Below are 72,089 nucleotides of genomic sequence, written 5' to 3'. Positions count from 1 at the left end.
CAGATAGTTTTGTTAAGGAGAGCCTCACCATTCCGGCGAATTGCCCGATGATGCTGGATGTAATTACCAGCAAAACGTCGTACTCACAAAAATTGTAAATGTTGTGGATTCACTCTTCAACACACCGGTGGGCTAAAGAAGTGAACTATTTGTCTTGTGTCAACGTGACACTTTTTTGCAGAATGGCCGTGTCGGGTGGTGGAGGGTTACGACACATTTATAAATAACGCGATCTAACCCATGAACGTTTATTATAGTTTTGTTGACACTAAAACCGTGGGGGCCAAGGCAAGCTGGAACGTTCGATTTTTAGATGAGTTCACACGCCCGAACAGACCCCCGGGCGTTGGACGAGGTCCTCGACTTTGCAGAGCCAATGCGTCGGAGGGACGACACGGTGACACTTGTGATGTGAGCCGGACCACACGATCCCAAAGGCGCGCCATCGGTAGTGCATGAACCGTTTGCACCGCGGGGAAATCTGTTGTAATTGTAGCAATTGTAGCTTTACACTTCGCAGTGTACGCAAGGAGAAGGAAGGATGAGGCAATGTGTAAAGCATAACATCAATAGTTAATTAATGCAATATCTTATCCTTTTATAATAATCTTTAAACGTTTTCGTTTGCAATATGAATTAATTAAAGATTTCCCTAAAGTGCTCAGGCATGTAAGCACCATATACATGTAAATATTATTGGTATTATTGCTATGATTATTAAACTTATGCTCAAATTCTACCTTGCATACCATGACCAGAAAGTATTCATTTTTAAATTGAATATTATTCTGAAATGCCTTTTTGATGACTGCGTAAGGGCACTCCGCGTACAGAATCATAGGAATGACACATTACAAATTCCTTACATAGGGGTATAATTAAATTACATGCCACACCGTACAACATTAATTAAATTGTAAAAAAAAAAAATCTGCTTAGAAATGAGTGAAATGTTGAATTGCCACTGAAGGTGGGAATGGAATATTAGGTGCTTATGACGTCTTGACACATTATACAAATTTACAGATTTCATAATAAAACTCTAGTTTTTCTAGAGCATGATTTTAACATTTACATTCCCGATGACATGAGCCAGGCACTGTGGCTCGGGCCTATAATCCAGGCTATTGTAGTCGAGGGTTGGTAAATGTGTATGTATGTATCTATGTTGAAATCATTTCGTACCGTACACAGCCAACCGTGTTAATCTCAAGGAATACGTGAACTCCCAAACGTGCTCTGATATCAGGCCACCAAGAGATGGCAGCACAGACAGTGGATTCAATCCATCTGTGCGGAGCATTGAGCATTCGTATCCCCTCATATTTGTGGGTTTTGTACACTTGTGGGGCAAAGCCTGTGTACAAGCGCCTAGATCTCGTCACAGTGGGCGCCACGGTGGAGAGATGTTAACTACCTCGCCTGGCTTACAGGAGAATGTGGGTCTATTCCCAACCTTACGCCTGTATATTTGGAGTTTGCGTGTTCTCCCCGTGGTCGCGTGGATTTTTCTCCGGGTCCTCCGGGTTTACCCTCCACATTTAGAAACATGCGTTAAGCAGTATTTGGCTGCTATACATTTCCACATGATAAGCCACTTCGATGAGCTATCATTTGTGGCCAGGTCGCTTCTGAAAAAGAGCTTATATAGCTCATTGGGGCCTTACCTGGCATAATAAAAAATAGTTTAATTTACATAGATGCTGTTCATGCATGTTGTTTTTTTTACGAATGTGAGAGACGACGATAACTTGGAGAGTCTTTCATCCAATGGTGTATTCACCATGGCTGGTGCTAATGATGATCGTCCAAGCCTCATCTCTCCTTTGTTCTTGCATGATATAAGTTACTTATGTAGGGTAATATTACCAAAAGGAGGCCCAAACCATATTCAGTTTCTGCTGTCATCAATGTCCAATCATTATAAATGAAATCTGGGTCACATGCAAAGCAGTGTCTACCAAAATCATCATCGGCCATGGTCAATCTACCGCCGGATGAAGTCCTACCAAAGGTAGATGGCATCTTTCAAGATCCTGCACTGCAGAAAACCCACCTAGTAATCTACACATTGCTCCAGATCCTCCATCCCGTTGGACACATTCCATTCTATTTCTTGGCTGCCACTGTTTCATATTTCCATGTACACCCGCATGAAGCAAATAAGTTTAGCTTCATATGTATGCGTTGCACAATACGCGTGGTCCATTAAATAATAGAGCAGACACAAATGCACGTTAAATACAAAGTAAGAAACTCGCAATTTGAAATTCAATTTATTTCTAGGCTCGCTATCAAAACCCGAAGATGCGGCGGTAACTCTCCCGTGCATTTTTTTACGATTTTGACTTCAAATAGGCTTTTGACTCAAAATTCACTTTGATGCTGGTAGCCCCCCGGTGTATTTAAACATTCCGGAGTGGAGCTGAGCTTAATAGCATGCAAAATAAGGACATCTGTTTCAAAACCTCCGCGCAGATTTTTCAATACAGCAGCAGCAGCACAATAAATTCCAGGTTTTACCCAACATCGAGACCGAAATTAGGACCGACTACCAATCTACGCGATTTCGCATTTTTCCCCCCCTTTACAGCGCACAAGGGAAACACAAGCAGGGCAGTGCGCGCGCGTGCACACACACACACGCGACTTCATGCTACACGAAAAGGGAAAACAATCAAGAGATTTTTGTATTATTCCTTGCCACCCTTAATTCCCGTTGGGTACTAATTAGACCGTGGGCGTAAGCTTCACTTCAACATAAATTAAATTATCGTGCTTAGTGCAGCTGCAGACGGTATTGTATTTCACGGTCTGCATCACAGCTGTCTTACGAGCTTGCGTTGCTCACCACTCGCGAGGGTCCGGGTCTTTTGCGAGAAAATGTGAGGCAGGGCGAGCAAATTGTATCTACCTATTTGGTAATTTGACAAGTGCTTCTCAATGGCTAACCTTCATAATGGTGATTGAGGCGGTACACGCAAGCTGAAACATGACGTGCATCGAATCCCGGCTGAATGGAATAAGAGTGCTTGACCTACACAATATTCTGTTTAAGAGTTATGCATTGCTGCTTTTTTTTTAATGCACAACAGCCCCACTTGTTACTTCCCACCAACACCCTCGGGCTGAGATATACATCTGTGGATGCATGTGAGAAACTTAGACATTCCCGAAATCTTATTACAGGTTTGTGATTCCACGTGCATGTGAACTAACAGAAATGTTTCGAGAATGGCACTTAATTCAAGAATAAGGAATGTTCAAAATGTAAACAAAATGCAGCCATTCTCAGTCGGTCAATGGATAAAAGCGTCTCCAATGCTTTGATGTAAGAACCAACCCAGTATGTATGTATGTTGAACTTCTTTCCCACCGTACGTAGCAAATCCTGATAATCGGATGTGCAGCGGAAGGACAACAAACTAAACACAAAACGCAGTTCTGAAGAAATCAGTTTTCAATATAGAGAATTATTTTTCAATCACCCAGAAGCTGTACACGAACGGATTTCATCGCTCCATCTCCTAGGTGGATGCCCTCTCAGACGTGTTCCATAGCTTGGCGGACACTCCCGTTGCTATTTGAATGGCGATGGCAATTAATCGCTAACACTGGGCACGGAGAGCAGAGGCACAGCGATCTTGGAATCTCACCATTCAATCACTTTCTCCGCAAATGGAGTCTACGACAACAACGGCAAGGAAGACTGGAGTGAACAAATCATGAAGAGGCAAAATGGCCAGACGGACAATTTTGCTGCATCGTGCCTGATTCGCGGCATCAATTTCATAAGAATGAGGACCACATTGGTGCTCCGCTCAAGGGGTTTGCAACGTAACGAGTCACGGTTGAGGAAATCACGGGCATAAGGGCAGCCGCAAGTATTTCCTCCGTGTGTGACGCTAACTGTTAAAGTAAAAATACCTAATTTGCAAATCACAGAACAAACCTTTAAGGTTATATTGTTAGTTGTCTGCCTTTATGTGCGAGATGACGTGTGCTACAGTGTGATGCCATTGACACGAAATAAGTTCTAAGAAATAAGGGGAAAGTCTCACCAGCCACTTCGGCATATAAAACAATACATTATTTGCTTGACAAAGATGTGTCATCTGTTGTTGCCTTGTTTCCACAAATGACAAGCAATTACTGATTTGGGGCTTCTTCCCCATGATAAGGCCTGTGTTAGGCTTTTTGTTGTCAAATTGAACTTTTCATCTCAGAAATCTTTCCATAATGACATTCTAGAGTTCCACTGATTTCTGTAAAATCTAACAATGGTAAGTCAACTTTTTAAGAACGGTAAAGATACATGAAAACAATTATAATAATTTACATCCATTTGTCAATTCACTACTGAATAAAGGCCTTATTCCACGTTGATCGCGATAGTTTGTGACCATACTTCACCAGGATGGTGAGTGCAGGCTGATGAAGGGTGACCCACAACTGGCTCAAATGTCACTTGCCGCTAATTTCCACATCCATGAATCAAACTCAAGCGACTGTGTGTTAACCACGACGTAAACTGGCTGTTACTTGCACTCATATTTACTTAATTGCTATTGTCCTTGTAAATAAGTCCCATTATTCATCATTATTGGCACGCTGCATATTTACCAGGAAGGGCTCATGACAAAAATTTCACGACTCTTTTTTTCAGGAGGGTCCTGCCAAAAACTGCGGTAGCGGTGGGGGTCGGGATACTGCTACCACGTCTCATCCAAACTGCAGGTGTATTGACCAATGCCAGTTACATTTGATGCGTTCTTTTGTTTGATTTTAGCGATGGGAGGAAACTCGCGCAGAACAGGCGGAGAACATACAAACTCCACGCAGACAGTCGCGCCAGTTGAGAATCGAACCTAGGCACTTCTTACTGCGAGGCACAAGTGTTAGCATTGTGCCACGATCCTGCCCAAAGTAATAATAATGAGAATGAAAAAAAATAAACTCGTGAAATGATTAGCATAAGATTCATATACTTCTCACCGAATCAGCTTGTTTTGTACCATTGTATTTTAGGCAAACCGATGGTCCAGCGCAGACTACGTTTCGTAAAACACCGATGGCCATACGTGCAGAGGGTACTAGAGAACCCTTACCCATGCGCTACACATCAACATTTTCCGCGGGCACGCAGGGTGCAAAAGAGACAAGCCGGATTAGCCGGCGTCTCAGTGTTGCCGGCGCGTGTCTGCCCGTGTGGGAGATGCTCCCGCGGGGCGCCTTTGTGCTCAAGGCTGCAGCTCTCCGTGTTTTAAAATATGAGGGCACCGTTTGGCAGTTGGCTCGAGCGAGCGCAAGTGGGCAGACATGTGAAGAGGTGGTTCATTTTTTCTTTGTCGTTTCCCATCACTGGGAAATGTTATTTACAGGGAGCCGTGACGTATGGATCAGAAACGTGGACACTTGACAACAACAAAAAATGGAACAAAAGATGAAAAGTGCACAAAGAAGCATCGATAGATGAATGCTCTGAATTTCACTGAGAGGCAGACAGAGGACCACATAGATCAGCATCAAAATAGAAATGACATACGTCGTATTGACTGGTGAGAGAAGTGGGCCTGGGCAGGAACACATTACTAGAAAATATGATGATGATGATGATGGCTGATGGACGAGACTGATGAGGGAATGCCAGCAAAAAGGAGACTACGTGCTCAAGATGATGGCCACCTCGGAGATGTGATCAGTTCATGTGTGCAGGTGATAAGGATTGTGGAATTACTTGATCGTGAAGTGATGGATGGCAAAAGTGTGGGGAGGCATTCATCCAGCAGTGAATAGGCAATGGCTGCTGCTGCTGATGAGTTGTTTTTAAATATATAATGATATTGAGTAGAATATGGGAGGTATGTGCACACAGGTAGACCTGCTCTCTTTCCAAGCAAAAATTTTTGACAAGACAGTCTGCCCAGCAGTGGTAACATTTGTAGAGGCAGGCGTATGCGGAATGGTATATATGCTTTGGCCTTCATGGGTAATGTCGCAATATTAAGCTACAAGGTACATCATACAGAATACATTAAATCCAAGTTTTCATTTGCATGAGCTGATGATAGATACGGTAATCAAAGTCTACTGTGGCCTCCTCCCTCTTTCTTCTCCTGCCGGTAATGCCTCGTCCTCTCCAAACGACACCTCTCCCATTCTTCGGCTGGAGGTTGATACGAAGCTGTGTCACATTTATCTTCAATCAGGCAGGGCACTCTTGAGACATCGACGGCGCAGACGGGCGGACTGACAAGCAGCCACAGGTAATCGCTCCGTTCCTCATTAGCGATTCCCGACACAGTCTAAAGGGCTGTGACCGGCTACATTAAAGCGACTTTAAGGGATATGTTCCCTTAGTTTGCAATTGACATTCGTGTCAAATAAGGGACAACTTTTTTTTTAATATATATGTTTACAATTGGCCAGAGTTATTTTGGTGTGATGTGTAGGTAATCTTAGTTCTGCTTGGGAAAACCATGATAGAAATACCATAGGTACACTTACAACTACGAGAACATATTGTTCAAAGCATTTGATTTTATTCATTGTTTAACTTGGTGGGGTTTTGTCCAGTTTATTACGAAAACCCCCCAACTCTCTGTTGTGACTTTGGCCATACATCCCAATGCAGGAATCTCCTAAACAAAATATGTGAGATTCAGTGAGACTTTCCTGGGTAAGAAAATCATTACTGGCATTCACATTCATGACAAATAAAATGGTCTTATAATAAATGGGATTTATATTCATGCAAAACAAATTGTCTTTCGAAGGGATGCAAAAATCCTTACCACCATTTTCATATTACGATATTTTACTAACGATACAAATGTCTGCGTTTGTCTCCATTTGTGTCAATTCGTGTATTTGTGTGTCTCCTGCTGTCTGGGTCTCTTCATATAGATGTCACCATTACATTATACATGTCTGTGTGTGTCTCTCTTTGCGCCTCTCTGCATGTCTGTTGTTGAATTTGTCTCACTATGTCTCTGTTTATGTCTTTCTTTGTTATCAGTAGCCCTCTCCCATCTGCACACAGGGCCCATGTTCGTTGACAGATGGCTCTGGCTGTAGTCACAGGTTGGATTGGGGAGTATACGTATGTCGGATCTTCGTTAGGAATGTTGGGATATCTGAAATGTATGAAAGTAATACGTTTTAAAACCATGAAGCGAACTAGCTGGCTGCTCAATTTATTTCTCTCTCTCACAAACAGCACATTTTCAAAATCAGATAAAAAAAAAAATACAAACCAGAAAAGAGCAATTTTTTCTTTCCATTTTTTTTTTCTTCCATTTAATTCATTACGTTTGTTCGGAGTAGATATTAAATTGGATACAACCTGTTTGAAAGTCCCCTTGAAATGCGACTCGCGAGTGCTAATTTCACAAGCAGTGCACATTGACTGAGCATGCTAAGTGAATGCGAGAAAGTAAAATCTTCAACATTATTCATAGGTCACGGCAATAACAAGGAAAGATGCTGGTAATTACCAGCATCCTCACGTTAGATTACTTAGCACGGTGATTGACACGTTATAATTAATTCACCTTATATAATATTTAGTCACAAGCAACTCTTTTTACCCACTACAGCAATTTATTTATTGCTGTGGCTGTCCCACCTGATGACGGAAGCTTGTGTTGCTTCTAAAACGTCGTGATTTGATTTATTTTTATTTAGTTTTTTATTTTATATTCATTAAATGTATTTTATTTTATACCTACGTGACTTTACCGAAATAACTAAAGAGTAAGATGACCACTGTTTATTGTTGGACGTCAGATTATTTTATCTGATATCTTGACAATTGTGGGGTGAATGACAGATTTGCATTCTAATGGTGCTCTGGAAAGGATAAAAGGCTGAAATTGTCACATACATAGTCAAGTCTATGCTTATGACTATGATAATCCGAAACCATTTTTTTTTACTTGGGCCCCTAAAAAAATTCGGATCAGATTTTAATCGGTTTCACTAAATAGGGCAGGGTCATCCTAAAGTTCTAACTTGTTTTTTTAATTCTATGTGAAACACCTAGGCCATATACATTCCACGTAATCACTTAACTAAGTGCTTTATCTCCAACAGAATGTGATGCGACAGGAAACAAGCGAAGCCTGTTGCCATTTGCTTGCGCTATCGCTTACCATGCCACAGTGTGTGGGAAGTCAACGATGGTTCCCCGATGGACATACCTAACCCTGTCATAGGAATGAGTCATTTGAATTGGTTCTGAGCTGTAAATATAAAATCGGAGCCAACCAACTTTTGACCGGGAAACTACTTTTACATTTGTTTTTTGCATATACAGGATTTTTTTAACAGGTGCTAGAATATCATGCGTGACCGAAATTACAATTCAGTCCCAATCCCTCCAGCAAACATCCTAAGCTCGTGCCAACGTGACAGATCCCTTCCAAGTGTTTTAATATGAAAATAAATAGTGCACGGAAATTATGCTTAACTACGGGGCATATCCTTCGGGTAGCTCGTAAAGGGATGAACTCAATTTACAGACCATTCAAGCGCACACAAGCTACTGCCTTCGAGAGGGAGGGAGAGAGAGAGGAGTGAAGGGAGCACCACCACGAGAAGTACACGGAGAGAGCGCGTGCACTTCAGGGATTGAAAAATGAATGTAAGGCACTGGGGCTGAACTGCTGTCACCAATTCAGTGGAGCACGCTCAGAGAACCTCCCCTGCTTTTGTGTGTGCCGCGTCTAGGGACCGCAGGCAGGCAGCATTAAGTGATGAGAGACGGGGGTTGAGGGGATTTTGAAATGCAGCAAAAAAAACCGAGGACATTGTTTGCATGTAAATTCTGCTGATTGGACACAGTGAAATACAAATAGGTATTCATGCACGTTGTGCGAAATTGGTAGGGTTGCGTTGCCTGTGATTTCTGCGTGGGAAAAAAAATGTTTGCGGTCGTATCAGAATCTTTTTTTTTTACGATGTGTTTTGATTCGGATTCTGTCCCTTGGTTGAATTATTTTTCTCGGTGGTTTTGATTTTTCGATTCGTGTGGATAAAGGTGCAGCCCCTTCAATTGCTTGCTCACACTGCTGCGAGCGGATGGGCCTCCAACAAAAGTACCTCTTAAGAGGGCCTCTCGAGAGGGTATTTGGTATAATCTTCTACTCAAGCCAGGCATTTCCGAAGCAGAGTACACGCAAATAAATAAAAACAGTCCAGCAAAAAGGAGGATATCAGAACGAAAGAGGCATTGGATGCTCCCCCAAGCAATATTAAATTTTCATTAAAAGTAAAGCGCAGTTTTTTTTTTAGCCCACAGGTAGAGAAAAATTAAACAGGCCCAGATTTCCCCAAATGCCACTGTTAGGTGTGGCCAATCTCGTTAAGTGGATGATTTATAGTTATATACGCGGTTCACATTAAGTCTTATGGCCACGGCAGACAGGGGGCCTCTCTGGGACCAGATGTGGGAGGGCTCACTTCCAAGCCGCGCTGGAATGGAAATTAAATTCTGATCAACTGAGCTCCCCGGATTTTAAGTGCAGCAAATAAAACCCATTTAAGCACCGCGGAAGATTAAATGGAAGTGTGTTTATACCGGTGCTATAACCAGCCATCAGGTTGTAAAACACACACACACCAGACTTAACAAGAATTGAGGATGAGCCTCCAGATCAAGCATTTTACAATAATCCTCGTGTGTGCTGTGTGGTATACGTTCAGCGGGGGAGTGGTGGAGCAGTGATTAGCAAACTGCCCTGTGAAATCGGTAACCTCGGTTAGATTGCCAGCCATGAATAACATCGGTGGCAAATTATATCAAATCCTAACCGGTGCCCTCCCTCCACGATCTCGAAAAGATCAGCGTGGGGAAGTATGGTCAAACCTTCCCCCCACCCCCCCCCCACGACCAACCGCATTGGGAGGTTTTCATCCCGCAGTGGAATGAAAATGGCTCTATTTCGTTATTCATCCGGTCATGTAATGGTTGAAGGAATTTATCGATAAAAATTCACTCATCACCTCTGACCTTTGCAGCCACTAGAGGGGCTATATTAACCGCAATGTTAAGAAAGAAACAATTCTTGAAGCACAGTGGAAATGCATTCAATTTCGAGCGGCATATTTGTACAGCCTTAATATACGCTGAATATAATATTTCGAGGAATATACGCGCAAGGAAAATTAGTAAAAATATTACAAAATGTAGTGTCAGATTATAGCAAGAAAAAAACATTTAAGAGCTAAGCTGCGGCTTTTGCATGAATCTTATCAACATTAACACTCTTTTTTCATGTATAGTATTCAGATACGGACAAGCAAAGATTATTTTAAGAATGTAATTGGCTGTTTATACACTTAGTAAAGAGATTGCGGAGGAAGACAGTGTCGACAGTCTGAATAAAGTGTTTCACAAGTTATCTTTAAACACTGGCAAAAACACTTAGCAGCTTCTGTTTCATCTGCAGTGCACTTGGCATATAGGATGGGAATAGAAAACCAATGTGCCTACATTTTGATAGCTACACCAAGACAAATATCCCTCATATAGCCTTTACAAGATTGTCGAGGAAAGTGCTGTTAGCGAGTACCTATCAAGGTCAGCATTGTGCAAGAGGGCTTATCTTATTTTCGACTTATTTTGCACCGTACTTAGCGCCCCGTGCTAATCAGAGGCGGGAGGAGGTGGGGTCAACACGTCTGGACTGCCAATATCCTCCCTATGGCTGATGTTTACACACTGCACTGGGTATTCATTTTAAAGGCTGAGTTGACGTAGGGGAAGCCCGGGATGAGTTGAATTACCACTTGCCCCTCACGTCATCCACAGCTTGAACACAGCATACACCGGGATCGTGGTGCGGTCTGCGAACCAGAGCGCAGCTCCAAGCCACACACACACACATACAAACTACAGTGTATACAATAATCAGCGGTAAAATATGGGCACCAACATACCATAAAACCTCGCATAGCCAAACATATGGGTGATACTTTCTGATGCCACAATCTACACCTACGTCACAAAGATACCCATGTATGATTCTAACGTGGGTTTCCACTTATTTAAACATATTTCAAGTTTCAAGGATATGTGAGAAAGTAGAGTGCTTCTGGTGCACATATGAGGCAATTCAAGAAATATCAGATATAGTTATGTGATATCAACTTCCAGAGGGCATTTTCTGGCAATAGGTCGTGCACTGTTTTATGCAAGAACTTAGAATCGAATTTATGTAACTTTTGTGCCAATTATGTAACATGCTATGACTATTGTAATATCATTAATTTATCTAGGAAAAATGATAAACATATCCCGTGAAAATGTATAAACAAGAACCGATAAATAAACATGGCCAACATATACCTCTCGTTTTTTTTACTTTAAAAACTATAAATTTAATTTCAAATGTTCTTTCAGTATAACATCAGGAGTCGAAGAGATTTTCATTCACAACTCTACAGCACACAGTGCATCGCCCTGTGTTCGAAAAAAAAGCCGCAGACGTTGATGTCACATAACTACTAGAGTGTCCGTCCAATGTCACGCAAACTGATTTTTTTTACATTTATTTTCAGAGCTGTAATTTGCCCCAGACAAAGTGCGAAAACAATTTTAAAGTGATGGGTTTGTTTTGGACGATCATGGTGAAAAAAAAGCTTAGACCACGATAACAAGTGTCACTAATAGCATATATATATGTAATGCGAGCAAGGAAAGAGGGGGCGGAGTCTGGGTCACGTGAGGAGAAGGAGGAGTCAGGGTCACGTGAGAGAGTGAGGATTTAGGGGGAGAATCGGAAGGGATCTGGGAGTTCAGAAGGAGTGGAAACAAGAAGAGGCCACACTGGGCAGTGGCGAGAGGGTGGCGCGACTGCCACGTGGTGGGAGGCCACGGCACCGTTGGCCAGCGGTGTACGTGGGGCACAGCAGAGCTAGTGGAGTGTGGGAAGCTAGCCAGGCGTGAAGAGCTAGCAGAGTGTGCGGGGCACACAGAGCAGCAGTGTGGCTGCGGAGCGGAGCAGCGGTGTGGCTGCAGGGTGCACGGTGGAGGAGGTGCGGGTCTGAGCGAGGACGCCGTAGGGGCGAGAGAGACAAGAACCCGAATAAAGGACAACGGAGACCTACACTGTTTGAAGAGTCCTTTATTACATATATATTAAACCTTGTTCGCGACAACGCAAAAGAGACGAACATTACGGGCACAATTAACAAAATGCAAACCCATCTTGCGAACGACGAATCGCCAGGAATGCTGCCTCCAGAAGTTGAATCCCATTGGCAACTGCAAAGGTGTCGTGTGTAGAGCCTCAGTCACATGCTCAACCAACCTTCACAGAAGCACCACACGTGCCATTCATCTGAGCCCGGGCAATGGCACTTCGTTCGTCAGCATTCTTTGTTAAGCTGTGTAAACACGAATGATCCCACAGACTTTGCAGAGACTATTAGAACGGATTAGCATTTATTTTATGCAAGCGGTAAATAACCATTGCAGTGCCGCAGACGCTGGATTTAAATGCGCCGTATAAATGCACAGAACTCATAAAAGCAACACGTGCTTACGTCACACTGGTTAGGGGAGAGGGGGCAAAGGGAAACTTCGGATACAAGCACACTATGTCAGATAAAAGCACACTTAACCTTTCTCCCAAGCGGTGTGCTCATATGACCAGATGCAACCCAAACTATGGACCATATAGCAAGTAAACCGCTGTCTGTAGTCCTTTTTTTACGATCAGTGGAAACAAGAAGATGCTCGGTATATTCGGCACTTTGCTTCGTTCATCATTTCGTATATTTTTTTAAACTTAGCTTTATGTAAAACCCCCACCTCTCGCTCGCTCTCTCGCTCACTTTCTCGCTCGCTCTCTCGGTCACTCTCTCGCTCACTCTCTCGCTCTCTCTGACACGCAAATTCGTGAAGCGTTCTCTCACTCTTTCTCTCGCTCACTCTCTCTCTCACTCTCTCGCTCTCTCTCTCGCTCTCTCTCTCACTCTCTCGCTCACTCTCTCGCTCACTCTCTCACTCTCTCACTCTCTCTCTCGCTCGCTCTCTCGGTCACTCTCGCTCTCTCTCGCTCACTCTCTCGCTCTCTCTCTCGCTCTCTCTCGTTCTGCACGCAGCCCTTCTCGCAGTCTGACGGCCTCCGTCTGTGGTCCTTCAACTTGGGAGAAATAGCAAAGCTACACAAACTCTCCACCGAAGGCCTCTCGTGACGAGCAGACGTCGACAGAAGCGTCGCAACGACACCGTCAGCACGTGGTGCGGCAATTGGTCACGTGGGGGGGGGGGGGGCCCAATATTTAATTCATCCCCCATGGTCGCACCCAGGCTGTTTAATATATATCGCGGCTCCTCTTGCCGATTCACATGTCGAACATGTAAACGCTGCCGGGGTGCAATGTTTTGCATTGGCGCTCGAATTCGATTCAAATGGAACGTGAATGAAAGCATTGGCATGGAAATGCAACATTTTTCCGCGTTTTTTTTTATTACTTTGATGTTATTTTAGACTTCTGAGAAGATATCTCATGGTGGTTGTCAAGGGGGCCCCCCAACTCGTAGCTTTGGCTACCACGAGGGGAGGAGGAGGGGTCAAGGCACCCCCTGCCCCCCACTCGTTACGCAACTGGACCTCAGCATAGGCACTCAACAATAATAGAAATATATCCAGATTCCACGACATGAATGCAATACATTTACCCTTAAATTGCAAACGTTGCAAATTATATTACATTCTAATATTAGGACACATTATGGAAAACATATACTCGTGCAAATGATTAATAGCACATGTTTGCATCACACGGCTGTTCATTAGCAAGTTAAAATGAATGATTATATTTAGAGCTTTGGCGAGTTATTGTTTTCTTCCGGCCAGGTGGTGCGGTGTTTGGGTACATGATGACATGGCTTTCAATCGGAAGGTCTTGAGTTCACATTCCAGTTAGGCGGTCGACTCGGCCCTTCATCTCTCCACAGGGATGATAAATTGAGGTACCACTTTGAAGGGAAGTCAACGTCGACAATTTTTTTTTGCTCCGATGGAAAGACCCACACCTGTCATAGGAATGTGGAATTTTCACCGCTGGCTAAGGGCTGTAAATCAGTGATGCCTCCTTTCCCCCCCCCCCCCCCCCCCATTATTTAGGAAGCAGAAAATCACAAGTTTTAAAATCTCATTGGAAGGTTGTGTGCATCTTGTGTAAATAAAACACACAGATGTTTCATTGTGGGGTATATGTTTGCATTAGCGTCTTATCTGTTTATTTTTTTTATTATCAAGATTGCTTCTGGCACCCCAAATTGGGATAACACTTTTGATATTAAACAAATGTGGATACATGTTATGAGTAATATTTTTTTACGTACGAAACTGACGTTTCAATAACAATGAAAATAATAAACACATGCGATGTTTGCTGCCCCATTTTACGAGCAGTTTTATTTTGTTTAAAGGAAAGCTTGTTAGCCGATTTCAATGCGTGCATATTTTGCCCATTCACGTGGCAAAATTCTGAACACTGCAAGTATGAGAAGCAATGCTTTCTTCATTTGAAATTTTTTTTTTTTACAACCCTTCATCACTAAGGAACACAGCCTGCTGCCGACTCGCCAAACAGAGGAGTTATACGCGCGCTGGGCATTAGGGCCATTCAATGCCATTCAACAGTGGCACTGAAAATGTGCCATTTTTAATACGCCCCGCAAAAATAATAATTCCACCGTGGCTATCGGGGTAATGAAATTCAAACCAAGTTAAATTCGCAAAACAATTAGCAGTTCATTAGTAACACGCACGCAACATGGCTGGCTTGCAACATAATTATTTATCGCCGACTGTTGTTTTCACCGCGCGTGTGTATGTGATACGCGATGCGCTTCAGACGCGCGCGCAGTGCATTACTGGCACTGCATATGAACGAGCAGAGGGGCTGCTTGGAGGTAAGCGCAGAGCCATGAAAGAATTGCCTATTCTACTCCCGGCACTGTGGAGGGCTTTGAAATGCAGTCCCACACGGCTCCCTGGGGAAATCAGCCCAGTCCAGCCGTCAGAAGGGCAGAAAATGAACCCAATCCATTATAATGTCACAATAGCAGCAAATAAACCACGCCAGGGAGGGACCCCTTGTTATTGTAAAGTGAATTTGTTATATATTTCCTCACTTCCATTTTGCAAGAATATTTTTTTGGGGGGGTTGTAAACAAGGCAACTTTGTAAAGCTACCACGGCCATAATTTGCAAGTGATGACAGTTCTCTAGCAGTAGGTCACGATTTGTGTTTCCTTTCTTTCTGTAAATAGATGCTCTTTCTGAATCCGTGGCACAAATCTGCATCATCTTTATAGTGCAGATTCCCAAATGTTACATCTGCTGGGTCATCGCCAATTATTTCATCCAGCGGTAAAGGTCCTGCCCTTTCGTAACTAGTGCCCCAAACACCGGCTTCATTTAAGTTTGAATAATGTAAGGGTGAGAATGCAGTATAGAGAACGTCAGGTTATCATTTGAAAATAATTCCTGGCACTGTGTGTGCTGCACACTGGACGGGTGACAGATTGTCTTGAAAAATAAGCATCGGTGCGATCGTTATGCGCCGCTGTTTTCCATTGTGCAAGACAATTTATAATCTTACACGACGAAATAATTACTTAAAAGAGACGGTTATTTTACACGTACGCAATAATACACAACACGTTATTTTGCGTTCATTATAATAAGCCAACGAACCTCTACACATTTCGGGAGAATCTGAGCTGCAGAGAAATCCCTTTGAACGATGTTTTCTTACGATGGCAATGTGAACTTGAACAATGATTTTAAACGTAATGCATTGCAGGCAAATGTATCAAGGAAGGAATACAGGCGTCTGAATGTGTTTGTAGATGTGAACGCTGCTGAAATTGAATGAGTGACAATTGCGGTGATGCTTTTGCTGACACCTGATGCTATTATTACAATCAACATCATCGACATCCATTTTCAACGAATCTAAATAATCCATAATAGAGTTTTGTATGCGTGAGATTACATGAATTTAAACGTGTCGTTAAACCCATCACCACCCGACACAGCCAATTAGTAAGGTTTGTCACGTAAACAAAATATGTCAATTTGTTACTAGTACAGCACACCGGTGTGTTGGAGAGTAAACCCACAACATTTACAATTCGAGTACGACGTTTAACCGGTAATTAAAACTATCATCAGGCGACAGCCAGATTTGTGGAGAAATGCTCCTGCTTTGGTCTTAAATAGAGAGGTAAATGTGATGTAGTCACTGTGTACCGATTTCTTGTTACTATTTAGATTCTGGTATCAACCACAACAACATATATATTTGACAGATCTGCATGTGTATATGACAGGGATAGAACTGTTAGCACTCAGCAATTAAAATAGTCTAATTTAAATATAAGGAAGCACATGACGAAGAAAAATATATCACAAGCGTCTATGTAGCATATATAAAAGTATATATATTTTGCAGTACTTTCCTGTCTTGACAAGAGTTTGATGAAATATCAGGCAACCTTTTGACTTACACCCACCGTAACCCCGGCAGCCGTAAAAATGAAAATGAAGTGTCCAGGGGTTCCCATTTTAATTCACTGTTTTGTTCTTTTGCTACAGCGAGGGATAGCAATCGGCTTATCATTATACACATTCAAATCCCGCGGACCATTTTTAAGTGGTTCTTTTCAACTGTCCTGTGTGCACTGCTTAGCCGCATACAAAAAAAGTAACTCGATGAGATGTGCATCTCTGAATTCATTAGCAAAGCACCCATGCAAATCACTACAGGAACGCCCTCTTTAGCATGAAAAAATAGAGGTTCAATGAGAAGGGTACGTTAAAGTGTAACGTGCAATAACATCTATAATGATAATTCAGTGTGTACAAAGACAACTGTTGTTGTACTGTCAAGATCATTAGGATGGCTTTTAATGCTATAGTTTGTACAAGCTACTATTATTCTACATCATGGGAACTCCTTTGCTAGTACCCAAATATGATAATAGGTTTCAGTTTGCTGTTTTAACATCTTAACACCTGTTTTGTTGCCAGAAAAAAAGGGGAAAAAACTATTCTTATATGTTGGTACTGGCAAAGGAGGTCCCATGATGTAGCTGCTCAGCCCGAGCTCTCATTACTCTGGTAGTGCGTTGTCTTTGGGCTGTGCGATTTTTGGCGTCCTTTGGTCTAACACAGTTTGAGACGAGGCTCAAAAGAAAGCTGTCTCTGGTGTGGACCAATCAGTTTCAAGGACAATGCATATATTATCAGAGTATGTTTTTTTTGTTTGCATTCTGATCACAAGCATTGTGGTCAATGCAGACATGATTCCTTGTAAAAGGTTTCAGTTTGGTGTTTTAACATCTTAACACCTGTTTTGTTGCCAAAAGAAAAGGGGAAAAACCTATTATCATTCTATTATTCTAAGTACTATTTAAATCATGCGTTATTTTGGAGGGCATTGAAGCAATTTCCATAGCTTGTTCTGTACTCCGCTCATTCTCCCCAAACTGAATTGACTAGCATAGTGAAGTACAGTCCAATAACTTCCCGGGAACACAAACGGTGTTGGGAGGCCATCATTCATCAGTATATTGACAATCGCCATGTTCGTGTGCATCATTTGCGTATAACGGTTAACACAAATATAGAAAAATCTCGATGTGGCCTAGAAACACATTCCTGCGGAGGGAGCTGGTAGGAACGTTGGGTTGCTCGGTCAATGGCCAGGGTCAACGGCGGCGTGGTGTATTCCTCAAATATGGCCGACTGTGAGGGCGGGCACAAGCCGGCGTGAGTAGGTTATAAGGGCACCACGGGGTGACCAGCCCCTCCCCACCCAGACCCACCCCTCCCACCCTCCCCACCCAGCCCCTCCCCACCCTCCCCACCCAGCCCCTCCCCACCCAGCCCCAACCCTCTCCACCCAGCCCCTCCCCACCGTCCCCTCCAAACCCAACCCTTCCCTCCCCACCCAGCCCCTCCCTGCACGACGGACACAATAATCCCCTGTGGGCTGGTGTAACCAGGAGGTTCCTACCAGTATAATATGTAATCAAACAAATGCTTCCCATGTCCTGTGTATATAAAAAGCTGACGTCAAGAGTACCCACTGGCACTCATTTGTGGTTCTGTCCAGCTTTAAGAACTTCGAGTCGTGTGAGCAATGGCGTTTCTTTTGTTGTATTTTTAGAAAAATCTAAAACATAATAGATGCCTTGTAGTCAAATTAACGCATGTGGGTGGATATTGATGTGTGTGTGTATATATATATGCCTGCTGTGATTACACAGACCGAAAAATACATGTTTCAAATATGTATTCTTAATTTTAGTATAAAATGCATGTGTTGATGTTTGATGCAAAGTGGCAGAGAATTTTGTTCCTAAACGAGATACACAAGTTTGATTCCTGGCTAGGATAGTTTAGTGATTTTTTGTTTTGTTTATTTAGCCAATATAAACCCCACCAAGTCTCAGAATTGTTTTTTTTTCTTCTTTCTGGGCACTGCTGAATCGAATCTTGTCGTCGACTCCTCATTTGCACGTGGAATAAAAGGGATGGGGGGGGGGAATCTGGAGTAGGTGGAATAGCATCCACAAGGAGATGACCCACGATCAAGACCGGAGATGGAATGGTCGCCAAAGAGGAGAACACGTCCTAGAGGTTATACTTATGCGGGGATGGAGCAACGAAATCAGCTAGTTTCTCCGGAGTAAAGATGTATCATTGCATCGCAGGATCAGGTGGGATGGTGAAATCTCATCAAGCAGTGGATTGTGCGTGGATGTTTTTGGTGACGGTGATGATAATTGTGGTGATGACAATTTATTCATTATGAATTTACACATGCTGAACTTCTTTAACACCTTCTTGGTTCTTTCGGTAAAGTCACGTAGAAGGAAAATAATAAAATAATAAAAATAAAACATAATAAAATTATTCTCACGACGTTTCGGCCACAACGCTGCTTGCGTTGTGGCCGAAACGTCGTGCCTTTACCGAAAGAACCAAGAAGATGAATCCCTGCAGTCACGAAAGCTTTAAATCGAAAAAAAATAATTCTTTCACACCGTACACAGCCAACTGTGCTCTTCGTAGGTACGGGGAGGGACATTCCATGCAAATAGGTCAAAGATCTCAAACTTAATATTTGCATGCAAATATATACGAGTAATACATTACTTATATGACACGTTATACATAAAGTATGAACGTCTGTTGGTAATAACATTGAAAAAGGTCAGACCATTCATTGTAGTTGTGATTAACATAGGAGCATGTTACGCTTTGTTAAATATACAAGTGACAAGCGTAACAGGGTGTTCTGAATATATACGCAGAGGCAAAGACACTTGTTCTAAGTAACATCGGCCTATTTTTTACACAAAAGACCTCAAACTCAACATACTCTTGTGAGAAGAGTATAAAAAACCCATCCCATTTAGTATTCCAGATGTACGGTATATATGTAAACAACAGAACAATAACACAATATGCAATGAGATCACATGGTGCAAAAACATACATTTAACTAAAAATAAAGCAAGTTTGGAATTCATCTTCTTGTATCTTTCGGTAAAGTCACGTAGAATGGAAATAATAAAAGAATAAAAACGAAACATAATAAAATTATTCTCACGACGTTTCGGCTACGACGCAAGCAGCCGTCCTCAGGTGGAGAACAGGTATGTCGAGAAGACATTCAGACTCTGTCGAAAGAACCAAGAAGATGAATCCCTGCAGTCACGAAAGCTTTAAATCGAAATTCAAGTTTGGAATGTCAGCCCCTTTTGACTGCACTGTCCGCAGTTACGTTTGTCTTACATTCGCTAAACGTTCGTCTTAATTTCCCCAGGTCACACCTAACCGTTCACCTTCCCGTTAAAGTAAACATCGGTGTTTTTTTGGAGATGGAAATTGTTTTCCTAATCAAATTCCGGATTTATAAGCGTGGCTATTTTATGACGGATGGCACGTCAAGCGTTATTCTCAAAACAAACTCGCGTACGTCTATTTGGATCGGTATCAAAGTGTGAAATTGCATTGAATATTTAATCTTGCCAGAAATAACTTGTCAGGAATTGTAAACATTTAACCACATGCATATGAATGAATTGTGCCAATTTGCCTGTTGTATTATGTTATTATTTTATATACAAGTAATAACATCACAGCCCTGTGTCAATCCGCTGCATGATGAAAGCCTTCCAATGCTTTGTCGCGAGTCGGTCACGTGGTTTGTTTGACCATACTTGGCCATGCTGCTCAGTTAGGATTGGTGAACAAGACAAGGCCCTGGACCAGTTCAGATACCATTCTCTACCGATGTTAGTCATGGCCAGGAATCGAACTCAAAGCACAGTATGCAAACCGCCAAAGCTAGGGCATCACCCATATTAAGTGGATTGAAATGGAATGTGACATTCTATTTCTTTCGGCTCAAAAGAAACATGTAATGTCTTTTTGCTAATGTTTCACATGGTATATTACAGCAATGTTTGCAAAGCCAAATGTTTAATTAATTCGTTGGAACATGTCTTGGAAAAAAAACCCTGCAAAGAACATTAATCCTCATCTGAGTCTGTAACAAAACGTTCCCCTTGGTATATGGCTCCAGTTTGCAAATGAGAAAATTAGTGGAATACCAATTTTTTTAAGATTTCATTGCGGCATTTAAAATAATTAGAACTAAAAAGGATAAATGATTCCATTAATGATAAAGAAGGAAAAATTAACATAACCTCAATTATGTTAAATATTAGCAACAGACCGTTTAGGTTTATTTTTTTTACGTGTATCCTGAAATTGTGTATTGTCATATTTCCAGATAATTACGTGAATATGTAAACGCACTGAAACTTCCACATTTGCTTTTGACAGCCCTTGCAAATGCGTCCGTTGGGAAGTTAAATCATGAAACAATTAATAAATTAGTATTCAAACATATAAAAAGCATAGCACGTGGTAATGTATTAATTATCCTCATGCATAATCCTATTTTTAAAAATTACACCCGGAGACATTGTCACAGATCTTTCATTCAATAAATGTGACAGGAATTATTCAACCCACATTGTCCATATTATTACACTTGTAAAAGCACAAAAAAATAAAACAATCCGGTAGTCATTAAATTCCTGCTACATCAATGTAAGGATGTTCATGCCCTGTATGAGAATATCAAATTTTTTTTACTCTTAGGTTTTTTCGGTAAAGTCACGTAGGTACAAAAATAAAATTAAAATCAATAAAAGTAATAATATAAATAAAATAAAATAATAAATCACGACGTTTCGGAGGCAACACAAGTCTCCGTCATCAGGTGGGATCGTCACAGCTAGATTTACTGTATCAAGTGAGGAGAAACCTAAGAGTATGAATATCAAATGTTGCTCATTGCAGCATTGTACGGTGTGTACTTTGTGCCACATTCTCAGTCATTTGCTTTTGTGTTCAGTTTGTTGTCCTTCCCCCGCACCTCCGATAAGCGCTGTTTGCTTCGTACGATGGGAAAGAAGTTCTACATACAAGGATACGCTAACTCCTCTTACACCATGCTGACCTTGATAGGTGCTCGCTAACCGCACTTGCCTCTACATTCCATAAAAGGCTATATGGGGTATATTTATCTTTGTGCAGCGATGATAATGTAGGCACATTGTTTTTCTATTACCACCCAATGTGCCAAGTGCAGTGCAGATAAAAGAGAAGCTTGCTTTTTGTGTTTAGTTTAACATGTCGGCTTTTGCGGCCAATACCATCCATAATGGAGGTTTTTGGGTTAGATCGCGTAAATATATAAATGTGTCGTTAAAACCTGCCACCACCCGACACAGCCAACTAGTAAGGGTTGTCGCGTTAACAGAACGTGGCCAAGTCGTCACTAGTACAGCACTAGTGTGTAGTGTATAGTGTAGTGTATAGTGTAGTAGTGTATAGTGTAGTAGTGTATAGTGTAGTAGTGTATAGTAGTGTATAGTGTAGTAGTGTATAGTGTAGTGGATTATACTAGTACAGCACACCGGTGTGTCGGAGAGCCAAGCCACAACATTTACAATCTGAGTACGACGTTTCGCCAGTAATTACAACTAGCTTCATCAGGCGACAGCCAGATTTGTGGAGAAGTCCTCCTGTTTCGTTCCTTATATAGAGGCGTAGATGGGCGCTCTTGCACATTGTGGGGGGGGGGGGGAGATTACTGAGGCAACGTATATTGAGTTATTTCAACTGCGTGTGGAATTACCTTTGAATCTCTGCATCTTGTTAGTAACGCATACTGGAAATACTCCGAATTAAGCGGATTAAGCTGTCGTCTTCACTGGCTTTCCTCAAAAGATGGAGAGATTCTATATCAGGAACGAAACAGGAGGACTTCTCCACAAATCTGGCTGTCGCCTGATGAAGCTAGTTGTAATTACTGGCGAAACGTCGTACTCAGATTGTAAATGTTGTGGCTTGGCTCTCCGACACACCGGCGTGCAGTACTAGTGACGAATTGGCATGTTCTGTTTACGTGACAACCCTTACTAAATGGCTGTGTCGGGTGGTAGCGGGTTTTAACGACACATTTATATATTTTTGTGTTTAGTTTGCTGTCCTTCCACCACACCTCCCATTAGCGCTGTTGGCTTCGTACGATGCAAAAGGAGTCCAACATACACACACGTATTTCAGAACACATTTACCTTGTAACTCCACATTCTGGTTCAGTGTCAAGTATTCTGTGGCCCTTTACTCTGCCAGTTTCCAATGCACGCTCAGGACCCTGACCGAATTTAATGGACATCACCCCCCCCCCCCCCACACAAGGGTGCAGAAAATATCAAAGCATTGTTCCTGTTATTTACCGACTGCGAGTACTGTACAAAAAAAAGAGGTCAGAAAAATGCATTGCCTCGTGGGAAAATATCGCCAAAGGATTGGACGACACGATGATGTTTGAAATAATCACATTTCCGCACAAAATAATTCCCGCCGTTACGTCCCTTTAGAAGATCAAGCTTTGACCTCCATCGCACTACTGAGCGACAGGAGTATGGAAATGTAGATTGGTTCGTTTTTTTTTCTTCTTCTTTCGCCTACGCAGGCATTAAGCTGCTAAATTATATATATATATAAAAGAGTAGAAGCAGCTATCATAACCGGACGGCCGTCACGATTCAATGCGGTTTTCTCGACAAAAGGGTAATTCTTTCATCGTACGACTTCACGACCGGTCATTCATCCGAGCGGAGATGGAGCGATGAAAATGAGCTCGTGGTGCAGGTGCTGGGGGGCTTATTCCATTGCGGCATCTTGAGAGATGACGGTGGCTTAGGGAAGCCTTCATCCAGCAGTAGATCGACCAAAAGCTTAATAGTGATGATGATTATGATATTGGATTTATATCCACGAATGTATGTTATGATGCAGATGCATATCTGTCACCTCTTCTTATCTGGGGACTCCTGTTATCAACAGATCAGCATAGGTAACGGAGTTAATTCGCTGCCCCTTCTAGGTCACTACTCCTGTCTGTGGCTAAGCGTGGATAACAGAATCAATGTTGTGCTCCTGAGAGATCACTTCCGGGTGACTTGTTCATGGAAGGCCATGGTAATGAGAACGAAATTGCCTCCTCTTATGGGCTCCTCATTATCCGATTCTCTCTCTCTATGTGCCATGCCATTTCTCAAAGATGTCCTGATCACGGCCTTCCATCCGCATAAAAGTCTCGAATAATATGAATAATCAATATGGGGATAATAGGATTTTCCATGGATCGAGTCAGGCAGAACAGATAATAGGAAGAGTATGTAATAGAATGTCGGATATGATGACAATTATTCTTCGTCATCTAACTGGTGCACTACATTTCAGACGAAAAGTCTGTGGTCCTGCATTAGTGGTGGTGAACCAGGACATGCAACAAAACAACACAACATATTGATCAATAACAAGGTCCTAAAGAGGAAAACTATCAAATAGGTGACGTGTTGGGCAGCAAGGTCCATTGGTTCAAAATATATCTCACAAAGCAGATATATCTGTTTTGAAAAATATCAATTACCTGAAACATTGCCTATTATGGATGTATGTTGAACTTCTTTCACACAATATGTAGCCAACCATGCTAATCGGTGGTGCGGGAAATGCTATTTGGAGGTGCGGGAAAATAAACGTGTAAATGTATGAACACATTCCTCTTTAGGGCAGTGTCATTAACGTAAGTGTTGAGTTTCATTCAATTTTCTGTTGTTTTTTTAATTGCCAACATTTCTTTGAAATGTCACACCTTCGGGGCCTAAGGCACAACAAGCCGGCCGACGCACGCATCCTACAAAATCCTGCTTCTCACGCACACGCTCGATGTACGGAAGAATCATCCGGGCCCTGGCTGACTGCCTGTGTCAGGGCACCGTCGCATTGCGAAGCCACAGCCTTTTCTGCGTATGGGCTGTCAAGCTGCCAGTTGTGTCCATTAGCGGATGCTAAAGCGCCCCCCCCCACACCCACCCCGCCAACCGCCTTCCCTACGGTCTCCGTGAGATTGAGCCGTGGCTCCCAAGTCACGGGCACGATTGACTCCCTGCTGCTGGTTAAAAGATTTGACCAAATAGTCGTATGAATAGCCTGTCCTGACCGTCAGTGCGCTCATTATATAAAGTGATTTGCTGCATTGGTGAGTGGTCATATAACCAGGAAATACAAATACAAACCTGTTGAACAGAATTATAGATGCATGCGTTTATTCAATGACAGAACTATCAATAAAATACGATTTTATTGTAACGCCACTCTGCATGAAACAGGTGTTACAGGTTATTGTGGACAGTAGAGAAGCAGTGCGGCAAAACCCATTTGCTGTACTCTACTCGTCTATGCTCCCTGTTTTCACCAACCCACTACTGATTGGCTGCAAACGTCACCAATTGCAACCTGGCTGCTGACCCCAAGCAGTGAAGTCCCGGGGTTCAACCTACCACGTGAAACTTGGACAACCGTCGACCGTACTAATAGGGTTTTTCCCCTTTTTTCTGGCAACAAAACTGACACCTTTTGCAAGTAATCATGCTTACATTAACCACAATACTCGCAGTTGTGGTTAATGTAAGCATGATTCCTTGCAAAAGGTGTTAGTTTTGTTGCCGAAAAAAGGAGAAAAACCCTATTAGTATATTTTGGTACTGGCAAAGGAGGTCCCATGATGTAACCGTCGACCTCTTGAGGACAGGTCCAGGGAAAGATGCGGCCACTTGCCTCCACAAGTGTAACGCGGAGGAACGGCGCAAATTGTGACCGTGGCCACCACCCAAGTCAAACGATCGCCCCACCTAATGGACTCCTGGCCCTGAGGAGAGATCCATCCGCTGGTGGCATCACAACCATGAATTCACTCCGTGGCGCACCTGAAGCCGTTGAATGGATTGCTAACCTCGACAACAAACTATAACTGCTTCCCCCAACCATACGAAGAAGAAGAAGACCAACACCCACTCTGATCAACACTGAGAGGCTCTCATCTAGCAGTGGATTAACGTAGTGTTGTACATGTACAATAATTGTGCAAGATCCCATTGAGATTTTAAGTCTCTTTTTTTTCCAAAGCAGAATTACGGTGGGAATAAATACCGTACATTTTCATGGCAAACGCCAAAAAAGGGTAACGGCAAATGCACACATTGAAAACGTGAACAAATGAAAAGCCACCTACCACCAAACGTAGAGACAAATCCCATTAACTGAAGAAACCAGTGTGATTCACGTGAGCGCTGGCTCGGTACGGGGGTAACGCAGCCCTTGTTATCTTGCGTTACAACTCAGATAAAAAAAAACAAGACGAATGACAAACGATTCTAAAAAGTTAATGCCAGCAAGGGCTAAGTGCCTTCACTGATGCGAATGTAATGCAACGATGAAGTCCCACAGCAGCCAATAATGTTATTCGCAAATAAGTTATCCCAGACGTATTACTGCAACCGCGAACTGTTAAATGGTAGCCCAACATTAAGCTTGGCTATAAGCCACGCAGCACACACACACACGACAAAGACAAACACAACAACAACAGCTGCCATTTTCAACAAAATGGGGGCGACGTTATCACGACGCCTGTGCCAGACTATGTTAACTTTGTGGCTACACGTGACCGCACTCACACACACGTGCACACTCATGCACGCACACACACACACACGACTCACACACAGTATAAACTTCAGTGCGTTTAATATCGGTATGGGAAACAAAGACAACCAATCATATTAGCCGACACAGGATGTTGGGGCAAGTGCTTTTAACGAGCACCTATCGAGGCCAACACGGCACATGCCGGTTTAAGTTTCAGAGCTGAGCAGAGGGCAGCTCAAATTCCAGGAGAAATTGTCACCGAAAGATAATGATATATTAACCCTGAGTTATTCCACTTGATGCGCAAGAGTTTATGTTGTTGATGTTTACACACCACATCAGGTACTCAGGCTTATTCGGCCTAAGGGATGCCCATCATTGTTTCAGATATTTGTTAGTATTTGTAAGCGCGGTGCGCTAGCCACTAGAACTGGCGAAACTAAACACAGATGCGCGGCACAATAACCACCTCGTGCTAAAAAAAGTCATTCTTTATAATAAGGATCTGCTTCGCTGCCCCAGACTTCAAAGTGTGGAGGTTGGGGCTTTGGGGACGTTATTATGGCAGTAGGGATGGTCACACGAGCATAAATGAGTTGTTTTTTTTTCTCAGTGCATCGCCTCATTTGCAATGCTTTCAATTTCAAAAGCGCTTGCCAAAGGCTTTGCATCAGTTGCGCCTGGGCTTTTGCGAGTAAAATGTGTGCTCCTTTCAATTATACACTCACTGTCATCTTCCTGCAAGTTTGCCTTTCAAATTTGATTTATATCATATTTTGCCAGGAAGACTCTCTGAAGAACAAAAACAAGGGACCTTATATTATTTACTTAAATTAGCACGTTCATTTAGCATCACGTTGTGTTTTATACATATAAAAAAGGTTTTAAAAACATTCTCATAAATACATCAAATATATACTTTTTTACTTTAACTGCCCATGCATGGATAGTTCTGTGGTGGTTTAGTTGATATATATTTTCATCGGTAAAATGCAAAAGAAGGAGTTGATGTTTCATCTTGCTACTTTTATTTCTCATACCGCTGAGGGACCTCATTTGATATCCTGAAGAAGACAGGAGGTGAAGAGGTCAGGAGAAATGTTTATGAATAAAACCAACCCTTGCATTTATTTCAATATACTTTATATGCAAATGTCAGTGCCTAAAACGCAGAATGTTCAGTTACTTGATAACATATACGAATACCAGAATTAACACATTATAATCTTACCTCCACGTAGGCAAATTGTGTTGAATTGGTTTCATTGCTTTGCTATACCATGCTACTCACCAGTGTCACAAGTTAAGGTACAGCTCTGCAATGTCTTTCTCACACCACTGAACCCTGTAACGAGGATGTGCAACTACTCTTTCATGCCGGACAGATGTATTTGCTGGGTTGACAGCAGGTGGATTGGGAGGTACGTTATAGGAAATTTGCCCAACTGTTTCAATTGTGTGGTCACCAGGACATTGAGCGTATGACCGTTACACCACAGCATCATCCATTGCAGTGTGACACAACAACAACAACCGCCATTCACCACTAAGTGGCGGTGACGTCACCACGACGCTTGTGCCAGGCTATGTGCACGTTGAGGCCACGTGAGGTGTCGAACGCCCGTTGGCAGGAGGTCACGGGGCAGACCCAGGTGCTACGGGCCGATTGACTGAGATGATTGGCTGATGCACCACCTGTGTCCCCTACTGTGCCAACTTTCTGTGCTTTAGCCACCCGGCACTCCGCTCGTTGTTGTGAGCGTCGCTCCTCGTCCCTCCGTTGTTATTGGAGGGCGACTGCCTCCAACTGCCCAGTAGCGTCCTTCACGAGCCTCCTCCACAGAGGCCGATCTTGACACCGCTGGTACCAGTCATCGGCAAGTCCACTCAGCTCCACATTCTCCTATACCACATCACTCCATCTCTTCTCTAGCCCGTGCCGCGTCCATTTAGCCCCCTCGATCCGGCCTTTTTACACCTGATTGAAGGAAGCTTGTGTTGCCTCCGAAACGTCGTGATTTATTATTTTATTTCTATTATTATTTCTATTATTTATAAAAATTTATTAGTATTATTTATTAATTTTTACCTACGTGACTTTACCGAAAAAACCTAAGAGTATGGCTGCATTTGTTCTGCCTATGATGGCTAAGACGACTTTATTAATATATATTTATGAAGATTAATAACTCACTGACCTCTGCTATTTTTTTTCATATTTTTTAATGTTTTTGCATTATTTAGATGCCAAGAAGGTGCCTTTCCTTGCCTAGATCCCTTTGTGTCTCTCAGTGTAATTTCAAGCGTGCATCTCTCCATGCTTCTTGGCACACTTTTTCAGATTTTATAAACAGGTGTTTAGAGTATTTGGCTGCTATACATTTACACCTAATAAGTCAATTCGTTGAGCTATCATTTGTGGCCAAGTTGCTTTTGAAAAAGAGTTAGATAGCTCGGTGGGCCTTACCTGGTAAAATATAAAAAAATGTGTTTATAATTCCATAGATTTGTTTGATTCTTATTGAATTATTGATCATGTTTCTTAACCTGATGTGATAGTGGGTGTGAAAATAGAGCAAGAAAAAGAAACGTATAAAAATATGCACAATTTTACTTTGTTTAACGCACTCTCAAACTCATATAGTGTCAAGGTGGAAACAGTATTTGATCATTTAAGAACCGAACAGTCTGTGCAGTTAGATTATCGCGAATATGACGACTCTTGGCCAAATGTTCCACGTTTGCATGATGGGTTTTTTTTTTCTCTCCCTTCACATTTCTGAAAGCCTGCATAAGTCATGGCCGTTAGTTATTATGGCTTTTACATTAAAATTACACATAATTCAAATACATTTGGCGACACGTGACACGGCCATTATGAACAAAAACCGACGCGCTCACATTTATCCCGTCACTCGCAGCAGCAGCAGCAGTAGGGGTGGAGGCGGCGGCCATCGCATTCCATAGCCCTGCAGCTTTGCCTACGTTTAACCAACCAGGTCACAAAAAAACACCCCAATACACCAATGGGTCTTTGCACACAAGAGAAGCGATATTAAGCCTTTTTAGGAAACGAATTGCCTTAAAGAGGTGAGTAATGGTCGCTAAAACAATTGCGGTTTCCTTAAAAGGACAGCACAAATGCTTGCAATAAATGTTCACACTTAGGAATAGATCGAAGAGAATGTCCATTTATTATCGGTAGATAATGTACAACGCTTAAACCAAATTAAAAAGCGCCTCTTAAAATGCATATTAAGGGAGGGTTACTGATGAAGGGAACTTCGCATTATAGTGTCCCTTGTAGGCAGAACGCAATTTCACGAGTTCTCACGAACATAAAAAAAAACTATGGCCCTCAATCACGGCCGCCCGCGTGCATACGCGCAGACTTCCTCGCAGTAATGAACGCAGCGGCAGCGTTTGGCAGTAATTACTGTTTATTACGCAGCCATGAGGCATATCGCATTAAACAGAGAGGGGCAGCAATTATTTGCCCTTAATTAGTCACACAGCTGTCAATTTTTATGGACGATTTCCACAACATTTTTTGAAATCTTGAACCATCTCGGAATTTTATCACCTCTAAAATTGCGCGTAAAAAAAAATGTGCTTTCAAACAATGACCCCCCTTGAACTAGGTTAATTAAAAACAATCCCAATTCTCTTTCGTTCCCACCGTACCCCCGACCGCGCAAGGTTTAAAAATTGTAAAAAAAAATGTGTCTGTCAGATATCCTGTCATAACCCATCATCGTCAAAATCACAATGACAAAGACAAAGAGCAATTTGGGTTAGTGGAGGCTACATTGATTCCACGGAAATATTTTCTTTCCACACTTACAAAACAGTGGATGGTTTTTACATTCGCAAAACTACTAGACATGTTTTATTATTAATTGTATATTATGACGTCAGTTTATACGCTACTGAAAAAAAAACAGCTGGATACAATGTCAGCAAGGTTAACACTTTAATTATTTTCACATTACAGAGCACATACATATCTACAGTATATGAATACCTTAATGAACACACTCACACATTGCATGTAAGTGAGAAGTATCATTTGTTAGACAGGGGTGGGGTAGTGGCACAGTGGTCAGGCAACACTGCGCAATGAATGTGTGGTCCTAGTGAAATTTCAGGCCATGGTTAACACCAGTGGCAAATTATCTCTGAACAGGTCCTTCACCACCCCGACACCAACCCTCAATGTCAAACAATTCCCATGACCAAACTGCGTGGAGAGGTCTGCATCCAGCAGTGGATTGATAAATGTGACATTTTAAACACTGTCTCAGATCTTTAAACGGAGATGAGTCGCATTCCATTACTCGTTTGATCAGGGAGTGCCTTTGACCTTGGACTTAAACCGGGGCATACTTTTATTCACACCGTGCACAAAACACAGACGCACATTTTCCCTACACAGTAAGAAAAAAGAAGCAAGTGAAACAAGTCTTGAATGTAATTACTGACAACTCATTATTAACTAACCTGGGATGCTGCCGAGATGTAAACAGTGAGCACACTTGAATTTCAATCCAGAGGTCGCTGGTTTCAACTCAGTCTCCAGGCACTGCAGTTGCAACGTCAAATCTCTTAACACTCCCCGCCTCTGTCCATCAAGCAGCATAAGCAGGTGCAACGCAGTGAGTTGATCGGCAGGTCACGTGCGGTGAGATGATGAAGAGTGGTGACTCTAGATTTGAAGCTTTCGTGACTGCAAGGATTCATAGTCTTAGTTCTTTCGGTAAAGTCACGTAGGTAAAAAATGAAATAAAAATTAATAAAAATAAAACAATAAAAATCACGACGTTTCGGAGGCAACACAAGTCTCCGTCATCAGGTGGGACCGTCACAGCCAGATCTACTGATGCAGCAAATCTGGCTGTGACGGTCCCACCTGATGACGGAGACTTGTGTTGCCTCCGAAACGTCGTGATTTTTATTGTTTTATTTTTATTAATTTTATTTCATTTTTTACCGACGTGACTTTACCGAAAGAACTAAGAGTAAGAGTGGTGACTGCCACCTCATCCCAAGACATCTGGTCAGTGTGAAAGAATACGAAAAAATTAGCCTTGAGATGGGACTCCGGTGAGTCCTTCCGCCAGGAGTGATGTGAGTAAGGTACAAATAAACCACACTACCTCGCTGATCTCGTCAAGAAGCACAAACCACCGCAGCAGTGGCTTTTTGGCTAACCATGGAATAAAGACGGTCACTGCATAGTGCGCTTTCAGATGCGCTTTGGCGGCCTTCTGGAATGTTCTTGCTTCCGATGTTAGTAAGCCACTGGCGCTATGCACTTTTAAATCTACTTTGAAAACTAACATTTTTAGAGATGCTGAAACTTGCACGGTTGCCTACGTATGGCGCGATAAAAGTTCAACATCCTCTAGCATTACATTACTAATCAGACTCTTGATTTATGCAGGCATAAATCAGCGGTTAATGTGAGCTTCAAGTTTAAGGTTTTTATTTTATTCTAATTTAGCCAGGTGAGACCTGAATAGACCAGGATAGTCTCCTGTTCAACAGTGACATGGGTCACCAACATGACAAAAGAAAAAACCGAAATAAAAGTCAAAAGAAAAAAAAACTGACATCACATTAGTATTCTTGGTTCTTTCGGTATAGTCACGTTTTCACACCTGATGATGATTGCTTGTGTTGCTATCGGAACGTCGTGAGAATTGTATTGTTTTTTTATTATTATTTTATTATTTCTCTTCTACGTGACTTTACCGAAAAAACCAAGAATATGAATCCCTGCAGTCACGAAAGCTTTAAATCGAAATCACATTAGTAATTGTAAATATAGCAAACACAATTCCCTGCAATGTTCAGCTCTGACAGATCGAACACAGCACAAATTACACAACTAAGCAACATAAACATTCACATGAAACGCATACAGGGTGACTGCAGTTGCAGTGCTAATACGTAATTAACAAAAGGGTCCATAATAGAGGTGTTTTTGGGTTAGATCGCGTAAATATATAAATGTCGTGTCGTTAAACCTGCCACCACCTGACACAGCCAGCTAGTAAGGGTTGTCACGTAAACAGAACGTGCCAATTCGTCACTAGTACAGCACACCGGCGTGTTGGAGAACCAAGCCACAACATTTACAATCTGAGTACGACGTTTCGCCAGTAATTACAACCAGCTTCATCAGGCGACAGCCAGATTTATGTTCAACAAACAAAAAGCGGTTTCGTGCAAATGAAGTTGTAAGTGAGACTGTCGTCAAGAACACGGATTGCGATTTGGATGGGAGGATAAGAAACGGACACTCGGAGAGTGCCGCTGTGCTGGAGCCTGCTTAACATTCTGCGGCAGCCCTGCTCGCGGTCCTGTTAGCGCTCAACGCGGTTCCGTGGCCCATGTTCATGACACGACATAGTGATTCAGTAATCTCTGGACCGACGGTTGTAGTTAAGCCACTGCGACACCGCGGTTGATTCACAGTGCACGCCGCCCGCATTGCCGCTTGCCAGCTCTCTTGCGTTTGGCATTTGTAACAAAAGAGTGGATATGTTGCAGCGGTAGCCAGTTGCGCTGATCGAGAGGACGGTGATTCGTACATCAATTGGTTCATTCAATAAGGCACCGTTGCGGGGTTATTGCACACACGTGTGCTGCATGCCGAGTTCAGCTTTCAAGGCACGAATATAGAGCAGAGAGCCACCGCATGTCGAATGCTGCCGTGGTGTGATGGTCAGCACGCTGGACTTGCAATTCCAGAGGTGAAAGGTTCAATCATCCGGCAAGGCATTTGAAGCAACGGGGCTAGCAGTGGTATGAGCAAGGCGACTTCAGGGCTGCACCTTTACCTTCTTGTTCATTAATAGGATGGCCCCAAAGCAGAGTAATTTTTTTTTAGCCAAACCACCGTGATAAGTTGCACATCGTGACTGCGACGGATGGTGGCATTGTGGGGATGCCTTCATTCAGCAGTGGACTGACGATGGCTGTGACTGCTGATGTTGATTTTATTTTTGAAACGATGAAAGTATAAAGAGTGTGTTTGGAGAATAAATTTGACTCCACGTGACGGCTCGCTGCTCAATTGGGATCTACACAAACAACATGGAATTTGACATTCATTACTTTGTATTAAATAGTGAAAGTGTTTTATTTTTGCAAAATAAAACCTGAAACTTTTAAAAAATGCAAGAACACTGGTGTGGAGAGAAACACGCGAAGTGAAATGAAACACAGTGGAGATGCAGTTTTTGTTAATTCATTCTTGTTTTGTTCAATGGGAAAACTAGTGCTCAACAAAAAATGGTCTGATGTACAGTTCAACACTATACGCATAGGTGGCAGCGGTGCATGAGTGTTTCTTAAAGGTTGAAGCATTAATGTTTTAAGTAAAGAGTCTAACTATGTGACAAATACACGAGGCCACTCGGGATTCGTTTTTATCGTATTTATAACTTGAGCAAAAAAAAAATTGTTCATGTCTGTTACGTCTACGTATTCCAAGGACATGTCTGATGTGCCTTTCACGGAGCTCCACATTTCATATTCAGGGCTGCACGGCATAACTTGTGCTGCATATGTGGCACGCTCATTCTGTGCTGTGCAATGTCATCCCTCCTGCTTCCCTCCAGAGGTATATCAGATGGGAGCTGTAACCACACTTAATTCCTGCACAATATTTTCCATGTGTTGCAAATGGGTTCATTTTAAATTCTGGTCTAATGCAATGACTTTTCCAATATTCTTTGAAAAACCGAAATCTGCTTCTGACATGATTGTTTTGCTGCCAGTTGGAATTTGACTTTGCCATCCAAGAATTAAATATTGTACCATAGAGAACAGTTTTTTCTCTCTCTCTCTATGTTATGTGGGATATATTAATAGCTTTGGGCCTAAATTCATTACACTTCCATCTGACTCAATAGTCATGAAGTTTCAGCTTATCAAAACATATAAATGCGAATCTACATTCTCAAAACATAACATTGCTAAATCTTGATTTGAAGCTAGTTCAACATTTATACAGTTTCGAGCCAAATAAAGTCAAATCATGGTCAGTTTAATCAAAATGTATTCATAAACAAATGAAAGAAGTGTTATACAAAATGTCCCATTACGTGGAGGAGACACTGACGCCAGTTAATTCAGCGTGAAACTCTGTACGTTCTCCCAACTGATTACTGATGCGAAGATAACTTTTCCACTCCAATGACGAAGCACAAAAAAAGCTAAAAATACCCCCACCTAAGATGTGCTTCTGTGTGTATTCTCTTATCAGCCTGCGATGTAATTTAGTACCACATTAATTGTATGTACTTACACGAATCAATTTTGAAATAAGCCAATTGTTATAAAGCCCTCTGAGCTGAAATCAATAGCGAAGCACAGGCCTGTGATTAGGATCTAAACATTTCTTTTGTACACAGATAGTGTCAAACGGCTTGGCTTATTTTGTTAAACACGCGACGATCTATAATTGATCCGCTTTCCCACGAAAATAAACGTTGTCATTCCAGACGTCATGTTTTTACGGAAGAAAAAATGGAGATTGTCGGATTTGAGAGGTCAGCGAATGCATGTGTTCTTATCCGTAACAAAGTTGGCATTGCAACTAAGTGTGTTCAGTGGTATTGCTGAATAACTGATGAGAGACGAGGCACGAAATTTACCACGGGGTGGAGAACGAGAGGAGTGGGGAAGAAAGCACAGTAAAGACAGCAGAAGAGACGGCGAGATGGCAATCAAAGAATCACAAGGCCACGTGCGGGCTGCGACAACAAAGGGAAGATTGGAAAGAGAATGGGAGGCCTTTGACCAGCAGCGGAAAAGTAGAGGCGGAAAAAAATATCTAAGTTTGCATTGCTCGTAACTTGCGGCAGCCTTCGCTCGCTTACAATCATCTTGAGTGTCACACTGCACGAGAAGTGATTACCTTACTTGGTTTGCTGATGACGGGGACTGCATATTTTTAGGTCATTAGTAACACAGGCGCTAAAGAAATAACGAACTTTAGGCTGTCGCTACCCTCTACGAGTGAAACTAATCGACCTCCGGGCTGTAATTTAAGGAGTGCCCAATAAGAAAGAAAACGGTTTTGGATTTGTCCAAGTATAAGCATAGGCGTGATTACATTTGTGCCAAGTGTCGGCTTTCTTGCCTGTAGAACCCCATTTGAATCACTATAACACGTATGCTGTCGCGACCAATATCATCCATAACACAGGTTTTTTTTGGGGTTATATCGCGTAAATATATAAATGTGTCGTTAAACCCGCCACCACCAGACACAGCCAATTAGTAAGGTTTGTCACGTGAACAGAGCATGCCAATTCGTTACTAGTACAACACACCAGTGTGTTGGAGAGCAAACCCACAACATTACAATCTATTCACTACAGTAATTTTGCTGTGGCTGTTCCACCTGATGACGGAAGCTTGTGTTGCCTCCGAAACGTCGTGATTTAATTTAGTTATTTTCATTTTATTGTTTTTTTTCATCTACGTGACTTTACCGAAAGAACCAAAGAGTAATCTGAGTACTGTGGCTTGGCTCTCCAACACACCGGTGTGCTGTACTAATTGGCTGTGTCGGGTGGTGGCGGGTTTAACGACACATCATATGTATGCCATCGAACACAAAACGACCTGTTTTATGGATCTATATGTATATTTGACAGCGCCACAGAAAATATAAAGATGATTTTTCTGTGTTTAGCAACATTCTTAGACTTGCATTCAATTTACCTGCTGGAGCAAGTATGTAAAAAGAAAATAAGTTAAATAGCAATGTAGAAATGACCACGTACACTTGAGCGGTGACGTGGCCAAGTGGTATTTACTGCGGCTGTATGTGTGTTGAACTTCTTTCGCACCGTACGTAGCCAACCGTGCAAATCGGAGGTGCGGGGGAAAGAGAACACGCTCAACACAAAAAAGCAGTTCTAAACAAATGAGTTCTCAATCTGGATGATTTCAAAGTGCCAGAGCTCCAGTGGCTTTCTAATATCGGAAGGAAGAGCGTTCCAGACGGCCGCAGAAGCGCATCTGAAAGCGCCTTGCGATGCGGTGACCGTCGTCTTTGTTCGATGGATATCAAAAAGCCACTGCTGGGAGGATGACTGGAGCTCTCGTTACGGTTCATGCTCCGAGGCGACATCAGCAAAGTATTGTGGTTGATATGCGGCGATCACTTTGCGTGTGTAATGAGTGCGGACCTATTAATAACCACCACGATACTACGCGTCGTCTGCTTCGCAGTTAGACGTTAGAGATCCCCTGATGTCGTGTACAAGGGTAGAACTACGTGTGTCAAAGTCAGGGTGCACATTTTCCAAATTACCCAATTGGGATTACACCTCGCAATTATTGCTCCTTAACAGGCAGGCTAATTCTCCGGGTCACTCTCGCAAATGAGACTATCCTGGTGTCTTGAGTTATCTCGTGGTGAAACAAACTTGAAGAGCAAGGCTTTGTGTTCATGAATTCAGCAAAATGCAAAAACATTAGCGGTTGCAAACGATGAAGCCATCAGAGAGTCAATGCGTGGATGTATCTCAAATAATGACTGCTACGTCTCCAATCCATTTTTTGGAAGAAATCCTCAAAAGGTGCACACGCAAGCATGCAGCTGTGCATTGCTTGGAATCACACGGAGAGACAGGAAGAGGAAATCGATGATAAACATAGTACTGCCTTTTTTTTCTTAGATAAGAAAGCGGGCTTTAATCGAAGGGATGATGGCCAATTGATTGATGAGATTGGTGGTGTAATGGCAGTCACCCAAAAATGAGCACAACACGAGCGCAGAACCACCACCGAGATGGAGCGATGACATCGGCTCACGTGGAGAAGAAGTGAGATGGATTCTGGCATCACAAGATCGCGAGGCATTGCGATGACGTGGGGAGACCCTTCACGCAGCAGTGGACTGATCATGGCTCAATCTTAATTTTAGAACTTTCGTGACTGCAGGAATTATTATTTGGTTCTTTCGGTTAAGTCACGTCTAAAGATAAAATAATAAATTATACCTGATGATGATTGCTTGTGTTGCAATCGAAACGTCGTATTCTATTATTTAATTTAATTTATTATTTTATCTTTAGACGTGACTTAACCGAAAGAACCAAATAATAACTGATCATGGCTGTTGACGGTGGATAATGGCGTTGAGATGAAACGGCAGATTTTACCAGCAAACTCAGAACATTCTTCACCTGAAGACGGCTGCTTGCGTTGTAGCCGAAACGTCGTGAGAATTAATTTTATTTTATTATGTTTTATTTTTATTATTTTATTACTTCCCTTCTACGTGACTTTACCGAAAGAACCAAGAAGATAAACTCAGAACACATTGGTTTGTTTGGATACAGAAGTATCAAATCCCCATTCATAGGTGAGTGTTATAGCCTCCTTGCTTGTTGTCAATTATATAACAGCATTCGTCAATTGATCATTGCTATGAAATTTATATTTTTTTAATGCGTGAGAAGAATTATTCATGGTTTTACTGAAGGTGAAATATACACTTGTGATGACATAATTTCCGATCATCAAATGTATACCGTTGAAGTATGGCATACACCTGCAATATATTACACTTCAAGTATTAGCAGCAGTTAAATAGGTCAATCTACATTCACATTAATGCAAGCATTTAAAGCAAAACGCTGCTAAATTACGAATTCGTATCGTGAGATGGCTGATAATCTCCTTTCTCAAATATATGACATCAGAGTGAAAAAAAAGCCTTAACAATTGGTGTAAAACAAAAGAACAATTTTCTTTATGGCTTCTGAATATTTAACAGGATATATAATCTCCAGAGATACTCTTCTCTGCTTAATCAAAACAGACTGGAACAGGCGTTCATTTATGGTTTTAATTGTATTTAAAGACGGTTCATTGTATGTGCTCCTAGCTGTGGTCGTGTGCGCACTGTGCTACGAACCCATCGACTGATTGTCACTGATGTACTCTTAGTCACGTAGGTAAAAAATAAATAGTAAATAATAAATAATAAAAATAAATAATAGAAAAAATAATAGAAATAAAATATAAATCACGACGTTTCGGAGGCAACACAAGCTTCCGTCTTCATGTGAAACCGTCACAGCACGATAGCTGTATCAAGTAAAGAGAAGTCCCAAGAGACCCGACCTTATAGTATATGATACAGCAATCGTGCTGTGATGGTTTCACATGAAGACGGAAGCTTGTGTTGCCTCCGAAACGTCGTGATTTAATTTAGTTATTTTCATTTTATTGTTTTTATTATTATTTTACTTTTCATCTACGTGACTTTACCGAAAAAACCTAAGAGTATGAATCCTTGCAGTCACGAAAGCTTCAAATCTAGAATGTCACTGATGTCATCCATTGCCAGGAATCGAACTCAACAGGTTCAAAGGGCACTAACCACTGTGCTGGCGAATTAAAAGCCATTATTGTTATTATTGAGATGTCAACACGTTGTTAATGTTTCATACAAAGTGCTTGCCACAAATTAACCACAACAAAAGCCACCTGGCTACAAAAGATAGCCGAATGAAGTGGCTTATCATATTAAAATGCATAGCAGCCACATACACTAAACCCACATTTCCAAATGTGGTGGGCAAAACTGTAGGACCTGGAGAAAAATCTACGCGACCACGGGGAGAACATGCAAACTTGCACCCATATATATAAAACAACCCATCCTTTCCCGTTTACAATTAGTATTACTATTATGAAAAAAAAAAGAAAACACTGCAAAAACACAACTGCACTGCTCCTGCAACACAATAAAGCGACATGGGGGAGGGTGCAGGCAGACGCACACGACTCCAACCGCTGCCGTTGCTCCACCATTATTCGCAGTTGCACGCTTCCATGGAGCAAGTTTTTAAATCCTTTATATTAAGTTCACTTGCTTGTTTGCTTGCGCGCTTACGACCGTGCAAATCTTTCGGTCGTTTTTTTTTTTCTTCCAAAATTTGACACTTTTTAGGAAAAAAATAAATTATATTTAATTACCAATTGCTTAATGGTGGCAGGCAATCATCTGACCCATAGGTGGCAGCCATCTCAAGCCAGAGGACGAGAGGACTCTAGCCGCCACGCATATAAAGGATTTATAGTGAAAAACTTTGTTTTTACGGGTTAATTTTTGTTGTTTTAAACGGCGCGACGACATTCGTTCGTCTGACACCGAGGCGCGCTAACGCACGCGGCCGCGCCGACCAGCGTCATGCCGAGAACAAAGTGCCACTGGGATGGCATTTGCTCACCGCCGCGACGCTTCATTAAACATTGGCGGTCCACCAGCGGGACGAGACTTGCACATCGTTACCGCTTTGACCTGATACAGGATGTGTGCTGGCTTGTGTGCGCTCTCCTGTCTGCCAAGCGCTTGTCTCTACTGAAACGATTTGTGCCCATTTTTTTTTATCAAAATGATGTTATTTTTAAATTTTGTAAATGTGGGCAAATGATAAGCTGTTGTCTGGGATAAAAAAAAACCCTCCAAAACATGTGAATGTCAATATAACTCGCTTAACATTCAGATTGTCTGTTTCATCAATGTCTGATTTTTGAGGAATGCGACGTTATCCCTATGACAAAGAGGCATTACAATGGGTTGCATGAACACTGAGCTGTGAACCTGGCAACCTGATTTATATTCCCTGGACTTGTCAATGGTGAGTGCTACCTGAACTAATCCCAGCCCTTCTCTTCACCCCGAGCTGACATGGTGTGGGGATGCCTTCATCGCGCAGTAGATTAAGGGCTGTAGATGATGAAATAAAATATTCATAAATAATGTAATTAAATTAAGAAAATGCATTCCATTCCAGCCCTCCTCAACCTTCAGATGGATGAAGGCCTCCTCATACCTAGCTGTTCATGCATTTTTTAAACCATACTTCACCACATTGGTCGGTGCGAGTTGGTGAAACTGGGCAAGAGCAGCACTGATTCTGATACCACTTTCCACTGATGTTGACCCTGGCTGGTAATCGAACTTCAGTCGCTGGGTTTAGAGCTCAGTTCTGTTAACCGCTTTACCACCGCTCCAATTATTGTCATATTGATGTTAAATTTTTTCACGTGTAATCATTCATCCCCACCCCTAACACGCCCCCCAGAAACTTGATACATTGTTGCAATTCACGGTCAATGTTGCATTAAAAAATGTGTTATTTAGTCGTAAATGCAGCAGCCACTCGTGGCGACAAGGGGTCACGTGAACCTATTAAATGCATCATCGACAAATTGAAAAACATTGTTTCATACACATGCGATTCGACACGTTTGCCATGAGCATAAGACTCGATATTAATCAGTGAATCGATTCATCATTACACCTCTATTAAATTTATGAGGGGTAAATTAAATTAAATGTGTCACATTGGCATCGCCCGATGTTACGACAACAAAACGAATAAAAAGTTACATTCCAGATGTGAATTCGCCAAGAGGGTAGAATTACAATTGGCGCGATCACCACGAAATGAGGGCATTGGCTCAGACAATAGGACACACTATAATTTGTTAACAACTCATGTGAGATGAAACTGCACACTTACAATAAATATGTGGCCAAAGGCAGGATGAGGGTTGGGGGTGTGACATTACCAGGGGGTCGAACCATTGCGTGAGATGATCTGTGAACATTGAAACGGGTTAAAAGTGAAATTTCGATTTAAAGCTTTCGTGACTGCAGGGATTCATCTTCTTGGTTTTTTCGGTAAAGTCACGTAGAAGGAAAGTAATAAAATAATAAAAATAAAACATAATTAAACAATTCTCACGACGTTTCGGCCACAACGCAAGCAGCCGTCCTCAGGTGAAAACCAGGTCTGTCGAGGGAGACAGCGTCATTCAGACGCTTTCGTCATTCAGACGCTGTCGCCTCGACAGACCTGGTTTTCACCTGAGGACGGCTGCTTGCGTTGTGGCCGAAACGTCGTGAGAATTGTTTTATTATGTTTTATTTTTATTATTTTATTACTTCCCTTCTACGTGACTTTACCGAAAGAACCAAGAAGATGAGGTTAAAAGTGTATAAAGCAAGGGTGATCATCGCTGGCTCCCTCTGGAGGCTCCACACACTGTTAACACTTTCCCACGTGCGTGTACGTCATCAGTTTTTCTTCCGATTCTACTCCGATGACGTACGTGGCACGTGGAAGCTAACTGCAACTTGCAGACGTCCCCGAACAGGAAAGCGTTAAACTGCCCTCAACCCACGTGTTATCCCTGCACCGTTACCATCACCGTGGCAATTGTCTCGGCATTCCCCAACCAAGTAGAGCGAGTGGTTTGCGTGGACGTGGTCGGAAAGGACCCCACTGCATTGCAGGAGTGCAGCAAAGGTAAAGGTGAAGGCCTGCAATGTCTTGCTCGTGCTACTACCGGCGAAAGGGCTTCGACGAAACGGAAAACTGGAATCCCTCTCTAGAGGATATTTGACCGAATCTTCCACACTCACTGAATGTCTCTGCGAAGAGGTGGAAGTACCCACACTTTTTACCCCATCACATACGATCTGCCAATTCACTAACTTGTGAACCCATTAACACTGCTGGGTGACTCAAACCCGTCATCTCTGGATTGCAGGTCCAGTGTGTATGTAATCATGTTGTATGTATGCTGAACTTCTTTCGCACCGTACGTAGCCAACCGTGCTCATTGGAGGTGTGGGAAGAAAGACGAAAAAACTCCACACAAAAAGCGAGTTTTCACTACAGTACGCTAACCATGCTGACCATTAGAATATGGCGGCATCCGACAGTACAGCCGTGTATATGTAATCAACTGATACTGGTTCTGCATGAAAGGTGATGGAAAGAGAATCATTCCACATTCTGCCTGCTCTGTCCTGTGGTATCTCTTGAATGGTTTGGAAATTCTGAAAATTGGCAGTGGTGGTGCGTGACCATGATATCTCTCATGGGATTGATTTTTTTCTCTCACATATATAAGGTTAGAAAAGTTCAAGAGTAAATGTCTCTTGAACTTTGAGATACCCAAATATTTTGTCACATCCAGAAATAGCTCTGACCACATGACCAAGCCGGAAAAAGATATGGAGGTAGAGACCATAATTCAAAGTGTTGTCTGATTTTTATTTTTTTAGTTACGCAAGTCAAAGATTTGCACCCTGAATCTCTAACCAATATCATAATTATCAAAACGTTCACTTTGTAAAGGCACAGTCCTGCGATTGCTTGTTCAACTCACTGCTGGCAGAAGTGCTTCCAGTAGAGCAGTGGTTCTTAACCTTTACTGCAACCTTTCACCCCTTTGGTTTCCAATGTAAATATATAATGGTAATATACATAGGTTTGATCAAACAAAATAGTTATTTACCTTCTAAAAAATATCTAGCCATGTCTCCCACACTCCCAGAAAGGGCATCTCCCCCTGGGGGTCCGTGCACTCCAGGTTTAAGAATCACTGTTGTAGTGTATAGTGTAGTGTATAGTAGTGTATGGTGGTGTAGTGTATAGTGTAGTGCAGTGGTTCTTAACCTGACGGAGTGCTAGGGAGCCCTAGAGAGCCCCTCTGGAGAGGACTTTGGCCTGCTATTTCACACTTGTGTATTATACTCTCATAATGGCCATTGAATGCAATGTTAAAGGAATTATCTACATCGGTTTTGTGAAACAAGGCGTTGGTAATGGTGATGGTGGTGAGTTTTTCCCCCCACAAATCTATCTGGCTGTCATTTAAATTATAATTTCAGAATTCAAAATGCTCAATATTTATGCATACTAAATAATACATTTTGTTACACGCAATGAGATAAGCATACCTATGAGAATAGATTAATATCAATTTTAAATGGTTAATTAGCGGCTCACGAAAGATAAATAATTGCTCGATAGATTTTTTGTGTGGGAAAACCTCGAAATAATTTATGACCAAGCCTTAAACCCTGCATAAAACTGCAGCACAAAATCACGTTGAGGGATTTTTTTTTCTGTTGTTGCTAACAATGATTCAAGTCAACCCATTGCACAATGTTAAGATTAAATAGTAATGATGCCTAATGAAACTTATAAAAATATATAGAGGTATTATCACGTTCAAACTGTGACATATTGCCATCAACATCTCTGGCAGTTTTCAATCAGAGAGCAAAATATTCAAACGGTGCACGTGGTGACCAACATCAAGTGACCTTCGAACTCGTGAACAAAGTTTGTGCTCAGAGCACCGAGCGTTGGACATGAGAAAGCGCGATTCACTCGGGCATTAAATCCGCGGGCTATGTGTCTCCGTCAAATTGCCACCTTCAAGAAAGTTCTTCGCCTTTTTCACCCAATTTTACTCCACTTATACAATTGCCGTCTCGTCATTAGATGAAGTGTCCGTTCGCAACTCTTGCGCAGCAGTTAATCTGCCCCGTGTCTTGTGAAACGTCCTGTGGAATCAGATTTCACAGAACTACTTCTGAAGTTAGCCGATTTTTTTCAATATCCAAAATTCGCGTCCGCAGCACTTAACCACAAACCCTGCTGCAGCAAAATGTTCATGGCATGCCAACCAACACAATATTTGCAATTCTCATCGATATAATTTTGACTGTGTATGGATGTTGAACTTCTTTTGCACCGTGCATAGACACAACCGTGTTAAACGGAGGTGGGGGAAAGTGAATAACCACATTGATTATCATCGTTTTTTTGGATGCATGCATTCATTACTGGACTGAGACCATAAACTCACTGTGCTTGAGAAATCGGATTCATCAAAAGGGGGCCACCTGGATTCAATCCTCAGCAGTGCAGCTGCACTGCTCTCACCCCTGAGCCAACGACCCACATTTGCTCCGACCCTTTACAAAGCTTCTAAACTTCATCTCATCACTTCATATCTCATCACCTTCTCTCTCTCTCTCTCTCAGTGCTCTCTATTTTTAAATGCAGTCGTGTAGAGTTGCAGATGCGATTCGCGGATAGTCAATATCGCGGACAGAACGTCAAATGTGCACGTGTTCCCTCGTTATTCGCGGTCAGAATGTTCGCGAATAACGAGGGAGCACATATGCATTGCGATATCGCTTCCTTGACAGGATTCTCCTGAAAAAAAAGAGACTGCTGCGACTCTGAGACTTTCCGGGGTAAACAAGCGTAATGGAGACAATGCGGTTAAAATTCTTGCAATTCATCTTCACGGATCTCCGGTGTGCTGCCATGTTGTACGCACGTGTTGAATGGCATGATTTGCCATATTCATTTCGTTCCTGAAGGAGCTCCCAGTTCGTGGAGTGAAGTGTTGGATGCCGTGCTGAACAACACGTGATTCAAACCCTCAACATTAATGGAAGAGCTACACAGCACAACCACCAACACCGACGCAGTAGTAAGTCATCTCATTCTTCACGTCTGTATAGATAACTTTTATTTAGCAGCGATACAATTTATTTTTTAAAAACCCATGTTTTAGCGAAAATATATTTTGTTGTTGTAGTTTCTCATTATAGTTCGCATAGCTCACAGGGTTAAAGGGGTGTCAGCGATTGACTGCACAATCCACTCTCCAGCACTCGATAGTTTTATTGTTTTCTAGATGATGTGGTAGTCGAGGGTATCAAAATAGATTGGACTCGCGGTATCATTGTTAGTACAAGTGTGTTTGGCAAATGTGAATGAGTTTTTTTTTTTTCAATGCTCGCACCGTTGTCAAGTTTCATTCAATTCACTGCACTTTCCCATGCAATTTCAATTAAGTGTAGGCTTAAAGATTGTCACGAAATGGTGTCCTCATCAACTCTGCACAGGTATGCACGTTACTCTGCTTCCACGACACGTGATGCATATTACGAAATAAATTCCTACTGTCACATTGGAAGAAGAAAAAAAAGTACGTGAAATTCATCACGGACATTTCATTTCATCACTTTAAATCTATATATTAAAAAGACCGAGCTGTAAGGAAATGCGGGATTTTTACTGACATTTTTTTTTTATTGCTTTCAGTCGAGTAAGCTGTCGCGAACATAAAGTATGAACCAGATGTTTGATTACAGTGTGACGTATTTGAACACATTCCTCATGTGATCGTCATACAGAGGCTTTTATCAAGATTTTAAGATATACCGTGTCACAAAGAAGCAACATATTCTCAACCTGCTCATGTTGAAAGTGAAACATTTACTTAAAAACTTACCAGCAAGGTGTCACATTAGTGAACATACAAACCTTCACTGGCGAAATTGTCCACTACAATTACTAACACTGGATTGTTAAATATTTTTTTCTGGGTAAATTCTTATACATTTTCCTCTAAAATCATGTAATTATCATACTGAAAGTCATATGGATTGAGATACATGGACATGTGGAGGTGAAGACTGGGTATACAAGTCTGTAGAAGACAGTTCTAACAGCAATGGAAGGCAAGAGGTTGACCAAGCGCCGTATTGATAACATGTATGTATATGTATGTTTAATTTCTTTTTCACGGTCTGGAGTCAACCGTGATAATCGGAGGTGCGAGGGCAGGACAAGAAAGTAAACACAAAAATAAGTTCTAAAAAAATGAGTTTTCAATCTAGATTGGAGAGTGCATAGCTCCAGTGCCTTCCTAATATCGGAAGGAAGAGCGTTCCAGACGGCTGCAGTGACCGTCTTTGATCTATGGCTAGCAGCCAAAAGCCGCTGCTGCGAGGATGACACGGGGTTCTCGTGATGGTGATGGTTCATGCCCCTTGACGAAATCAGCGAGGTATTGCGGCTAGATAGTGTGGCAAAGCACTTTCTGTGTAATAACTGCGAAATTAACATCCAGGAATGGAATTGTCTCAAGATAAAATAATGTTCAAGAAGAGTAGAGTACAGACACAAATAATAAGGAAATGTATGGCTTGGAACCACTTTTAAAAGGCAGCACAACTGATTGATTGATTTATTTGTACGCTTAGTTCTTTCGGTAAAGTTACGTAGGTAAAAAATGAAATTAAAATTAATAAAAATAAAACAATAAAATCACGACGTTTCGGAGGCAACACAAGTCTCCGTCATCAGGTGGCACCGTCACAGCCAGATTTGCTGCATCAAGTGAGGAAGTGATTCAAGATGCAAGCTCTCAAATACCAGTTATTTTATTGTTTTATTTTTTATTAATTTTAATTTCATTTTTTACCTACGTGACTTTACCGAAAGAACTAAGAGTATGAATCCTTGCAGTCACGAAAGCTTCAAATCTAGAATGATTTATTTGTGGTGAAAATGGGTTTGTAGCCTAATTGGTGCATCCATATCAATGGGCCAAATCCTAGGCATTACATTTGAATTGTTTTTATGCATACGACCCATTTGTTTCGCAAAGGCAATGTTTGGGAAAGTAAGTATTTTGCATACCTGTGACCTTATTATCTTATGTTATGTTATATTCATAGAGCACCTTCACTCAGGACGCTTGACATCAATAAAAAAAACGGTGACAGATTTGAACGATGATGACACGAGCGTGCAGGGATCGAGGAATGAGTGACCGCGATAAAATTCGAGAAACGCCAACGAACTCACGCAGCGACTCATCGTGCACCATCGCGGACAACCAAATAAGCAAAACCTAGATCTATTCATGAATTTGATTGCAAACATTTTACAGTTTCTCTTTGAATAAAAGGTAAAGCAAAAAGGTTCAGCCCTGCGCAATTAAGTGGTCACGCCACCAGAGAGAGTTGTGAAGCCCCCACCATAGGTAATTTTGGCCTACCCTTCCATGCCAGCCAGACATCTTGGAAGAGGTAGGAGTGCCCACACTTTGCCCCACCCCACACGTGACCTGCCCATTGACCAAGTGTCGCCTACCCACCTTGGATTGCCGGGTAGACGGAGGCGAGTGGGATTTTTTGAAAATTGTCCAGCATTTCAACTGCCGTGCTGGGAAATCAAACCGGCCACCTCATGCCCAGCGCACTCTGCCTTTTGACTATCGTGTCACGATGGTGGCAGTGACACTGTTTTTTTTTACGTGGCTTTTTATTTTATTTTAAAACTAGAACTGAGAAAACCGTAAAGACAAAACGTGACATATGAATGATGACACCCACAATATTTATTTGAGCTGGGAGGTTACAGAAACAGACAGAGGGGTAAGGAGAAGGCGAGGAAGAGAGGAGATGGGTGTGAGAGATTGGGTGGAAAGTGGGGTCATCGGAGAAACGAGGCACATCAATGGGCATGAGCACGCTCTCATCATTTGCAATAGAAGTTTTGGTAAATTACTGCCACTTACTCTGCTGGGTTTCTCCTACAGACGCGAGCATCACAAAGATTACGGTGAGCCCACGGCGCAGCAATTAACTGGTTATTAATTAGTCTCAGGAGAAAATGGGGTGACAGCAGCTTCCACGTGTATCGCTCCTAATCAGGGTTGCTAATGGGGTTATTAAGGACGCGTGATGAGATTACAACTCTGATGCTGCGTGTTTAATGTAATTGCGTAAAAGGATGTTGCATGTGCACAGTTGTTTTACACGCACTCATAAGTTGTGGGCGGATTTCTTCTCAGGAGAAAATTCCATATTTCACATATGTTGTTTGACTGGTTGATTAATTAACTGAAAGTCGCATGTTGAATAATATTAATAATACAGTAATGCCAATTTTCCTTTGACAAAATCAATAATAATGCAGCGCTCCCATCTGACCTCCGTATCCAAGTAGGTTTGAGCCTGGTTAACACTTGGATGGGTGACCGCCACGTATGTATGTTGAACTTCTTTTGCACCGTACGTAGCCGACTGTGAGTGGGTGAGTGAGTAGGTCAGTGAGTTGGCGAGAGAGTGTATACAAGTTGAACATCTTTCACACCGTACACAACCAACCGTTGTGATTGGGTCAGTGAGTGGGTCCGCGAGTGGGTGAGTGTATGTATGTTGAACTTCTTTCGCACCGTACGTAGCCAACCGTACTGATATCGGAGGTGCGGGGGAAGAACGAGAAAATAAACGCACAGGAGGGCAGCCCTGCAAACTATCCATTGCTTCACACTCTCCCCTAACGTTTGCCAAACCCGTACTGACCGGCGTGGTGAAGTATGGTTATATATATATTCTTAGTTCTTTCGGTAAAGTCACGTAGGTAAAAAATGAAATTAAAATTAATAAAAAATTAAAACAATAAAAATCACGACGTAAAAATAAAACAATAAAAATCACGACGTATCGGAGGCAACACAAGCTTCCGTCTTCAGGTGAAACCGTCACAGCAAAATATCTGTACCTTATATAGTACCTTATATAGTGGACAGATATTTTGCTGTGACGGTTTCACCTGAAGACGGAAGCTTGTGTTGCCTCCGAAACGTCGTGATTTTTATTGTTTTATTTTTTATTAATTTTAATTTCATTTTTTACCTACGTGACTTTACCGAAAGAACTAAGAGTATGAATACTTGCAGTCACGAAAGCTTCAAATCTAGAATTAGTATGGTCAAATACTCCTCACAGTGATGACGTCGTCCTGCCGCTCTATTTAAGACCGGGAGCAGGTGGATTACTTCACTATTCTGGCGAATCGCCCGATGATGCTGGATATAATTACCAGCGGAACGTCGTACTACTCAAATTGTAAATGTTGTGGATTTACTCTCCAACACACCGGTGGGCTGAAGTAGTAACTCATTGGCGTTTTGTTTACGTGACAAATCCCTTACTAATTGGCTGTGTCCGGTGGTGGATGGTTACGACACATTTATACGTACGCGATCTAACCCCCCAAAAAAGCCTTCATCGTGACTAATATTGGTCGCGAAAGCACTGCCACGTGTTAAACTGACCCCTCACGGACACGCGATGCGTGGGGCGGGCCCTCACCCCACAATTAGATTTTCCCAGCGAGCTGTTTCATGTACAGCATAAAACAATTAATTCGAACATATATTCTAGATTTGAAGCTTTCGTGACTGCAAGGATTCATACTATTAGGTTTTTTCGGTAAAGTCACGTAGGTAAAAAAAATAAATTAATAAAAGTAAAATAAAACAAATTAAAAAAAATCACGACGTTTCGGAAGCAACACAAGCCTCCGTCACCTACGTGACTTTACCGAAAAAACCTAAGAGAATCAAACATATGTGTCTGTTATTGCCTTTGACATCGGCCGCATGTAACGCCACGTGCCAGCCGTGCTCCCGTATTGGCTCCGCGTGCAGTGTGCGGCGGCATCTTTGGAAGATGAAGTCCGCATTTGCCCCGAGCCCCTGGCCCACGTGCTTAGCCAAGCAGCTTGCGCGCGTTCCAACGTTTACTTGACAACAATGCCTCAAAGGGGTCACAAACCAAACTCATCGCTTAATTTCGCACTCATGCAAAACAAACATTGGACTTCTTGTATGCTCTCATTGCACATCCAAGTGATACGAAACTTCAAACCTGCGCGGCTGTTGTACAAGGTCTAATGGTTCGCATTATCCCGGAGCGCGTTTAACGCTGATTTATTATTTCATCGTTCAATATTAATAAAAACAAATGATTCCTCACCGTCGTATCCTCCACAGATAACAAACAAAACAGGAATGATCAAGGACGTGCAGTATTACAGTGTGTCAAACAAGACTCACGGTCATGTTGTATATAGATGAAATATACAGCAACGTGGTTTAAATTAATCGTGATTACAATGCATGCCAAAGCAACAATTAGGGCAAAAATCGGCGAACATGTTGATACAAAAATTGGCATTCCAAAAAGTTTGATAATTATGTAATTGCGGTTGTAATTGTCCTTGATGTAGAACCATTTACATTCTCTGTGCATTACATTCCTGACGATGACTTCCTAACAAAATACTTTCTTTCTATTCATCTTCCATACTTTCATTTCCGTTATGTATTTTTGTTACTAACACAGAAATAACTGCAATGCCAGAACACACACACATTACAACGTACCATGCACGTGCCTCTGTGTGTGTGTGTGTGCGTGCGCGCGCGTGTTGGCAGGTTACCCAACGTCTCTGCGGGAATCTTTCTTATCCGTGACCCATGGAGCCCAGCAGGCCATGGTGTTACAGGCAAAGAATGGTAATTAGATGATGGGAATGCAGGAAAGGGGAGAATTAAAATAACTTGTTTTTAATCCTTAGGCCATGGAGCACGTGGCCTCAGGGACAATGACCGTATTCTGGAGACGTAACACTCTCACCTGCCAGGCCCTGAATAACTTGGAGGGCCGATATGCAATGTTGCCAAGGTGGATTTGCGCTTGTTTTCCCCGAGGAATTCACCTTCATGTAGTTATAGAGGTGCACCTTAAACACGCCATATAAAATCATCGTTGGCTCATTGTCCCAGTGTTTGTCTAAAAAAAAAACAATTGAATATTGGCAAAAGCTTTGAAAGCGATGTTTTCCAAAAGTGAACAGAACCTCACGGCTTATCCCTGGTATGTTGTAATTCTCTGCAGAAATTGACTTAATCTATATGATAGTTCGATGTTATCTTGAAAATATCTTCTGCAGCCCAGCCCATCTGTCAGCCCTGCAGCAAACTATAGCTGATATATATTGTACGCGTTTGTTAGAATTGCAATGGGGAAATATCTTAAGTCAACATTGGTGCCTTTTCTCAGTCTCAACATGGAAATTGTGTGTACATGCAGAGTATAAATATGATGAATTTGTTGAATGGGCAATTTTAAACAAATCCAATAATAGATATTGGCCGTTTTCCCCACCCCACTCACCAGCATGTGCAAGTAAGTGATCACGGATGAGGATATCACAAAACTACTGCACTTCTGATGTCACTTCAAATCGGCCTAATTTAACCACACCATTGGGAAACTAACTTAGATCTATACACCCATTGATTTTCCCATTGCTACAGACGGAACTGCCCAACTGGAGTTGCAGTTGCTGTATACGGACAAAGCCTGCATATAAATTGTTCCCACTACACCTGCACGTCATTGCCACGTGTAAACATTTTAGATAAAATGAATGCACTACAAAACTCAGGGGGGCAGTCTCTGTAAGAGCCACAATGGGTATCCATGGCTTCTGACAATGTGAATAGCAAATTCAATCCACCAACGAGGGCAAGCGGGGATTGTGGAATCTCCCTGTGGGGCGTAAACACAGAGAGCATTCACGATGTCAAGAAGCTCTACGGCGTGTGCCTATGGTGGTGTCCATGCGTGTTGCGGGAGCGGCTGGCACGCTGCGCTACGAATCCCGGCGACCCTAGTTCGAATCCCGCTCACGGCCAACACCAGTGACAAGTGTCTGTACCGGTCCTAGGCCTCCCCTAGGTCGACTGAGCCTCAAATGAGTACCTGGTGCGGTGTGCACACATCGCCACTGGTTAGACAAAGGCGGCGGCCTGGGATGTGGTGCTGGCCACACCCACCCCCTCGTGTGCCGTTCCGGCCTTCATAGGTGCTCGCTAACGGCACTTGCCCCAACAGTCTGTTACAGGCTACACGGGGGATCTTTGTTTTTCTTGCCCATGCGTGTGCTTGGATGGAGCTTGATTCGGATGGATTATTGAACCTCTAAGCGTTGGATTTCATGGGCCTAATGTTGCCAGAGTGTTATGACCCGGTGCTTATGCAATCACTCCCTTCAACCCCCAGCCTGTCACGACTCCCCACCTTCCGAGCCCGACCCCATTACTCTTATGAATCACTGCCGAAGCTATGCTATGACAACAAGCTACGATCACCGCGGCTCGATTTCTTCGAATTTTTGTTTGCAATTCTAGCATCATGCCTCGTGGAATTGCATTGCCTTCGGGGGCGCGTGCATGCACGTGCGCAGCGGCAAGTTTTGCGCATTGCACGACAATCCTGGCCACCTAGGTTCGATTCTCGCCCCAGGCGTAACATCAGCAGCAGGGGCACGTGCATAACAAACCAGCCCTAGGCCTTGCTGCTGCAGTGCGTTAACATCGGCCTCCGGCTCGCCATCGAACGCAGGCGGTCACCGAAACGCGCAATTTCAAATGCGCTCTCTGCAGCCGTCTGGAACGCTCTTCTGTCCGATATTAGGAAGCCAATGGAGCTGTGCACTTTTCAATCTAGATTGAAAACTCGTTTCTTTAGAACTGCTTTTTTGCGTTTAGTTTGTCATTCTTCGCCCGCACCTCCGATTTGCTCGGTTGGCTACGTACGGTGCGAAAGAAGTTCAACAGACAGTGCAACTGCTGCTAGGAGAATTTTAGGCCACAACAACCATAACAACAGCATCACGCTCTGTGTCAGCCTTAGGAGGTGCTTGCTAACAACTGTTGTTTATATATCGATAAATGTTGATCTCTACGCACACCGATGCATGGCCAGGATGCATGGAACAGCTAAGTTTGTGACAATATACAGACACTATGAGACCTCCTTTACCAGTGGCAAAATATAGTAATAGGTTTTTACCCTTTCAACTGGTACAAAACTGACACCTTTATACAAGGGATCATATTTGCAATAACCACAACACAAGCAGTCAAAATGCAAACAAAAAGAAACAACTCTGATAATGATAATGATAAGGAGGTCTCATAGTGTTAATGCTTACCCCGAGCTCTCAATACTCTGATAGTGTGCTGTTTTTGAGTTGTACGCCTTTTGGCGTCATCTGGTCCAACACCAATGGAGACTAGGCTCTAAGAAAAGCTGTCTCGGGTGTGGACCAATCAACTTCAAGGACAGTGCATATCATTATCATTATCAGAGTTGTTTCTTTTTGTTTGCATTTTGACTGCTTGTGTTGTGGTTATTGCAAACATGATCCATTGTATAAAGGTGTCAGTTTTGTACCAGTTGAAAGGGTAAAAACCTATTACAATATACAGACAATCTTGATTTGAAGCTTTAGTGACTGCAGGAATCCATCCTCTTTGTTTCTTTCGGTAAAGTCACGTAGGTATAAAATAAAAACATATACAGACAGTTCACATGTGTATATGTCAGTCTGTTGCCGAGGCTACGTATATACTGTATAGCTGCCCCATTGTATAGGCTAGGCCATAGGACGGTAGAGCTTTCAGAATCTGGAGACTCCAGTTTTGATCGCTGGCCACGGCTAACGCGAGCAGTGACTATCTGAAACTGGTCCTCAGCCTCGGCGACAATGACCCAGCCAGCCTTGAACGAGTGCCTGGGTTTGGCGTGTCAACATCAGCACTGGGGGAGATAGACGACCGACTGCGGTGCCAGTCTTCACTTGTGCTCGCTTAGGGTCGTCCATAAATGACGTCACGCACCTAGGGGTGGGGGGGGGGGTGTCAGACATTTGTGACGATTGTGACGAGGGTGGTGGGGTTTGAGAAATGTGACGTCACAGCAAAATTGCGCAACTTTGAATAAATATAGAATTGTTATAACAACACTAATTGTTATAACAACACTCAACATCAGAGTGCAGTGCCACATTAAATACGCACTACAAACAATAGTTTAAAGCGATTTTGAGCATGTTTTATTTTCAAAATGGAAATATGTTTTGGAGGGGGGGGGGCAGAGCTTTGTGACGTCATATTTGAGGGGGGTCTGACTTCTTGTGACGCCGTGTGACGAGGGGGGGGGGGGGTCAAAAATCGTACAAAATCGCGTGACGTCATTTATGGACGGCCCCTTAACAGCGCTTGACTCCAACAGCCTGCCAAGGCTGTACTGTATGGGAGGTGTGGGGGGGATCTTTGTGTTTTGTTTATGTAGGTCACGTGAATGTGAGTTCCTGCACGGCGTTATTCTACCGTGCACTCAATGAGTTAAAATGAATCTGCCCAGAGGGCCAGAGTCTTGGTAGGGTTTCTGATGGGCTGCCAGACCCCCACGTTTATGAATTCATCCTTCCAGCGGAGCTTCAACGTAGCCAGAATGCATGAGCACCGTGCAGGTGCTTAGCACCACACACATTGAACGCTGTAGCTGACTTGTTTTATTTCACGATTTAAAGCTTTCGTGACTGCAGGGATTCATCTTCTTGGTTCTTTCGGTAAAGTCACGTAGAAGGGAAGTAATAAAATAATAAAAATAAAACATAATAACATAATTCTCACGACGTTTCGGCCACAACGCAAGCAGCCGTCCTCAGGTGGAGAACAGGTCCGTCCAGTAGACAGAGTCTGAATGGCACGATCCAGGCTTGGAGCGACTAGGCTTGGAGCGACTATTTATAGCATACTATTTATAGCATAAATAGTCGCTCCAAGCCTGGAGCGTGCCATTCAGACTCTGTCTACTGGACGGACCTGTTCTCCACCTGAGGACGGCTGCTTGCGTTGTGGCCGAAACGTCGTGAGAATTATTTTATTATGTTTTATTTTTATTATTGTATTACTTCCCTTCTACGTGACTTTACCGAAAGAACCAAGAAGATGACTTGTTTTAATTTAAAATTGAACTACTGCACTGCAGACCACTTCAGTCATGTAATTCTATACATGTATTTATAAACTAGTCCATGAAACCTGTCTTCGCCAGGCAAAAGGTTTCATGAAATATAATTACCCTGATATGATTTATTTTCACAATTTTTATCTACAATCAGATACTAACTCCTCCCAAATTTGTTTTTTTCCGCAACAAAAAAAAAGTTGACTTGATTCAACGTCTTATATTTAAAGACGTAACCATCGGAAACCGCTCAATTTGAAAACTCTGTTCTTTTTTTTTATTAGAAAGAACAAACATGTATGAACTTAATATTCTACAGTTTTCGAATTGTTCGGATTTGAACATCATAAAATGCGTAAAACCGCTTGAACCTGAAATATCGCAATAACAATAAAATATAGAACAATGGTTCTCGCTTTGACTTTATTTGCTGTTCAACACTCTGCCAAACGAAATAAACCACAATGTTATATTTTGAACGGTTTCTGAATGACACGCACACATGTTCATGGGGCACTTAAAATCGATATTTGGGGGGCTGAAAAAATCTCAGATTTTTAGACGTTTCCTGTTTTTGTCCTAAAAGCTACCGATGTAACACATTTCAGCTTACTACCTTGTCGGGAAGTACCCTAGAGGTTTCTGAGACATATAGATTTAACAAAAAAGAGTATCATAAAATATCACTGCGGCTTGCTACATACGGTAGATTTATAGAGTATCATGGGCCAGTGGTCAACAGGAAATGTTGCCTACAAAGCATCTGTGGATATAAAGTTGGTCAATTTTATATGTAACCAGAGGCATGGATGTATCAATTTATGCTCCTATTAAAATACACTGGTACACTCATGGCACATACACCGACTAAGTATTATTTATGCAGTTCATATACGAACGTGTACACAAGTGTCACCTTTCTGGGTAGAATGAAACGAGACGTAACATGTGAGGGCAGACAACCCAAAATTATTCAGTAAAAAACACAACCAAAAAATAATAATCATCACTATCATCATCATCACGAGCCACGGCTGGTTGAAGGCCTCCCCAATGTGGCGATAATCTCTTACGATCCTGTCATGTTTAAATCCACCTAAAACCTGCACAGGAACTGATTTCCTTGCTCCATCGCTAGTGGACATAATCGCATTCCATTCTTTGGCTGAGTCGCTGTTATTATTTTTGCTCACCGGTCATCATCCCTTCTAGTGAGGTGCTTGACCAAAGGCAACTTATTCTTTAACAATTTGAATTATACTACTAACCTGCGTATAAACTAAAACATATATAAACCAATTTTTATTTACTAGGTAAGGCATACTGAGCTATGTAGCTCTTTTCTAGAAGCGACCTGGCCACAAATGATAGCTCAGCGAAGTGGCTTACCACGTGGGAATGTATAGCAGCCAAATACTCTAAACGCATGTTTCGAAATTTGGAGGGAAAACCGGAAGACCTGAAAGAAAATCCACGCGACCACAAGGAGGGAACACACACACTCAAAATATACAGCAGACGTCAGGGTAGGGAACAAACCCACAATCTCCTGTATACCAGGGGAGGGCGTTAACATCTCGCCACTGTGGCACCCCTATGTTCCTGCCCCTGTTCCCACCCATATGTAGCCTATGTATGTTCCCGAATCCTATGTGTCCCTCTTTCTGTTTCTCAATTCAATCCCAAGCATGCATATCTCCATGCTACTTAGTATACTTTTCAGTTTTTGTTCTACGGTTGTCATTGATGGCAACGTTTCTAAACCATGTCATTGCATATTCTATAATTCTTTCGGTAAAGTCACTTAGATATGAAAAAAAAGTGATTAAAAATATCACGACGTTTCGATCGCAACACAAGCGGTCGTCATCAGGAACAGGGAGGTTAGCATCTGATGGCAAGCTGTTTATAAAGGTTTAGAGATGGGCGGGGCAGCTAATGTTACAGTAGGAGAGGGCTCCGTCACCGGCAGTAGGTCTACACCAATCAAAGCATTGCACCTCCAATGATTGGAAAGATGTCATCAACCACTTTGGGTCATGACTTGATTTGTGTTTTCTTGTCAACCTCCACCGTCAGCAGTGTGGATGTGTGGAGCGAGGTGCAATGCTTTGATTGGTGTAGACCTACTGCAGGTGTCGGAGCTTTCTCACACATTAACATTAGCTGCCCCGCCCATCTCTAAACCTTTATAAATAACTTGCCCTCAGAGGCTAACTTCCCTGTCCCTGATGACGACTGCTTGTGTTGCGATCGAAACGTCGTGATATTTTTTATCACTTTATTTTTTTTATTTTTTTTCTATCTACGTGACTTTACCGAAAGAACCATAGAATATGAATTCCTGCAGTCACGAAAGTTTTAAGTCAAATTTCATGTCATTGCAGTCTACGTATTTTTTTTAATACAATTAAACCGAATTGTGACCCCATATCCTGATAATGAATCGAATCATCATTGGAATATGGGGCAGTGGGCTATTTGCGGTGAGAAATAAGTTCAACATACATACATACAATGCCAATTCTGAATCATTGCAAGCCTATTATCAAACAATATTGGAAAACATGTTGAGTAGCGATGCTATACATGCTGATGAGAGACAATGCGTTACCGGTAACTTTAATAGTCCAAGCAAAATCTTTGCCAACACACGACAATTACTTCAGAAGTGTACACGGCAGACTGCTGGTCAACTATTTGGTGCAGAGGTGGCGCAAGTTGGTTGGCACACCGTGCCGTGGACTTGCCAATCCGAGTTCAATTCCCGGCCATGGCTAACACGAGTCAGCGGTGAGTGATATCTGAATCGGTCCTGGATGTCCCTTCGCAAAGTCGCTGACATGCATGGTGAAGGATGGATCAAACTCCTCCAACCACCACAACGGCATGGGGAGATTTTGACTTGGAAATTTCGTGACTGCAGGAATTCATATTCTTGGTTCTTTCGGTAAAGTCACGTGGATAGAAAATAGAAATCAAATTAAAATAAATAAATACATTTAAAGTAAAAAAACACGATGTTTCGATCGCAACACAAATGGTCTTCCGCCTAATGAAGACCGCTTGTGTTGCGATCGAAACGTGGGTTTTTGCTTTTATTTTTATTTTTAATTTATTTTTCAATTTAAATTGGCATGGAGAGACCTTCATCTACCAGTGCATTTCACAAAGTTCCTGTACATTTTTACTTTAATTTAAACAATCAGCCATGATTTTTACATGATACAGATCCCATTCTTTTTCTTTAAATTTAAAAAGTTATAATTTCCCAGTCATGCAACAAATAGAAGAAGGCTAAAACAAGAACAAAGTAAGGAAATACAAATAATTACCGAAATTATTATTTTTGTCATTATTTACAAGATGTGAAATAAATAAGTCTATAAAAGTGCATCACCACCCCCTACCCAATGAAGCTGTTGATTTACGTGAACAAGTCTTTAATTGATGTCTTGCTCAGAAATCAAAATTTAATTGAAATTAAATTTAGTACATAATTGTCGATCGCATTATAAATGTTATTTAAACAGTGTACTCTGTAAAAGTAAATTAAGACAATTTAAAATGCTGCAAGCACGTAATTTAACACGGTATGTGGGCATTATGCTGGAAAATTATACAATTAATGTTTACAAATTTAATGTGAAAAAACACACACACACATAATACATGAAGTTTGAATACAGATTAAATATTTTTTTCTGAAATAAATAAACCCAAAAGTTATCGATTTCATGATTAAACTGCCTTAACAGCAATTTCCATTTAAAATCAATATATGGCCGTAAATAATTTAATAAGAGGAAAGCAGACTTTTGCAGATGCATTCTAAGTTATTTTGCTCAGAATTACCCTGGGAGACAGAGACAAGAGCAGATGGATGAGAGAACAAAACTAAAATGAGCGGCATCGTGTTGATAATAAAGTCAAGTAAATGGGTTTGGGCAGGACGCGTCAACAGAGAGAATAATAATTTATGGTATGAGACGGGTGACAGACTGGTAGACAAATGAGATAACTCATCTAAGAGGACGAGCACTGTGGAGATGGAGTTATGAAATCCATGCTTGTGCAGGAGTGGGATGGGACAGTAGCAGCACAAGAACGCGGGCGATGTTGACGGGGGGGGAGGCATTCATCCAACAATGGATAGACAACAGCTGCTTATGATGATGACAGCGATTATGATTGCAGACAAATATTTAAAACTAAATTGTTCAGTGTCATAATTGTCAAAACGTCTGCTGTGACTTGCTGAATATAATTACCTATTGGAGTAAAAAGTTTCCATCAAAACATAATGCATTACTTAGAAATGCAATTAAACAGCAGCAATATAATACAGTCTGGAGACCATATTTAAGTGTTGTAAGGACAGGCAAAAGTTTTAAATTGGCTTCCATTTGAAAAAAAATAATTTGGGCTCTATAAGTGCCACCTATATATACATACTATTTAGATTTCATTTGCAGTACTTTATGTGCCTCACTGTAATTAATAAAGGACTAATCTTGACCCTGAAATAAGTTACGTAAAGACATAACATGAATAGTGACGTATCATAGTATTCGCAGTTGAGACTGAATTTGAATTTGGATGGTCGCGGTGGTCTTGGCACATATTTGCCAAATGTTGCTTGCGTGGCAGGGCAGATGTTGTAAATAAAACAATGCATTGGGTGCACTGGCACTAGGCTATTTTTTATGGCAGCAGAGCAGTTTCTTGCCAGTTGAATTGTCTCTATCATTGCATATTGAACAGCCGTGAAACGGTGAACTTCAACACGATACAAACGATTTGCGCGTTTTTGTGGAGCATTATGGGCCAACGGGCCGTTAGAACCAAATTAAATTTTCATGAATACGTGGAGACACAGAACAGAGTTGTGTTTATATACTTTAACAGTCTGTGCTGACAGGGTTAAACATTTTAAATTAAAATGTACTCCCTGCAGAGGGAGAGGATTATTGTGCCAACACTGTCGTGATAACATCATACACATACCTGTATTGATCCATCGTTGCATAGATTCGTATACATTCATAACCTTAGGTAACATGCGTTTGTAAGAATCAATGTGTTTTTAGTATACGGAAACCCTGAATCGCACCAATTAATTAAACCACCAAAGAGATGGGTTGAAGTGATATCATCTCTTTTAATCAATATACATCATGCACTTTTTGGCGTCATCTGGTCGAACACCGTATGAGACTAGGCTCTCAGGAAAGCTGTCTCTGGTGTGGACCAATCAGTTTCAAGGACAATGCATAAATTATCAGTGTTGTTTTTTGTTTTCATTTTGACTGAAAGTATTGTGGTTAATGTAAACATGATTCCTTGCATAAGGTTTCAGTTTTGTCACAAAAAAAGTGGAAAGACCCTATTATAATATACATCATGTTAGATAAAATAAATTCTACATTGATAATCGATTGCAATATTTTTTAAATACAGCAAGATTGAAAATGCGCTGACATATATCGTCACAGACATATTTTGCTATGCACACATATGTTAAAACAACATAAAAAATAATTGTCGTCTATTAAATCAACCACCCTGTCCACTTTGCATCACATAATTCCTGAAATAGGCAACAATGCCATAGTGAATGTTTGCAGAGTCATTAGCACGGGCACATTAAACTGCCTCTGACCACATGGCACAGATATGCTACGAGATAAACTGCAATGGCACAAAAGTCACCAGGTCTATGTCTTTGGGAATGTCAATTCAAAATATAAATCAGTGCGATCACTTGAAGAGAGGGGCAATCACGCATTGCTCATCTTCCGTTTTTCAGCGCGAGCCAATAGCGGACGTTTTCCATTCCTATCTTGGGGGCGAGTCCATCCGTAGGATGACCACCTTTGACTTCACCACCACAAAGTGGGTGCCTATTGCATTGACCACGGAGGAATTCGCAACCTTCCGATTGGGAGCGTCTCGCTCTATCGCTCGGAAACCTGGCCGCATTTAATTGCCCACTGGCTGCAACTCAATAGAACGGATCAAAAAATTAACCCGTAAAAACAAAGTTTTTCACTATAAATCCTTTATATGCGTGGCGGCTAGAGTCCTCTCGTCCTCTGGCTTGAGATGGCTGCCACCTATGGGTCAGATGATTGCCTGCCACCATTACGAAATTGGTAATTAAATAGAATTTTTTTTTCCTAAAAAGTGTAAAATTTTGGAGAAAAAAAATTCACGAAAATTCATTGTCACGCACAACGAGTCTGTGTGGAAAATGTCAGCTCGATTGGATCACAGGAAGTGGGTTAAAAAACGGCCGAAAGATTTGCACGGTCGTAAGCACGCAAGCAAGCAAGCAAGTGAACTTAATATAAAGGATTTAAAAAGAGATTGTTCGAGGGTTGATATTGTCAGAAAAGAGACGAACAGATGCTCCATTGGAAACACTTGCTCATCGATTGTAATGGGGAGCTCCATCCCTCACATAGAAGCGTACATATTTTAACACGAGCAAGACGGTCTCTTTGAATTACATTTTTTTTAGACCGAACCTCGAATTCCAATTAGTTAAGGGATGGCAGTGCAAGTTCGAACGAACCCTGTTGATCTCCGAATCCAAATTATCTTGTTTAAAAACAGTTGTAGTTTCTTGTTATTATACGTGCAGGCTTTGTACACGCCACACGACACTTTACTCTTTAAATAAGTAAAACATTCAGCTGCCCCTGCCGAGACTTTGAGTTCTAATCTGGATAGCCAGCTGTGATTAAATGGGGGTTATGCAATGCAGTGAGTTGATGGTCTTAGTCCAGTCACCAATGACTCAACACACACACACAAATAATTAGTTTAACACGTAGGCTTTCGCGACCAATATTATTCATAATCAACGTTTTTCGGTTAGATCGCGTTATTTATAAATGTGTCGTAACCCTCCACCACCCGACACGGCCAATCAGCAAAAAAAGTGTCACGTTGACAAAAGACAAATACAGTAGTTCGCTACTTTAGCCCACCGGTGTGTTGAAGCGTGAAACCACAACATTTACAACTTTTGAGTACTACGTCGTACTCAAAAATTGTAAATGTTTGATACTGGTACAAACTACCCCAAGGAAGGAAATGGGCTGGTTATATGGTAAATCGCATACCATATAAAAGGGTGTTTTAAATATAACAACTTTGACAAAACAAACACTGGTTAAGGCAGGTTTATAATCTAAATCTGGGTCATTGAAATGAAGAGGCTTTTTGCACCGGAATAAATGACAGCAATAAAAAAAATGGTCTCAGTAAAAAGGTGCAGCACTGCAATTCCTTGCTTTCACTGCTGCTGGTGGAACGGCTTCCAGGAGAGGGGGCTTTATAGTGTGTTGCTCGCGCTAGAAAAATTCTAATTCGAAGGGTTGTTAATTAATTAATCATATAATTTATTAATCTAGGGAAAACTACACTGAGTGTCAAGACTTTTTTTCCATGAGGATTCTTCCTTTCATGTTTGGCCAGGTCATTATTTAGTATTTTTACACGTCGAAAGAAACTGCAATTTCAAGCCTCAAGACATGCAATAATAAAACAACAATGTCAATTATTTACACGGAAATATCTCATTGGGTGTCAGAACTTTCTGGGGTTATTTTGGCCAATCCCATTTGTGAGCGTTTGAATTCGTTTTTGGAGGAAACCAGAGTTGCGTGGATAAATCCCGCAGCGCATTACGAGGGGATGACACTCATCACTGCTATCTACCTGCCACGTCGTTCTGCCCCATGCCTACAACACCTGGCAGGCTCTGGTGTCATCACCCATCTATTCACTCACCGGGACCTGCCCTGCTTAGCCTCTGGGATATGATGATATCCACACGCATTTAGGATGATTTGGTCACGGTCAAGAGGGAGGAACAACTGAGTGGAGAACACTTCCCAAGTCTGCATGGGCTCTGCATCGCTCTTCTTGGCATCGGCACACATCAAGAGTGCCCACGGCCCTTTTTGTCAACCCACTGCTGGATGAGCGCCGCTCGACACCACGTGGTGCGGGGGCGGCGGGGGCGGGGGGGGGGCGAGGGGGAGTTGCTTGACCATACTTCACCGTATTGGTTCAACGTGGGTTGCTTAAGGCACGGAGCATAGCTGAAGAAGCATAGAGAGTACGGTACGACGACTCATCGTGTTGTACCGCTCCTTTGCTGCCCAACGAACGTAGCCCTGGGGTAACCCATGACAACCTGGCATGAATGGTGGCCGCCTATCTAAGCGCTTTCCAGGCTCAATTCTGCTTAGCTTCTGAGATCTGATTAGATGCAGCCCATTCCGGGCGATATGATGAACTGGTACAAATACGTCAACTAAAATGATGAGAATAATACGAGAACTCCGATATGCATGAATCAATTAACCAGTGTATCAAACTGGAATAGATGCTGGAGACAGAGCAGCTGGGGTGCAGTGTATTCTTCTGAGATGTAGTGGCGTCGATCGGCACCCCCCCCCATCCCCCGTCAGCACTGTCCACCGTGATTGAGAGAAGGGAAAACAAGCGAAGGCCATGAAAATGGTGGTGGGAAGAGCTTACAAGAGGGACACCAGCATCACGAGCAAGGACGGAGTGCACTCACTGGTTTGCCAAAGACCAAGATCACTTCTGGTGCCTATGATCGTGTGCCAAGCAGAGCTTCCGTATCTCGAACACGAAATGATGACTCACACGCACACTCAGTGTGCCAGCTCGCCTGTCTGCCAGTGTCTCTTTTTCTCCCATGGTGCTGCGTGGGTCAAGGGGCAGCCCTGCAATTATTTGATCTTGTCATCGCTGGCGGAAAGCCCTCCACGAAAGGAGGCTCAGGACAGCCTCCTCTAGAGGGAATGTTGGGCCTTCTGTACCACGCTGGCCAGACACCTTGGAAGATGTGCGAGTGCCCACACTTTGACCCATTGACTGCGACCAGCCAATCGGCTAAACTGTGCTGCACCCGTTGACGTTGATTTTCTTTAACCAGGTGAGAACTCAAGAGACCAGAGATAGTCTCATATGCAAGAGTGGCCTGGGTCACTAAAATGACAAAGCAAAACAAATGGAGTACAGCAAGGCAGCAAATATAAATCAGAGCAAAGACAACTGTGACATTTGAGGAATACAAAATAACGTTTAAACACAATCTAAACCCCCCCAAAAATGTCCCTGCAGCGCAAGTAAGGCTCTAGCAGAATATGAATTCCACCGAAACAGTGTGCAATTAAAAGCAAGTTACGTAAACATTACGCAGATATAGGGTTACTATTGTCGGCACGTGAACAATAAAGGTTACGTGTCAAATTAGATTGCAAGTGAAGAAACTTCTGGTTGGACAGAGGTGGGGGGGATTGAAGAAACATGTGCACTTGTCTCCTCGCCAGGAGATTGAAGCGAACTGGCGACTCACAAATTACAAGTCGAGTACGATGAGCATTACTCCGTGGCAGCAACCTGCATGCCTAGTGTATGATCATTAATCCAGGTTAGTTCCAGTGGCAAAACAAAACCGTCGCTCTGTTGCGGGTTTGCTACAATAGCAGGGATAGTTGTTCCAGCCCTTTGTCAATCCACTGCTGAATGGAGGCCTCACCACGCCATGTCCATGATCCATACTTCACCATGCTGGTCAGTGCAGTTTGGGCAAAGGAGGACCCAACGCCGGCTTAGATACACTCACGCCTGACGTTAACCGTGGCCACGAGTCAAGCCAGCATTGCCGGACATTCATAGCGCAGCCAGACCAGAGATGATGGACAGAAAAGTGGCAAAGTCTCTACAAACACGGAACAAGTAAACCGAGGAGTGAGAGGTATAATTTCCACTACTGATCACTGTTAAAATCCACAAATGAAAAAATAATTAATCAAAATAATGAGATAAACACCCCTATGAATTGTCAAATTAAGTAGGCTCGGTCGTCCGTGATGCCGGCAAAAGACGACGGTCAAAGAGACGTAGCATTCCGCGGGAACGATGACCACGTCCAACGGTCTGAGCTCATTCATTTCATTTCTGGGGTCATTGCACTCTGACAAAAGCCCGTGTGTATTCTTTTTGCATGAATGGCCTGGAATAACCACGCACCGCGCGATGTAGCGCCGTCACCTGCAGCAGCAAAGGGTATTCCGCTAAATAAGTTCACTCTTGCACTACTGAGCACTGGAACCTATAAAGCAAGCAAGCAGACAAATGAGCTGGGGAAGGACGAACATAAATCAACATCTTCTTGGTTCTTTCGGTAAAGTCACGTAGAAGGGAAATAATACAATAATTAAAATAAAACATAATAAAATAATTCTCACGACGTTTCGGCCACAACGCAAGCAGCCGTCCTCAGGTGAGGTCTGTCGGAAAGACAGTGCCATTTCCGACACTGTCTTTCCGACAGACCTGTTCTGTTTGAAATGACACAAAGACAGTGTCATTTCAGACACTGTCTTTCCGACAGACCTCACCTGAGGACGGCTGCTTGCGTTGTGGCCGAAACGTCGTGAGAATTATTTTATTATGTTTTATTTTTATTATTTTATTATTTCCCTTCTACGTGACTTTACCGAAAGAACCAAGAAGATGAATCCCTGCAGTCACGAAAGCTTTAAATCGAAATAAATCAACATGCTAGGATAATGCTTTTATGTTGGCAACTAATGGTAAAATAACGTGGGGGTGTACCTTGTATTGTGTTATAATGATAAAGCTACCCTCTTAATGGAATAAGGCAATTGTATTGCTCCACGTGTTTTTCTGTTTTAATGGCAGTGTCTGTTAGCAAAATAACTTTGCGGGAATGTACTCGACTGCTTGAATTGTCACCACCGAGCATTTAATGTGCACAGGCTGTGCCGAATCGTCGTCATGACCTGACTATGAGCTTGTTATATATTTATAAATTTGTACAAGACAAAAACTAGTTTGTTATATATTATTTTAAACATATGGGGGAAAAAAATCGAACATTTGTATATACTTAAAATATATATAAAACCGTCACAAATCACAAAAAAATGCTCTACAACAATAAATAGTGTCATGGTCCTTAATCGCAGCAAACAAAGAAACGTACCAGTGAACAGGTGGTGTGTGTGTGTACACAGAAAACTGCTCTTTATAAGATCAAATAACCCTGAATGCGCCAGATTTCATCAGACCTCGGAAGCTAAGCCAGGTTGACCTTGGTTAGTATGTGGATGGGAGCCTGTCAGGTTTATCAATCTGTGTCGATCTTTAAGTGTTACTCTCCTTGTATTTGTGGATTTTCTGCACATATTCTGGTTTCATCTGATACGCAAAAATAAAACCTAATTCATGAAACTGTCCAAATATCCAAATACAGGGCCCTCGTGAAATGTATTTTTTGGGCAATGGACATTAATGTCATTATTACATGTACTCTCGTGACTCATTTCATTGAACAAAAAATGCTTCTAAATTGTGAGTGTTGAAAATCGAGAAATAAAATCACAAAATATAAAGATAATTAACCTGGTACACTGAGAATGCTACGTACGACTACTTGGATAATGCAATTTAATCACATCAACAATTTATACTGTGCAGAAAGGCGGCTTAAACAAGAGAAACGGAACTCGTTACGTTATGCAGGGAATCACGTTGTGCTGGGAATCACGTTATGCTGTGAGTTAGGTTATGCAGGGAGTCGCGTATGCTGGGCATTACACTAATTCTCGCAATTTTGCGAGAACCACCAGTTCCAAAACCGAGGTGTTGAGTAATGCACGAACGCAGAGTGTTGTCGCTGCACAATCACTTCATCAAATGCGCAGGATACACTTGCCTTTTTGGTAAGTAAAACCCCATTTATACTCAAGCATCATGTTTGACAGACAGATGAAATTACCCAAACATGCCAACGCAGGTCCTTCCTGCAAATGAAATAAGGAACTCAGCGATGCATCCCTGGGTTAATCGATTAAAACCATGCATCGTGTGTAATGACATTCGTATTAGAAGACTGTACATTACACAGATAATGTGAATAATAAAACAATATACGATAATTTACAACCCTTTGTCATTACCTTACTGGATGAGGGCATTCCCATGCCCTGCCACTGATGCGGATTGTTTGAGTAATCTGCAGCACGTAGGTCATCGCGCATTGGCGGAGGACCAGTTACGATATCTCTCACCGCTGCATCGAATCGCAGTGCGCTAACCACTAGCACCACCTCCTCCAAGGGAAGGGAATATTTGTGGAGAGATTGCGAGCCACACAATTGGACGGATCAGCACGAGCGAACAAGCCACTGGGTAGATGGATTGGCAGATGGTTTCACAAGAGGACAGTCGTAGTGACAAGCATGCAAGTAAGCAGCAGAGGAAAGTTACACGGATTAGATCGAATACGCTCACATATTCGTGAATAAATAAATAATGAAATCCGCTCGGCCTGCCCGTACTGATTTTGGCATTGCACAGAAGCTGGGCTTTAAGTGGAGGTAACAGCTGCCATCTGCATCCAAGCCTGTGCTCTCTGCTCCCCATACACCAAGCTTACAAATGAGCGCTCTGATGGAAATGAATGGCTAATGTCATCATGGATAAGAGCCACCCCCTGGGTGCTAAGTAGGCAGTCCCTTTGACCCTAAAGACGCACTGCAACCCCGCCATACGCAGGGCTGCACTGGAGCCTTCAGTTACTTGCGCTAATTGGCACCAATTCCCCATGCAAGTAGATGGGAGCACACAGACAACATTATCATTGCTCTTCATAGTTGGATACCATGCACTATGGGTGGAAGCAGCATGGCAGTGTGCGAGCTCGCTGCGCCATGAACCCGGCAATCGACCCGGATCCAATTCCCAGCCACTGCTAACATGAACGGCGAGTGGTATCCGAACCGTTCCTGTTCGTGTTTACACATCGCACGGTGCCGTTAATTTGAGCGATGTTTATCAAGGGGCGGCCCAGGCTATCTTCGGAATCTACTCGCCACTGATAATATGCAGGAATGCGAATGAAATCCATGTCACTTCTTGGTTCTTTCGGTAAAGTCACGTAGAATGGAAATAATAAAATAATAAAATTAAAACATAGAATGGAAATAATAAAATAATAAAAAATATTTATTACTTTTTTACTTTATTATTTCCATTCTACGTGACCTTACCGAAAGAACCAAGAAGATGAATCCCTGCAGTCACGAAAGCTTTAAATCGAAATTTTATTGCGCTAATGTTTCTATGTACAGACAAAGATCCCCGATATAGACTGTTTGAGAAAATGCCATTAGCGATCATCCGCTAAGGCTGAGAGAGAGGACGTGATGTGGCCAGCACCACGCCTGGCTGATGTTGTCTCCCGAAGTTGCAATGTTTTCACGCCGCATCATCTTGGGTTAGATCCGACCTAGGGCAGGTCAAGAACTGTCTCCGATAATACTTGCCACTCATGTTATTCATGGTCAGGAAGAACACTCAGGTCAATGGATGCAATGTGCTTACGAATACGTGATCACTTCCCACTCACTCACACTCACAAATATTCCCCGAATAGACGTTTGTGGCAAGTGCTTTTAACGAGTAGCAAAGAATAATAAATAAACATACACTGCATTATCTTATGAACTCGAAATTCAGGAGGGAGACAGGAATGAATCAAAATATTGTTGAATTAATAATAAACTTTCATTTCAGCTGGCATGCGCATGTAAATGTACGTATTAAATAAACAGAATTGTCCAAGGCCTGTCATATAATTGGCACTTTATGATAATGCACAATGCAATAACAATGCTCGCCTTCCCAGATGACTGAAAAATATTCCGTTTTTTAAAGAATATTGCAGGGTTTTTTTTTTCTCTTCTCCACGCCAAAGCACATCGTCACGGTGTTTGTGCAGATCTACCCTGCTCGTTCCAAGACGTGAATGGGCTGTGCCCTTTCAGGCTTCCACTCCAGTGCACTCCCACATTGTTTGACTTGATATTTTATGACATTTCCTTTGGCAAAGTTAGAGAGTAGAGAGATACTTTAAATATTCAAGCTGATGCCAGGCTTTTTAACATCCTCCAACATTATTTCTATCCAGAATTAAAACGTTGGCTTATTTTTCAGTGTATTCAAATCTCCGTTGTATTCAAAGAAGAATAAAACAGATGCATCGTACATTACAACGTCAATTTGTTAATTCGTGCGTAAGTTACAGTACAGTCACTGTGGATGCGATAGTAGAATAAAAATAAATACATCTAAAACCATTACTTATCACATTTGAACCGGGTATATAAACTAAACCGGCACCGAGCTATACGTTTAAATATGCAAATTATCACATCCAAAAGACTAACACCCAATGAGTATTTTGCATGGATATTGTTTGCCTGGCCATATTAAGATTCTGGGGCATTCCTATGCTAATTATATTGATGGAATATGTCAGGTGAAGGCATTTTGTGCCCCTCGGCCCTGATGATCATAAAATTTTTACCGGTGGTGGAGACCAATGCAATATGCAGGGAGAAGGGGAATACACACTCAGAAAGAGAAATAAAAGCACCAGGACACAAGTAAATTAGTAATGAACACTCACAATCACGTTCCAGCATTAGCAGAGACGATCCACACATCCTGTGTATCAGGGGGGAAATGCTCACATCCAGTTTTTAGCTCCACAATACAATTACTTAAAACTCACAATATACACAGTATGCAATAAATGCAAATACATCCAACGTTCATTCGTTATAGATTTGAAGCTTTCGTGACTGCAAGGATTCATACCCTTAGTTTTTTCGATAAAGTCACGTAGGTAACAAATTAAATTAAAATTAATAAAATAATTTTATTATTTTTAATTTATTAATTTTAATTTCATTTTTTTTCCTACGTGACTTTACCGAAAAAACTAAGGGTATGTTCATTCCTTCCTTGCAAGGCCCGATGGTGTGGATTCATGTCCACGAGATGGCAAGTTAATCCATGCACTCTTATAGAAATAACCTGAAGAGTGGTCCATTGACATACGATTTCCATAAAAAACGTCGATAAAAAAAACAATTCGAAAATGTGTATCTACAGAGCTTAATTTGCATGCAATTTAAGTGATCGTGAAAACCGTGAAAATTTAGTGATAACCATTTTATCGGATAGTTGCCGTCTAATATAGTACATTTTGTAAACACACCTCGTTTATGAATACAAAATGTGCGTGTGCAGTACAATTGCGTTCATGCGCACGCGTAGAGCATGCACACGTTGCAACACTCATATTCATTTCATATGCATAGATTTTCGCGATAGAAAAAAAAACACATTCCAACGACATGACCATGTACACAGAAAACACCCGCGATGAATGGCGACCAATGCGGCGCATTCCGTGCGTCACTTTGAATTGTGTGCAAGTCTCACATTTTCCCCCAGCGAGCATATGCAGAGACCAAATTGAAGGTCGCATAAAGAATTCCAATTGTGCCCCACGTAACCCGTGGCAAATGGAAGTGCTTGCAAATATATAAAAAAAATCGGAGGCTACAGCGCAAATTAAATGCACACATGTCTATATAAAAGGGATTCCAAAATCCCAAAACTCTCGCTGAACTTTAGATATCGTGCTGTTGGTGTGATTGATAGGTTTAATGGGTGGCAGATCTCGGTTGTGCTAATACCTTGAGCAAACGAAACAGACCTTTGTAAACCCGCACATCTGCGGAATTACAGCGTACGCCCAGACGTGGATTTATTTAATTTCTGGGGGGGATCAAATCTTAACAAGAAATGTATGGAAAATCACCGTAAATTGGAAACATGAACAAAACATGAGACAATGGTGAGTTGATATAAAACGTCGGGCAGTGAGAGGGAAGAAGCGGAAAGAGAAGTGGTTTGACCCGCAGTGTGGTGGTGGTGGTTGTTGAACACACTGCGAATGCGATTAAACAATCGGACCGAATCCTTAAAATAGGTTGAGGAGTCAATGAGAGTTGATTCATCGGATAATGTTTTAAAGCATTTCTTACACTTTTTGCAGCCGTATTCAGAAATCCTTCAATCAAAAATCGTTATTTTTTGTTATTCATTTCCTCATGAGAATAACACGCCATGGGTAACAGCTCGCCACGTTATATGTAATTGAAGTTTACGTTCGTACAATAACGGGATGGGCAACTGGTCTATAACGCCTGTCTTGTTTTATGAACACGTTCAACTACGTTGTGTTCCCTCCTGGCTTTAAATCAACTCATTGATTTCTAATTCACTACTTCCCATAGAGCCCAGGATTCAATGGGTGCCCCAGTGTGATACCAGTGGCTGACATGCTCTGCAAAGGAGGTGATGTCTTGTGGATGAGACATCAAACCAAGGTCTTGTACACCCTGTCGACTTTAAAGATTTTGTGGCGTTCTTTGATAGGTTTCAGCGGCGTTAACCTGCGGTACCAGTTACAATCATGCCGAAAGTGAATGAGATAGCTGAGCAGAAAATTACCTTACAGCATTCTTCCCCATTCGTACATGATGCACCACTGTAAATGCATGTTATACACGCGTCTTATTGGCTCCATTAATTTATCTCCAAATAAATAAATAGATGTAGTAAATCACAACAGCCACAATATACAACCCTTTCTAAATTCACTCTGTGGGCCTTTGTCATTCTTTGACCATACTTCACCATGCTGGTCAGTGAGGGTTGGTTGGTGGGGGTCCAGGACTGGTTAATATTTCACACCTCCAATTAGAACAGTTGGCTACGTACGGTGAAAAGGAAGTTCAACATACGTACAACATAGGTGCAATATTGCACTCGCCACTGACACGAGCATCGGCCAGGAATAAAAGCCAGGTCACCAATATCCCAGTGCCGTGCGCTCACCGCTGCGCCACCACTTACACAAGTAGACAATCTTATCTAAAAAAAAAACACATACTTTCAATTAACAGGGAACACACTGAACAGTGGGATACAAAGCAGCGCAGACCTCAATCAACTGCGTTGTAGTCAACAGAGTTGCGACGCAATTAACACAAGTCTATGTCCACGGGAAGAAAGCCACATTTAGCCACCAACACGCTCCAATGTTTATAACTTACGCAGCATTCCGCATCGGCCGGCTTTAAAGGGGGCTATGCAGGACAAGCCGTGCGTAATTCCACCTGCAAATGGAAATTCAATTACATTTGCAATTTGGAAGAATGTGCGGTCGTTCTTAATTGTTTTCATTAAAGTAACTGGTAATTGAAGAGATCGCTCATAAAAAATGCAGTGCCTGCTTGCGACTGGTAACGCCATGCGCTCTCGTAATTTCACCACGCGTGACGCAGGCGCTGTAGTCTGCTACGGTGCTATGTTGTCAGCAGAGGGCAGTGCAGCACAGCACATTGTTGTACCGTACTATGCTCCAATGTCTATGCTGCCCGGATTCACCAACGCACAATGTTCAGCTTGGTGCTCAATGGCCCACGCGGAAGAGGGAGGCCATTATCCAGCAGTTAATTGACAAAAGGGCTGTCCTTCATTTTGCAGTGTTGTACGATTTGGTTACAGCCATGGAGTGGAGTATCGGCGCAGTCATTGCTGCCTTGGACTTTGAACCCTGTGACCTGCGTTTGATTGCCAGCCACAACGACCATTACCTGGTGAGAGATAGATATTCGAAAAGGTAGGTCCTGGGCTTCTAT

The sequence above is a fragment of the Lampetra planeri genome, chromosome 28 (assembly GCF_965212315.1).
Source record: "Lampetra planeri chromosome 28, kcLamPlan1.2.h2, whole genome shotgun sequence".
NCBI classification, from domain to species: domain Eukaryota; kingdom Metazoa; phylum Chordata; class Hyperoartia; order Petromyzontiformes; family Petromyzontidae; genus Lampetra; species Lampetra planeri.
The sequence above is the reverse complement of the archived record's forward strand: the minus strand, read 5'-3'. Positions refer to the sequence as shown.